We start from the raw sequence: 72,089 nt of genomic DNA on the forward strand, positions 1-72,089 counted from the left end.
TAAAATATAAGTAAAGATAGAAATACTAATTTCGTCTGGATTTCTAAGAAGGCGAAATGAAGGAAGATGAATACGAGACATAAGTTTAGCCAAATCCATGCAAAATGTGAGATTGTAATGAAAGAAATCGACCATTGCGTAGCAGAGGGCCGACATTGTAGGACAACAAATTGGAATTGACCATTGCCTAGCAGAGGGCCATTAGCACAAAACGAAAATCTAGACTCGACCATTGCTTAGCAGAGGGTCGGTAGCACAGAACAACAAGCTGGATTTGGCCATTGCCGAGCAGAGGGTCAACAACACAGAGCAACGAGCTGAAATTGACCATTGCCGAGCAGATGGCCCGCAATACAACAATGAGATGGGATTAGACCATTACTTAGCAGAGGGCCAACAACATAAAACGAAAACCTGAATTCGACCATTGCCTAGCAGAGGGCCGTTAAAAAAACTAAAATCTGGACTTGACCATTGCTTTGCAGAGGGCCATTAGAAAAACTAAAATCTGGACTTGACCATTGCCTTGCAGAGGGCCAACACGTAGAATAACAAGCTGAATTCGACCGTTACCGAGCAGAGGGTCAACAACATAAAACGAAAATTTGGATTTGACCATGGCCTAGCAGAGGGTCAACACATAAAATAACAAGTTTAATTCGACCGTTGCTGAGCAGAGGGTCAATAACATAAAACGAAAATTTGGATTTGACCATGGCCTAGCAGAGGGTCAACACATAGAATAACAAGTTGAATTCGACCGTTGCTGAGCAGAGGGTCAACAACATAAAACGAAAACGGGACTTGACCATGGCCTAGCAGAGGGTCAAGAACAAAGAAAACTTGGATTTGAAACTTTCTGAAACGGTAAACATTGAGCAAAACATTGAATATACTTGAAAGAAAATGTCGTATTATCCTTTTCACAACTTCTCTTGTGCCTTAAGGATTTTCAAACAAAATACCTTGCTTATTATGAAATGTAAGATGTAATGTCATGAGGGTGCATGAATGCATAAACACATGAAACCTTTGCCTTGTTGCCGCTTTTTTTTTCTTTTTTTTTTTTTTTAGCATCTCTCTCTTAATTAGACTGCCCATGTTTGGAACTCGTTGTCAACATCGTCATCAAACTTGATGTACGTTCAAAACATAATCATAAAAATGCCAGGAGACAGTGAGCCCTCTAATGAGAAAGAGAAGGGTGTAACCATGAGTTCAAATTCTCTTTATCGCTTCCTACAATCCAATTTGGCTTGAACCCGAGAAGGAGAGGAAAAACAGGGACGAGAAGTAGATAGCTGAATGATTGTATATGGAGCTAACATTTGTGTTCTCCTCATCTGGGGAGGTATGGTTAACATAGAAACATGTAGGGCCCAAGAGACTGCCCCAATTTTGCTGTGCACAGTAAGTACGATTTGGGGAGGTGAAAAGGTTTGGGTAGGAAGGATTGCCCCAGTTGGTTTGATTTTCTTTTGCATGCTGCTGGCTGGTTGACAAAGAGATCCCTTCTTCCTGAGACATTACTTTTTTTTCTTTTTTCATTCATTTTCAAAATTTTTTGTTTTGTTTTGTTTGTTTTTTTTTGGACACATTGCAAGTCATCTCGTCTTATCGCAAAATTAAACTTTATGAAAATTTGAGCAAACATTATTCAATCTGTGTGGACTTTATTAGGCTTGTAATGTGGCTAGGGCGAGAAGGTATCGAAAGAAAGGGTTAAAGGCCCAAATGAATGCTTGTCGGTTATTTGTTTGAAACAAGGGTTATCAGCTAGGCATCGCATCAACTATTTGACTTTTTGAGCACTTTGCTTTTTTTCCTTGAACTTCGTTTTTTCATTCCTTTCATTTATCACCACTTTGTGATTTTTTTTGTTTTTTTTTTTGTTTTTCTTTTTTATTATTATTATTTTTGTTTTTGTTTACTATTTTGAAGGATTCTCCTCGTTTGATCACTGAGTGCTCTTCATCTGCTTCCTGAGTTGACTCATACTGATGATAACCCTTGCTTGGGAATAATTTTGAAAAAGGATTTATTTTTGGCTCAAAACAGGGTGACAATGGATATATTTTTGTTTTTTTTTTTTGGATAAAGAAAGGAGGTCACACATCATTTCGAACTCTGATTGCTTTATTTTCAAAAGATTAACTCTACGATTAGATGACCTCAACATGAGTCGTTTTTTTTTTTTTTTTTTTTTTTTTTAGACCGCCCTTTCGGGTTTTCAATTTAGTGGACTTATTCTCTTTTTAAAAGTTCCCTTGTTTGTCTCAATGGATTCAGGGATCACCCTACTAGCGCAAGCGAGGAAAATTTTGGCCAGGCCAACCTGCCCCAGTGTTATATCCACGACAATCCTTTGTTTTGAAGGGAAATGAAAAGGTTAGGGGTTCACGCGATATGAAAGCAGATGCTTTAACGAGAAATGAACACAAGTTACCCCCGAAACCCTGAATCAGGAGAAAGACTCCACATCTTTGCCATTTCAAGTTATTGTTTTTTCAAAACCTTAATTATTTGCTTGTTTTTTTTTGAACGTACTATGCCCTAGACAACTTAATTGACAATGAATTCAACATGTGCATTTTTATTCTCTCCTTTTTTAGTCTTTCACGACATCCCTCACGAACGAGCTTGTGCCAACCGAATATACCCGCGATGCTTTTACTCATGTGTGCTTAATTATCATTGCCTTTATTTTCCCTTATTTACCTAAAAGCTCAACGCGACATGCAATATTTCAAGAAGGGTGCGAACAAAAATTATGAATGAAACCATGCAGTATTTATTGAATGAAATAACACAGAGTACAACAAACTGTAAAGATCATGTCAATATCCCTTAACAGCATTCCCCCATCACGGAATCATCATGCGTAAAACTTTTTGACCGCATCCGAATTAACCGGTAATGGTAACTCCTCTCCATCCATCCTTGTGAGAATTAGTGCCCCACCGGAGAATGCTTTCTTCACTACGAATGGCCCTTCATAATTCGGGGTCCACTTGCCTCTATGATCCTTTTGTATAGGCAAGATCTTCTTCAACACAAGCTCGCCTTCGTGGAACTCTCTTGGATGCACCCTTTTGTCAAATGCATTTTTCATCCTTCTTTGGTACAATTTCCCATGACACACTGCTGTTAACCTTTTTTCTTCAATGAGATTGAGCTGATCAAATCGAGCTTGAACCCACTCAGCTTCCTCTAGTTGGGTTTCAATTAACACTCGTAAGGACAGAATTTCCACCTCAAATGGAAGTACTGCTTCCATCCCATACACAAGCGAGAAAGGTGTTGCCCCGGTTGATGTTCGCACCGATGTGCGATATCCATGTAGAGCAAAAGGAAGCATTTCGTGCCAATCTTTATAGGTGACCACCATCTTTTGCACAATTTTCTTGATATTCTTATTGGCAGCCTCTACCGCCCCATTCATCTTTGGACGGTAAGGAGAAGAATTATGATGATGAATCTTGAATTCCTCACATAACTCCACCATCATCTGGTTGTTCAGGTTAGTGGCATTATCAGTGATGATTCTGTTAGGGAGCCCGTATCTACAGATCAATTCCCTTTTTATGAATCTGGTCACCACCTTTCTAGTCACGTTGGCGTAAGAAGCAGCCTCCACCCATTTGGTGAAGTAATCGATTGCGACTAGTATGAAACGATGTCCATTTGACGCCTTCGGCTCTATAGCTCCAATGACATCTATCCCCCACATCGAAAATGGCCATGGTGCAGACAACACGCTTAGAGTCGTAGGTGGCACATTGATATTATCTGCATACTTTTGACATTTCTCACACTTTCTCACATGTGTGCAACAATCACTTTCCATGGTCAGCCAAAAATAACCAGCTCTCAATATCTTCCTGGCCATCGAGTGCCCATTCATGTGCGTGCCAAAGGTACCCTCATGCACTTCTTTCAATACCAGCTCGGCCTCCTTTGCATCCACGCATCTGAGGAGGACCATGTCGTGATTTCTCTTGTATAAAATATCCCCACTCAAGATAAAATTGCCAGCCAAACTCCTTAGCGACCTTTTATCGTTTTCAGATGCTTTCTCAGGGTATTCTCGGGTCTTAAGATAATGCTTGATATCAAAATACCAAGGTTTACCGTCTAATTCCTCCTCGATGAAATGGCAATATGTTGGCTCTGCATGACTCTTCATTTTAATCATTGGTAATTTTGCATCTTGGTCAACTTCAAACATTGATGACAAGGTAGCCAACGCGTCTGCCAATTGATTTTCTTCTCGCGGTATGTGGTTAAATGTGATGGAATCGAAATACTCCACTAATCCCCTGATGTAAGCCTGGTAGGGAATTAATTTTGTATCCCTAGTCTCCCATTCTCCCTTCAACTGGTGGATGACCAAAGCTGAATCTCCGTATACATCTAGAACTCTTGCCTTAGATTCAATCGCCGCTCGAATACCCATAGCACAAGCCTCATATTCTGCGATGTTATTCGTACAATTAAAACACAACCTTGCTGTCATTGGTATGTACTGCTTCCCTGGAGAAACAAGCACTGCCCCTATTCCATGTCCCATCACATTCGAGGCTCCGTCGAATAATACCGTCCATGCTTTTTCGTCTCGGTTTTCTCCGTTCTCTTCGAGTAGAGCCATGATGTCTTCATCGGGAAATTCAGGTTGCATTGGTTGATAATCGCTAATGGGTTGATGAGCCAGGTATTCCGCTAGAGCAATACCCTTGACGGATTTCTGAGTAACATATACGATGTCATATTCTGACAATAGCATCTACCGAGCTATCCTTCCAGTGAGAGCAGGCTTTTCAAAAATAAACTTGATAGGATCCATCTTGGATATCAACCAGGTAGAGTGACTCAACATGTATTGCCTCAAGCGATGAGCAGCCCATGCCAATGCACAACAAGTTCGCTCTAACGACGAATATCGTTGTTCGCAGTCTGTGAATTTCTTGCTCAAGTAATATATTGCATGCTCTCTTTTTCCAGCTTCATCATGTTGACCCAATACGCAACCCATTGACCTTTCCAATACAGTTAAATACAAAATGAGTGGCCTTCCTGGCTCGGGTGGACGCAATACAGGTGGGTCTTGCAGGTATTGTTTGATTTTTTCAAAAGCTGCTTGACAATCCTCGTTCCAAACCATAACCTGATTCTTTCGTAGCAACTTGAACATTGGTTCACAGGTAGCGGTTAATTGGGAGATGAATCTAGCAATGTAGTTCAATCTACCCAGAAAACCGCGAACCTCCTTTTCCGTTCTAGGCATAGGCATTTCTGATATCGCTCGCACTTTGTCAGGATCCACTTCTATCCCTTTTTGGCTAACCACAAAACCCAACAACTTCCCGGATTTCACTCCAAATGTGCATTTGGCGGGGTTTAACCTGAGTTTATACTTTCTCAACCTCTCAAATAATTTCTTCAAGTTGAGGATGTGTTCTTCTTCCAATTCAGACTTTGCAATCATGTCATCCACATAAACTTCGATCTCCTTGTGCATCATATCATGAAAAAGTGTCACCATCGCCCTTTGATATGTCGCCCCGACATTCTTGAGTCCAAAAGACATCACCTTATAACAAAAAGTTCCCCACAATGTGATGAAGGTCGTCTTTTCCATGTCCTCAGGCGCCATCTTAATCTGATTATACCCCGAGAAACCATCCATGAATGAAAATAGCGAGTACTTGGCCGTATTATCAACCAAAGTGTCGATGTGTGGTAACGGGAAGTTATCCTTCGAACTTGCACGATTCAAATCACGATAGTTAACGCACATTCGAACTTTACCATCTTTCTTAGGCACTGGTACAATATTTGCTACCCATTGTGGGTATCTCGCCACAGCCAGAAATCCTGCGTCGAATTGTTTTTGTACCTCTTCCTTGATTTTCAATGACATTTCTGGTTTCATTCTTCTTAGTTTTTGCTTGACTGGAAGGTATTCCGGTTTAAGTGGGAGCTTGTGTTGCACAATATCGGTATCCAAACCTGGCATGTCATTGTAAGACCAAGCGAACACATCCTTAAACTCCTTCAATAGGGCTCGCAACCCTTCTCTCACTTCCTTTTTCATGCTAGTACCGATTTTTACTTCCTTTATCTCTTCTTCCTCTCCCAAGTTGAGTACTTCAACATCTTCCTGATGGGGTTTTATCTCTTTAGACTCCTGTTCCACTAATCTCAAGAGCTCTGGAGAGGGTTCCGGATCATCTTCCGTATTATCGACAGGGTGCTCAAAATTAGGAATATCGACATTGTTATTTTCAAAACTTTCATTGTCATATCTGCATTATTTAAATTTATGGAAAAAAGAATAAATAAAAAGGAAAAGAAAGATGACGAATGCGAAATGATGATAAAACACAAACAAACACGATTCGACTATCACGCTGAGCACAAAAACTAAACGTCAACCCGTAAGTCAAGAATCCTAAAGCCCCGGGTGAAGCTATAGGATTAATTAAAACTATTACATTTTATTCAAATTAAGCATCACGGGTAAACTCAGAGTTTCCCAATTGTTGAGTGGTGCATCTAGGGAGCAAGCCCGCACGAAACTTGAGCATTCAGAGCTATCTTCATCCTCCACGGCTGCTATATGGCCCGCGTTGATCCATCCAGCACTACGAAAGCTCTCCTTGATGTCACGAATACGAATCCTTTCCAACCTGGGTTCTCGCCTTTCTACACGAGCCAGACCGCGCTCTCTCCTTTCTTCCATCAGCCTTCTCTTGTCCTCTTTGGTGGGCTTTGATGGCAAATTTATGAACACCGAAATACGGCGCCACAAACTTGTTGAACAATCAGCAAGTGTGACCGAATCGTTTCAAGTAATAAACTCGGTAAGACCAAGTATTATTCTCCCAAAGGACTCACGGCCTAGTTTAGTTATGTGATTCGTTGATTATTTAAGACTTAAGAACGAAATAAGTGGAATTTAGTATGCAAAACAGAAAATAAACATGTATGCATGAGTTTTGATCAATGGCTATCACAAAATACAAACACTTCAATGGAATATATGGATGAGTATGTTGTTGGGGTTATCAATTTCATCTTATCCACTCTCATATATTTTAGGAATTCAACATTCTTTTCATCATTGTTAATGCCACTCTCTAAATTACCTTTCAAGAAGGCTTATCCCTAATTACGAGTTCATACGATTCCTAGCATTCCTAATAATTAGTTCTTTTAGTGCAGGAGCTTAACGACAACCAATAAACTATTGAGAGAGATTCCCCAGATCTAGACTTCCCCGTACGTTCCCGTATCGACAAAATCAATAATCATGCATTGAATGAGTTAAACAAAGCAAGCATTGAGCAAAGAGGAAAAACCCTAACTAATGATGAAAGAACGCATAGGTCTTAAATATAAGATGTAAAAGCAAATTCCATATATGAGAGTTTCACAAGACTACATTGATTCCCCAACAACAATACAAGGTTTAGTTCACCATATTCATGGTGAAACTAGATGAATAATAATGGAAGAATGAAAGATAAAACCTTAGAAAGGTGAAGAGGTAGCCTGAGCATCCAAGATCCTCCTTCAAAGGGGTGGAAGAGAGAGTGTTTGCTTCGTTTCTGCCAAAGATACAAACCCTAGGAAACCCTAAAGCTTATATACTATTCGTAAATTACAGAAAATTAGGGCCAAACCCAAAAATAGTGCCGCTCAGCGGTAAAGTACCGCTCAGCGGTAAGTGCGTGAGTTCGTTTCTTCCCCTCAGCGGCCATTTTGCCCCTCAGCGGATCCAACGTGAACTCCTGAGTGCCGCTCAGCGGTAAACTGCCGCTGAGCGGCAGTTGCGACTTCTCCTTTTGCACTTTTTGATGTCTTTTCTGATTCGATCTCTCTCCTTCTTCACTTCTTTCACCAAATTCACCTTAAAACCTGCACAAAAACACTGAAATAAAGATAAACCTGTCCAGCTCTCTTATTTATGAAAATATGAACAAAAGCATGATTTCAAGCTAGTTTCTAAGTGTTAAAGGTTGCTTTTAGTATCAATTTTAAGCATGAAAATAACAGTTTTTCAACTGTTATCTGATGGACAAATTTATGAACACCAAAATGTGATGTTACAAACTTGTTTTACAATCGGTAAGTATGACCGAATCGTTTCAAGTAATAACTCGGTAAGACCAAGTATCGTTCTCCCAAAGGACTCACGGCCTAGTTTAGTTATGTGATTTGTTGATTAGCTAAGACTTAAGAACGAAATAATTGGATTTTACTATGCAAAAGACGAAAATAAACATGTATGCATGAATGTGATCAATGGCTAAAGCAAAATACAAACACTTTCAATGGAATATATGGATGAGTATGTTGTTGGGGTTATCAATTTCATCTTATCCACTCTCATATATTTTAGGAATTCAACATTCAATTCATCATTGTTAATGCCATTCTCTAAATTACCTTTCAAGAAGGCTTCTCCCTAATTACGAGTTCATACGATTCCTAGCATTCCTAATAATTAGTTTATTTAGCGCAGGAGCTTAACGGCAACCAATATACTATTGGGAGAAATTCCCCGGATCTAGACTTCCCCGTACGTTCCCGTATCGACAAAACCAATAATCATGCATTGAATGAGTTAAACAAAGCAAGCATTGAGCAAAGAGGAAAAACCCTAACTAATGATGAAAGAAAGCATAGGTCTTAGATTAAGATGTAAACACAAATTCCATATATGAGAGCTTCAAAAGATTACATTGATTCCCCAACAAACATACAAGGTTTAGTTCACCATATTCATGGTGAACCTAGATGAACAATAATGAAAGAATGAAGGATAAAACCCTAGAAAGGTGAAGAGGAAGCCTGAGCATCCAAGATCCTCCTTCAAAGGGGTGGTAGAGAGAGTGTTTGCTTCGTTCCAGCCAAAGATACAAACCCTAGGAAACCCTAAAGCTTATATACTATTCGTAAATTACAGAAAATTAGGCCCAAGCTCAAAAATAGTGCCGCTCAGCGGTAAAGTACCGCTCAGCGGTAAGTGCGTGAGTCGTTTTCATTGCATCTAGTATCTCCACCCAAGTAAGTAAAAAGCATTTTGTTCATTCTAGGGTTCTTGAATTTGAATGTGATTGTCAAAGCATGAATATTTAGGGGTTTTGATTTCTATGCATGATTTGATGATATATTTGATGTTTGAACCGATTAAACTGCATGATTATGAACTGGAAAACTGAAAATTGCATTTGGGTGGAGATAGGACAGCTTTAAAACAAGATTTTCAAAAATCTGCAGAGTTACCGCTGAGGGGTAAACTGCCGCTGAGCGGCACTCTGCCAGATTTGGTTTTTCTGGTTTTTTGTGATTTGGACCATGGCATTGGTGGCGCTGAGGGGAAATTCTGGCCTTCAGCGGTGGTTTAGCTTCGAAAGGAGTTGTGTTCTGTGTTTTACTAATGATTAACATCATGTTCTGTGGTTTTGTATTTGTGTTTGAATGTAGGAATGGCATCCTCTTCAGGAAAGAGATTGAAAACCATGGCAACCAAGAGAAAGGAAAAGGAACCAGAGCAACCCCAATCTAGCAGGTTCCTCTCTAGGAAACATGAGAAGCACTTTAGGGTGGTTCAGGACAGGAGACTTCTGATGGAAAGAAAGGTTGGAATGATACCTAACTTTGCTCCTCAATTTGGAGAGCAAGTGTTAGGGAATGACTGGGGAAAGCTAGCCACCTATCCTGCACCTGCCAACATAGCTATGGTAAAGGAATTTTACACCAATGCAAAGAAGATTGGTGATTATCCAGCTGAGAATTATTTGGGCTATGTCAGAGGCCATGCTATCAGGTATGATCCTGATTCTATCAATAACTTCCTGGACACTGTGTGGGCTGGTGAGCAGTGCCAGTTTGCTCTTTGTATGGAGGAAGGTGCTGATTTTGAGGATGTAGAGAGAGTACTGTGTATACCTGGAGGACACTTCCAAAGGAATAGATCTGGCTCAGTGGTTAACATTAGGAGGACTGATCTGAATCCTCTTGCAAAGTATTGGATGGCATTTTCTCATGCCAACATTCAGCCATGTTCACATGTGTCAGATATTACTCTCAGCAGGGCACTCTTCATCTACTGTGCTATCAGGAACTTAAATGTGAATATTGGGCAGGTGATAGCTGATGAGATTAGTGTGTGTGCCAACACCTCAAACAACAAAGCACCACTAGGACATCCCTCCTTGATCACTCACCTTTGCAAGATAGCTGGGGTGGACACTTCTGTTCCACCATTTGAGAGGCCAAGAAAAGCTATTGATGAGGCTTATTACAGACAGTATTGTGGAGGTGAGGAAGCAGCTCAGCCAGTTCCACCACGCCGTGCTCGTAGAGAGAGAGGGCCAGCACAGAGCCAGACATCTGCTGAGACACATGAAGCAGAACCATTCCAGATGAGGGACATTGATAACAGTTGAAAAACTGTTATTTTCATGATTAAAATTGACACTAAAAGCAACCTTTACACTTAGAAACTAGCTTGAAATCATGCTTTTCTTCATATTTTTAGAAATAAGAGAGCTAGACAGGTTTATGCTTGATTTTAGTGTTTTTGTGCAGGTTTTAAGGTGAATTTGGTGAAAGAAGTGAAGAAGGAGAGAGATGAAATCAGAAAAGACAATAGAAAGTGCAAAAAGAGAAGTCGAAGTCACCGCTCAGCGGCAGTTTACCGCTGAGCGGCACTCAGAAGCTTGCGGGAGGTCCGCTGAGGGGCAAAATGGCACTTTAATGGGTTTGGACTTGACTTTTTGTAATTTACGAATGATATATATACTTTAGGGTTTCCTAGGGTTAGGTATCTTTGGCAGAAACGAGGCAAACACTCTCTCTTCCACCCCTTTGAAGGAGGATCTTGGATGCTCAGGCTACCTCTTCACCTTTTTAGGGTTTATTCTTTCATTCTTTCATTGTAATTCATCTAGGTTCACCATGAATATGGTGAACTAAACCTTGTATGTTTGTTGGGGAATCAATGTAATCTTTTGAAGCTCTCATATATGGAATCTGTTTTTACATCTTTTATTTAAGATCTATGCTTTCTTTCATCATTAGTTAGGGTTTTTCCTCTTTGCTTAATGCTTGCATTGTTTAACTCATTCGATGCATGATTATTGGTTTTGTCGATACGGGCGCGTACGGGGAAGTCTAGATCCGGGGAATTTCTCCCAATATTTTATTGGTTGTCGTTAAGCTCCTGCACTTATGAACTGATCATTAGGAATGCTAGGAATTGTATGAACTCGTGATTGGGGAGAAGCCTTCTAGAAAGGTACTTTAGAGAGTGGCATTAACAATGATGATTTGAATGTGAATTCCTAAAATATATGAGAGTGGATAAGATGAAATTGAACCCCAACAACATATTCATCAATATATTTCATTGAAAGTGTGTGTCTTTTATTTTAGCCATTGATCAAATTCATGCATACATGTTTATTTTCGTTTTTGCATATAAAACCTCAAATATTTCGTCCTAAGTCTTAGCTAATCAAGAAATCACATAACTAAACTAGGTCGTGAGTCCTTTGGGAAGAACGATACTTGGTCTTACCAAGTTTATTACTTGAACGATTCGGTCATACTTGCCGATTGAAAAACAAGTTTGTGACATCATATTTTGGTGTTCATAAATTTGTCCATCACTTATTCAAAATAGAATTATCTCTCAACAGCTTGAAGAAGCAACTATGAAACTTTCTCAAATACCACAGGAAATGCAACAGGTTTCAATGGTTCAAACGCAACAACAAAAATGGCAGATGCAATCTACTCCAGTTGAGAAAACAACAAAGCTTGAAGAGACTTTCCAAAGATTCTTGAAGACGAATGCATCTTATTGTCATAATATGGATGTTGCATTTAAAAAATTGGAGGTTTATGTGGAGAAAATAGTTGACGAGATGAAACATGATAATCTTGGAAAGGATTGTAAATCTATTGTGACTAGAAGTGGTAGAGTGTTAGAGGAGAGACAAAAAGAGAGAGATGAGAAAGAAAAGGAGAGTGAGAGTGAAAAAGAAACATGTGAATGGAAAGAGAGAGTTGAGAGAGAGAAAAAGAAAAAAGAAGAAGAGGAGAAGAGAGAAAAAAAAGAGAGAGAAGAGAGACAGAAAGAAAAAGAGTATGAAAAGCCACTTCCTTATCCAAAGAATTATTCAAGGAAGGAGAAAGAAAAGCAGTTGGAAAGATTCATGGAACTGTTTAAGAAGTTGGAGATCACTATACCATTCTCTGAAGCATTGCAACAGATGCCAGCATATGCAAAATTTTTGAAGGAACTTCTCACAAAGAAACACAAGTATATTGAGAAGGAAACTATCACTATACAGGGTAATTGCAGTGCAATCATACAGAAACTACCTCCTAAACTTAAAGACCCAGGAAGCTTCACTATTCCATGCACCATAGGGGATGTGAAAGTTGGAAGAGCATTGATTGATTTGGGAGCTAGCATTAATCTAATGCCGCTATCCATGTGTAGAACAATTCAAGGGCTGGAAATTAAACCAACCAGAATGGCTCTTCAATTGGCGGACAGGTCTCTTAAATATCCATATGGAGTGGTTGAAGATGTTCTAGTGAAGGTCGACAAATTTGTATTCCCAGTGGATTTTATTGTGATGGAGATGGAAGGAACGAGTGATGTTCCTCTCATTCTTGGGAGACCTTTTATGAAGACTGCTAGAGTTTTGATTGATGTAGAGAATGGTAAGCTTAAATTGAGAGTTGATGATGAAGAAGTCACTTTTGACGTATCCAAGGCCATGACATATCCAAATGATGACAAAGCATGTTTTCAATTTGATGAAGTTTGTATGGTGCAAGAGAGGATGGTGCGAAATATTTCTCCATTGGAAAAAATTCTCATTGATGCATGTGACGATTTAGATGAAGAAGAAGAGAAATTGATTGATGAATGTCTGATGGACTTGGAAACATTGAAAAAGAGTCCAGAGGAAGATCCAATATTCGAAATAATTGATAAAGAAGAAACAGTCAAAGCACAGACACCAGAATTAAAAAGATTGCCATCACATCTGAAATATGTGTTTTTAGAAGAAGATGGAACAAAGCCAGTCATCATCAATAACTCTTTATCTCTACAAGAAGAAGAGCAATTGATAGAAATTCTGAAAGCCAACAAAGAAGCAATTGGATGGTCAATATCAGATCTTAAAGGTATTAGCCCAACTTATTGCATGCACAGAATTTTTATGGAAGAAGATTATAAACCAAGTGCTCAACCACAGAGAAGGTTAAATCCCGTTATGAAGGAGGTGGTCAGAAAAGAGGTGTTGAAACTGCTAGAAGCTGGTATCATCTACCCAATTTCTGACAGTGAATGGGTAAGTCCAGTACAGGTAGTTCCAAAGAAAGGTGGGATGACAGTAATTTATAATGATAAGAATGAACTTATTCCTACTCGGACAGTCACTGGTTGGCGTATGTGCATTGATTACAGGAAGCTTAATAACAAAGGCAAGCAAGTGATTTCTTATTCAGGCAGGGCATGGAAGAAGCACTGGGTCATGCATGGGATAGATATAAAAGCTTGCTACGAAAAACACCCACGCATGGATTCGATGAAGTGGAAGTAGTCCTTACCTTCCTTGGAGGTCTTGGTTCACAAACCAAGATCATTCTTGATGCCTCAGCAGGAGGAAACATTAAATGGAAAACTCCAGAGGAAGCAACAAAAATTATTGAAAATATGGCTACTAGTGATAATGAGCTCAACAGTGAAAGAGGAGCTCCTATGCAACAGAAAGGAGTTCTACATTTACAGACACATGATGCCTTGCTAGCACAAAATAAAATTCTAACTCATCAGTTGGAAACTCTTACTAAAACACTTGCACAATTGCCTAAAGAATTGAAAACTGCTGCACAGGTACAATCTCAGTTGTGTGAATTATGTGGGGGCGACCATATCAATGGTCAATGTGCCTTTCCAGCAGAAGCCGTAGAGGATGTGAACTACATGACCAATCAATACCGTCAAGGGAACTACAATCAAGGGTGGAAACCACACCCAAGTATTGGTCAAGGGCAAACTGGGCAAGCCGGTCAATTTAATAAGCAGCAGCAGCAACCCACCTTATGGCAGCAGATTTCTATGCTTACTGAAAGGTCCATGAGGATGGAGGAAACACTTAATAATTTCATACAGAAAACTGAGTCTACCCAAAAGAGCACTGAAGCTGCTATAAAGAATTTGGAGATTCAGATGGGGCAGATCACTAAGCAGGTGGAAGAGAGGCCAGGTAAAAACTTTGGGGCTAATACTGAGGTTAACCCCAAAGAAGAATGCAAGGTGGTAGAGAGTACTAATAAAGAGATAGTTGAGTTAGAAGGAGGAGAAACAGAAGAGAAAAGACAAATAGAGAGCAAAAATACTTTTCCTTTTCCAATAAATCAAGGGAAACAACTGGATTTCACAGAATTATTCAAGATGGTGGATAATGATGCACCTTGGGAGCAGATTCTACAACAAATTACAGTTTACACTAAATCTGATGAAGAAGTCTCTACTAAGAAAAGACGTAGAGATGATGAGGCAAAGAAGTGTAAAACTGTTAAAAAGGAGCCATTCCCTCCTAAAGCGACAGATCCAGGAAGTTTTTCTATCCCTTGTACCATAGGGAAGAAAAGGATTAAAAAAGCTCTTCTTGATTTAGGTTCAAGTGTTAACTTGATACCTTACTCTTTACTGGAGCAAATTGGCAATGTTAATGTGAAACCTGTAAAGGTTAATTTGGTGATGGCCGATGGATCTTCAAAGGAACCATGTGGGATTGCAGAGGACATTATAGTTTGTGTGGGTAAACTCCAGTTCTTGGCAGACTTTGTGGTGATGAAGATGGAGATAGAAAGGATACCTATCATTCTTGGAAGACCGTTTATGAAAACGGCCAAAGCCATTATTGATGTAAACGAAGGTATAGTGGTGCTCCAAGACCAAGAGGAGAGAGTTGTTGTAGATGTCTTTAAAGATGAGAGGCAAACACAGGAGGAAGAAGCTAGTTATAAAGTTGCATTTCAAGATGCACACATGACTAGCCATCAAGATGAAGAGCCCAAGGTTACAGGTAACCATTGTTTGTTGTTTCAGGTGCATAAAGGAGAAAAGATTGGAAGAGGAGGAAAAGTTCCTGAGGACTGGAAGAAAGGAAGACCCCAACTTGGTACACCAGTGAGAATCAAAAATAAGTTGTGGGTTGTGAAAGGCTATAAAGAGAAGGAGATGATAGAGATAGAATCTCCACATTTTGGAAGAATCAAAACAGTGCACAGGAAACAGCTGAGGAGTTGGTGGGATAACAACATCAACCATGAAGAAGGAACTTGAACTTTACTGGGTCAAGCTAATGACGTTAAAAAAGCGCTTACTGGGAGGCAACCCAGTGATTTAAAAACTTTTGAGTTTGTTTTGTAACTTTTAATTTGTGGACATTATTTTTGTAAATACTTTGTTGGATATAGCATCTACTGAAGGATGCTGAGTCTGTAACACCTACTGATGGGTGTTGGTGAGAAAATTTTGCACCTACTGATGGGTGTTGGTAAGTTTGTAACACCTACTGATGGGTGTTGGTAAGATTGTAACACCTACTAATGGGTGTTGGTGGATTTTGGGTCAGGCTCGTGACGTTAAACAAGCGCTACCTGGGAGGCAACCCAGTTGATTGATTGTTTTTGTTTGTTTCATTATAGTAGTATAATAGGGTTGTGCATAAGTAACCTGAGAATTGAATTGTAGGGAACCAGTGAGGGGCATGTTTAGGAGGCACGTAGGTTAAGAAAAGAAGGAGAAGAGCACTTCACGAAAGTGCCGCTGAGCGGTACTCTCACAGAATGGGCTTTAGCTTCCCCTCAGCGGAACCTGAGCCCATTAGGGGTATTTTTATACCCTAAGCTGCGCCTTGGCCTCTCTTTTTTGATTCTTCTATGCACACACTCCTACATACTTTTCCAAGGTTTTCTACAACTTTTTCCTCACCCCTCTTGAGAAAATCTTCCTTTCACTCACTTGCTCACTAGTTTTCCATCTAAGTTTGGGGTTGGGAGAGAGCATCATTTATGGGGCTGAGTTTTTCAAAGCACTAGAGCAGGATTTGTTTTATTATTCACTTATTTGTTTTTGTTTAGGGTTTGATGTACTCAATTGGAAACTTTATCTGTTATGATGGTTTGCTGATGATTGTGATTGTTTGATAAGTAATGCTTGAATGATGCTTTGATATAGATTGATGGTGAGATGTGCACATTACATGCTTATACAGGTGGTTCACAAGCTTTGTGAACAAATGCATGATATTATGATTGTGATTGTGAGATTAAGCAGGATGTGTATGTCAAATGTGAATGAGCTTATATGTGAGGTTTTGAGCTCCAGAGTTTTTATTGATTAAATGCTATTACTTTGGAAATATGAATGAATTTGCCCAGGTTTTCTATGATTGAATCAATTGCTTGTTTTGCATCACATAATCAAGGCCATTTGTTGGAACCCTTTTTATTGGCAAAATCCATAAAGTTAGCCCACTAAAAGAGAACACTTTGTGTTCTATCCTTTGAACCCTTAGCCTTGAACATAAATTGAAAAACCTTGTTGAAAAGCTTTACCTTGAGTTAAGTAGAAAATCTTGTGTGGTATTGTTAAATGTTCAAGTTTGGGGTTGTTGAGAAAGCATGAAAACGGAAAAGCATTGAGCTAAAAGCTAAGGAATAAAAATGTGAAAAGAAAAAGAGAAAGAAAAGAAAAGAAAGGCAAAGCTCAATGCAAAGGCAAGTTGGGAAAAATAAGAATAATTGTGTGGTTATGATTCTCTTAACTCAAGGATTTTTTGATCTAGAAAAAAACAATTTTCTTGTTAGCCCAGCCACGTTATAAGCCATTGAAAAGTCCTTGTGATGATGCATGTTTGTAAATGTGTTGATTGTGGTTAAATGAAAGGCAAAGTTGATTCATGTGACATTGTGATAGTAGAGTGAATGAGTGATTACCTCTTATACACTTGTGTGTGAGTGAAACACTTTACTTAGTGAGGAAATATTCCATGAGCACATGAACATCCATGCTTAATTGATTGATCATTCATAAAAAAATAGCATTTGTTGGATATTAAGTGACTTTGTGAACACCAAAGCATGTGCACATCTTGATTGAAATCTTGGTCATAAGTTTGATTGAAGCTTTTACTTATCTTGAAAAGAAGATTTTTGAATGAGTGAACCATTAAATGAATTGGTAGAAGATAGAGTTACATCTTGTTTGCTTGAGGACAAGCAAAGTTCTAAGTTTGGGGTTGTGATAATGATAACAGTTGAAAAACTGTTATTTTCATGCTTAAAATTGATACTAAAAGCAACCTTTAACACTTAGAAACTAGCTTGAAATCATGCTTTTGTTCATATTTTCATAAATAAGAGAGCTGGACAGGTTTATGCTTGATTTCAGTGTTTTTGTGCAGGTTTTAAGGTGAATTTGGTGAAAGAAGTGAAGAAGGAGAGAGATGGAATCAGAAAAGACATCAAAAAGTGCAAAAGGAGAAGCCGCAACCGCCGCTCAGCGGCAGTTTACCACTGAGCGGCACTCAGGAGTTCACGTTGGCACCGTTGAGGGGCAAAATGGCCGCTGAGGGGAGAAAACGACTCACGCACTTACCGCTGAGCGGTACTTTACCGCTGATCGGCACTATTTTTGAGCTTGGGCCTAATTTTCTGTAATTTACGAATAGTATATAAGCTTTAGGGTTTCCTAGGGTTTGTATCTTTGGCTGGAACGAAGCAAACACTCTCTCTACCACCCCTTTGAAGGAGGATCTTGGATGCTCAGGCTTCCTCTTCACCTTTCTAGGGTTTTATCCTTCATTCTTTCATTATTGTTCATCTAGGTTCACCATGAATATGGTGAACTAAACCTTGTATGTTTGTTGGGGAATCAATGTAATCTTTTGAAGCTCTCATATATGGAATTTGTGTTTACATCTTAATCTAAGACCTATGCTTTCTTTCATCATTAGTTAGGGTTTTTCCTCTTTGCTCAATGCTTGCTTTGTTTAACTCATTCAATGCATGATTATTGGTTTTGTCGATACGGGAACGTACGGGGAAGTCTAGATCCGAGGAATTTCTCCCAATAGTATATTGGTTGCCGTTAAGCTCCTGCGCTAAATAAACTAATTATTAGGAATGCTAGGAATCGTATGAACTCGTAATTAGGGAGAAGCCTTCTTGAAAGGTAATTTAGAGAGTGGCATTAACAATGATGAATTGAATGTTGAATTCCTAAAATATATGAGAGTGGATAAGATGAAATTGATAACCCCAACAACATACTCATCCATATATTCTATTGAAAGTGTTTGTATTTTGCTTTAGCCATTGATCACATTCATGCATACATGTTTATTTTCGTCTTTTGCATAGTAAAATCCAATTATTTCGTTCTTAAGTCTTAGCTAATCAACAAATCACATAACTAAACTAGGACGTGAGTCCTTTGGGAGAACGATACTTGGTCTTACCGAGTTATTACTTGAAACGATTCGGTCATACTTGCCGATTTTAAAACAAGTTTGTGACATCACATTTTGGTGTTCATAAATTTGTCCATCAAGTTTTTGGCGCCGTTGCCGGGGACTCGTGGTTTAACTGGTTAATTTGTGTGATTATTGATTATCTTTGAGTTTAATTTTGAATTTCTGTTTTTATTTTTCTGTTTTTATTTTTTCTGTTTTTATTTTATTTTATTTTCTGTTTTTTTTTTATTCTCTGAATCTTATATCTTGTCCTATATCTTTTTGTGCTAACCAAATATTCTAGGGTTTTGTTCTCTTGTGTATGCAGGAGGCAATTCGAACAAGGAGCAAAGTAACTGCAGAACCTCTTCTTAAAGGTTTAGACGAGAGTAGACGGAGGAGAAGAATCCGAACATCTAGAGAACTTTTCCCTCCTCCGGAAACTCTGTTTCAACCATCACCACAAGGTTCTGACCATAGCACAGAAAATATGGAGAACAATAATATCAGAAGAACTCTTGCTGATTACACCAATACAGCTGGGCCTCAGCACTTTAACAGTATAGCTAGACCGAGAGTCAATGCAGCTAACATGGAGGTCAAACCAGCATTGATCCAATTGGTAAAGAGCAATCAGTTTAATGGGTTATCTCATGAAAGCCCATATGAGCACCTCACTACATTTAATGAGATCTGCAACACAGTGAAAATCAATGGGGTGCCAGATGAAGCGATCAAACTTAGCTTGTTTCCTTTCTCATTAGGAGGCAATGCTAAGCTTTGGTTAAATTCTTTTCCAGAAGGAAGCTTCACAGAGTGGGAAGCAGTGGTAACCAAGTTTCTAAATAAATACTTCCCACAATCAAAGGTGAATAAAGGCAAGCAAGAGATTTCTTCATTCAGGCAGGGCATGGAAGAATCACTGGGTCATGCATGGGATAGATACAAAAGCTTGCTACGAAAAACACCCACGCATGGATTCGATGAAGTGGAAGTAGTCCTTACATTCCTTGAAGGTCTTGGTTCACAAACCAAGATGATGCTTGATGCCTCAGCAGGAGGAAACATTAAATGGAAAACTCCAGAGGAAGCAACTGAAATTATTGAAAATATGGCTAGTAGTGATAATGAGCTCAACAGTGAAAGAGGAGCTCCTTTGCAACAGAAGGGAGTTCTACATTTACAAACACATGATGCGTTGCTAGCACAACATAAAATTATCTCTCAACAGTTGGAAGAAGTAATTATGAAGCTTTCCCAAATACCACAAGAAATACAACAGGTCTCAATGGTTCAAGGGCAACAGCAAAAATGGCAAATGCAATCTACTCCATCTGAGAAGACAACAAAACTTGACGAGACTTTCCAAAGATTCTTGAAGACGAATGCATCTTATTGTCAGAATGTGGATGCTGCATTTAAAAAAATGGAGATCTATGTTGAGAGAATAATTGACAAGATGAAACATGATAATCTCAGAAAGGAGTGTAAAACTGTTGTGACCAGAAGTGGTAAAGTGTTAGAGGAGAGAAAAAAAGAAAGAGAGGAGAAAGAAAATGAGAGTGAGGGTGAAAAAGAAACATGTGAGTGGAAAGAAAGAGTTGAGAGAGAGAAAAAGAAAAAAGAAGAAGATGAGAGGAGAGAAAAAAAAGAGAGAGAAGAGAGAGAGGAAAGACAAAAAGAAAAAGAGGGTGAAAAGCCACTTCCTTATCCAAAGAATTATTCAAGGAAGGAGAAAGAAAAGCAGTTGGAAGGATTCATGGAGTTATTTAAGAAGCTGGAGATCACCATACCATTCTCTGAAGCATTGCAACAGATGCCAGCATATGCAAAGTTTTTGAAGGAACTTCTTACAAAGAAAAACAAGTACATTGAAAAGGAAACTATCAATGTACAGGGTAACTGCAGTGCAATCATACAGAAACTACCTCCTAAACTTAAAGATCCAGGAAGTTTCACTATTCCATGCACCATAGGAGATTTGAAAGTTGGAAGAGCATTGATTGATTTGGGAGCTAGCATTAATTTGATGCCGCTATCCATGTGCAGAACAATTCAGGGTTTGGAAATCAAACCAACCAGAAGGACTCTTCAACTGGCGGAAAGGTCTCTTAAATATCCATATGGAGTGGTTGAAGATGTTCTAGTAAAGGTTGATAAATTTGTATTCCCAGTGGATTTTATTGTGATGGAGATGGAAGGAAATAGTGATGTTCCTCTTATTCTTGGGAGACCTTTTATGAAGACTGCTAGAGTTTTAATTGATGTAGAGAATGGTAAGCTTAAATTGAGAGTTGATGATGAAGAGGTCACTTTTGACGTGTCCAAGGCCATGACATATCCAAATGATGACAACGCATGTTTTCAATTTGATGAACTTGATAAAGTTTGTATGGTGCAAGAAAGGATGGTGCGAAATATTTCTCCATTAGAGAAAACTCTCATTGATGCTTGTGAAGATTTAGATGAAGAAGAGGAGAAATTAATTGATGAATGTCTGATGGACTTGGAAACATTGAAAGAGAGTCCAGTGGAAGATTCAATCTTTGAAATAATTGATAAGGAAGAAGAAGTCAAAGCGAAGAGGCCAGAATTAAAAAGATTGCCATCACATCTGAAATATGTTTTTCTAGAAGAAGATGGAACAAAGCCAGTCATCATCAATAACTCTTTATCTCTACAAGAAGAAGAGCAGTTGATAAAAATTTTGAAGGCCAATAAAGAAGCCATTGGGTGGTCAATATCAGATCTTAAAGGTATTAGCCCAACTTATTGCATGCACAAGATTTTTATGGAAGAAGATTATAAACCAAGTGCTCAACCACAGAGAAGGTTAAATCCTGTTATGAAGGAGGTGGTCAGAAAAGAAGTGTTGAAACTGCTAGAAGCTGGTATCATCTATCCAATCTCTGATAGTGAATGGGTGAGTCCAGTACAGGTGGTTCCAAAGAAAGGTGGGATGACAGTAATTCATAATGATAAAAATGAACTTATTCCTACTCGTACAGTTACTGGCTGGCGTATGTGCATTGATTACAGGAAGCTGAATAAAGCTACTAGAAAGGATCATTTTCCTCTTCCCTTCATGGACCAGATGTTAGAAAGATTATCAGGTCAAGCTTTCTATTGTTTTCTAGATGGATATTCTGGATACAATCAAATTGTGGTAGATCCAAAAGACCAAGAGAAGACGGCTTTTACTTGTCCCTTTGGTATCTTTGCATATAGAAAGATGCCATTTGGATTATGTAATGCTCCAGCTACATTTCAAAGGTGTATGCAGGCAATTTTTGCAGATCTCTTAGAAAAATGTATTGAAGTGTTCATGGATGATTTCTCAGTTTTTGGGAACTCTTTCCAAAGATGTCTGGCTAATTTGAACACGGTTCTTAAAAGATGTGTTCAGACAAATCTTGTTCTTAATTGGGAGAAATGCCATTTCATGGTAACTGAAGGAATTGTGCTGGGGCATAAAATCTCTGCTAAAGGAATTGAGGTAGATAAAGCTAAAGTAGAGGTCATTGAGAAACTGCCTCCACCCACAAATGTAAGAGGGATTAGGAGTTTTCTCGGTCATGCTGGGTTTTATAGAAGATTCATCAAAGATTTCTCAAAAATTGCTAAACCATTGAGTAATCTTTTGATGAAGGATGCTCCTTTTGTGATGGATGAAGACTGTTTAAAAGCTTTTGACACATTGAAGAATAAATTAGTGTCAGCCCCAGTAATTGTAACGCCAGATTGGAATCAAAATTTTGAATTAATGTGTGATGCAAGCAATTATGCAATAGGGGTTGTTCTTGGCCAGCGAAAAGAACAAAAGTTTCATCCAATTTATTATGCTAGCAAAGTTCTGAATGATGCTCAACTGAATTATGCTACCACAGAAAAAGAATTCCTGGCTATTGTGTATGCTTTAGAGAAATTTCGATCTTATCTTATTGGATCTAAGGTGATTGTCTATACAGACCATGCAGCTATCAAATATTTGTTGACAAAGCCAGATTCTAAGCCACGTCTGATTAGATGGGTACTACTGTTGCAAGAATTTGATGTAGAAATCCGTGATAAGAAAGGAAGTGAGAACTTGATTGCTGATTATTTGTCACGGTTAGTCAACAATGAGGTCACTAGCAAGGAATTCGAAATCTGAGAGTCTTTTTCAGATGAAACACTAATGTATATTCAGTAGAGGCCCTGGTTTGCTGATATGGCTAATTTCAAAGCTGCAAAGGTCATGCCAGAAGACTTAACTTGGCAACAAAGAAAATTTTTTTTGCATGATGCTAAGCAGTTTGTTTGGGATGATCCTTATTTGTTCAAGATTGGAGCAGATAATCTTCTGAGGAGATGTGTGACAAATGAAGAAGCAGAAGGAATTCTCTGGCATTGTCATGATTCACCTTATGGAGGACATTTTAATGGAGAAAGAACAGCAGCAAAAGTCCTTCAATCAGGGTTGTATTGGCCAACTTTATTTAAAGATGCCCATAATCATGCCAGAAATTGTGATAAATGTCAAAGAGCAGGGACGATCACTAAACGTCATGAGATGCCATTACAAGGCATTTTAGAGGTTGAGGTTTTTGATTGCTGGGGTATTGACTTTGTTGGACCTTTTCCTCCATCTTTCAACAATGAATATATTTTGGTAGCAGTGGATTATGTGAGTAAATGGGTGGAAGCACTAGCTTGTCCTAAAAATGATGCTAGCACGGTAATTAAATTTTTGAAGAGGCAGATATTCTCACGTTTTGGCACTCCAAGAGTGTTGATTAGTGATGAAGGATCTCATTTTTGCAATTATCAGCTAGAAAAAGTACTCAAACACTATGGAGTGAAACATAAGGTAGCTGCACCTTATCATCCACAAACCAATGGACAGGCTGAGGTATCTAACAGGGAAATAAAAAGGATCCTGGAAAAAACAGTGACTTCATCAAGAAAGGATTGGTCACTCAAATTGGATGATGCTCTTTGGGCTTACAGGACGGCAATGGAGACGTCCATGGGATTATCACCGTTTCAATTAGTCTATGGGAAAGCATGTCGTTTGCCAGTAGAATTGGAGCATAGAGCGTTATGGGCTTTGAAATTTTTGAATTTTGATCCTCATGAAACTCAATGCACACGCAGAAGGCAGATTTTGGAGCTTGAAGAAATGATCAAATTTTATCATGACAGGAAGTTGGTGAATAGAGTTTTCAATCCAGGACAACAGGTATTATTGTTCAATTCAAGATTGAAGATATTTCCTGGGAAGCTGAAGTCAAAATGGTCAGGACCATATGTGGTAAAAGAAGTGCATCCGCATGGAGCAATTGAAATATTTAATCCAGCTGCTGATGATCCACAGAAAAGTTGGGTGGTGAATGGTCAACGTCTCAAGCCCTATCTAGGGGGAGAAGTGCAACAATTGTCCACAATTATGCTGTTGGTTGATCCTTGAGAGTTTGGGTCAGGCCCGTGACGTTAAACAAGCGCTTACTGGGAGGCAACCCAGTGATTTAAGAACTTTTTAATTTTTGTTTTGGTTATGTAATTTTGAACTTTTGGGTATTTTTGTTTTTGTTATAAGTTTGTTACAGGATTTACATCTACTAATGGATGTTAGACGGAAGAGTATCTACTAAAGGATACTATGTTTGTATACACCTACTGATGGGTGTTGGTAAGGAAAATTTGCACCTACTGAAGGGTGCTGGAGGATTTTGGGTCAGGCTCGTGACGTTAAACAAGCGCTACCTGGGAGGCAACCCAGTTGATTAATTTTTCTGTATAATTTTTGTTTTGATCCTGCTTTAGTTGCATAATAGGGTTGTGCATGAGTGATTTGAGAATTTTATTGTAGGGAGCCAGTAAGGGGTATGTTTAGGATGCATCTAGGTGATGGACAAATTTATGAACACCAAAATATGATGTCACAAACTTGTTTTTCAATCGGCAAGTATGACCGAATCGTTCAAGTAATAAACTTGGTAAGACCAAGTATCGTTCTTCCCAAAGGACTCACGGCCTAGTTTAGTTGTGTGGTTTCTTGATTAACTAAGACTTAAAGACGAAATATTTGGATTTTATATGCAAAAGACGAAAATTAAATATGTATGCATGAAGTTTTGATCAATGGCAAAAGCAAAAGATAAACACTTTCAATGAAATATATGTATGAATATGTTGTTGGGGGTCAATTTCATCTTATCCACTCTCATATATTTTAGGAATTCAACATTCAAATCATCATTGTTAATGCCACTCTCTAAAGTACCTTTCAAGAAGGCTTCTCCCCAATCACGAGTTCATACAATTCCTAGCATTCCTAATGATCAGTTCATAAGTGCAGGAGCTTAACGACAACCAATAAAATATTGGGAGAAATTCCCCGGATCTAGACTTCCCCGTACGCGCCCGTATCGACAAAACCAATAATCATGCATCGAATGAGTTAAACAATGCAAGCATTAAGCAAAGAGGAAAAACCCTAACTAATGATAAAAGAAAGCATAGGTCTTAATTAAAAGAAGTAAAAACAAATTCCATATATGAGAGCTTCAAAAGATTACATTGATTCCCCAACAAACATACAGAGTTTAGTTCACCATATTCATGGTGAACCTAGATGAATAACAATGAAAGAATGGAAGATAAAACCCTAGAAAGGTGAAGAGGTAGCCTGAGCATCCAAGATCCTCCTTCAAAGGGGTGGAAGAGAGAGTGTTTGCTTCGTTCCAGCCAAAGATACAAACCCTAGGACGTCCTAAAGCTTATATACTATTCTAAAATTACAAAAAATCTAGGTCCAAGCCCATAAGTGTGTCGCTCAGCGGTAAACTACCGCTCAGCGGTAAGTGCGCGTCTCGTTTCTTCCCCTCAGCGGCCATTTTGCCCCTCAGCGGACCTCCCGTGACTTCCTGAGTGCCGCTCAGCGATAAACTGCCGCTGAGCGGTACTTGCGGCTTCTCCTTTTGCACTTTTTAATATCTTTTCTGATTCCATCTCTCTCCTTCTTCACTTCTTTCACTAAATTCACCTTAAAACCTGCACAAAAACACTGAAATCAAGCATAAACCTGTCCAGCTCTCTTATTTCTGAAAATATGAATAAAAGCATGATTTCAAGCTAGTTTCTAAGTGTAAAGGTTGCTTTTAGTATCAATTTTAAGCATGAAAATAACAGTTTTTCAACTGTTATCACAACCCCAAACTTAGAACTTTGCTTGTCCTCAAGCAAACAAGATGTGACTCAATCTTCTACCAATTCATATGATGGTTCACTTTTTCAAAAATCTTCTTTTCAAGATAAGTAAATACTTCAATCAAACTTATGACCAAGAGTTCAATCAAGATGTGCACATGCTTTAGTGTTCACAAAGTCATTTAAATTCCAACAAATGCTATTTTTCATGAATGATCAATCAATTAAGCATGGATGTTCATGTGCTTATGGAATATTTCCTCACTAGGTAAAGTGTTTCACTCACACACAAGTGTATAAGAGGTAATCACTCATTCACTCCACTATCACAATGTCACATGAATCAACTTTGCCTTTCATTTTACCACAATCAAAAACATTCACAAGCATTCATCATCAAAAGGACTTTTCAATGGCTTATAATGTGGCTGGGCTAACAAGAAAATTGGTTTTTCTGGATCACAAAATCCTTGAGTTAAGAAAATCATAACAACACAATTATTCTTATTTTTCCCAACTTGCCTTTGCATTGAGCTTTGCCTTTCTTTTCTTTTCTTTCTCTTTTTCTTTTCACATTCTTATTTCTTAGCTCTTAGCTCAATGCTTTCCTTTTTCATGCTTTCCTAACAACCCCAAACTTGAACATTTAACAATACCACACAAGATTTTCTACTTAACTCAAGGTAAAGCTTTTCAATAAGGGTTTTCAATTTATGTTCAAGGCTAAGGGTTCAAAGGATAGAACACAAAGTGTTCTCTTTTAGTGGGCTAATCTTATGAATTTGGCCAATAAAAAGGGTTCCAACAAACGGCCTTAATCACATGATGCAAAACAAGCAATTGATTCAATCATAGAAAACCTGGGCAAAGTCATTCATGCTTTCAAAGCAATAGCATTCAATCAATAAAAACTCTGGAGCTCAAAACCTCACATATAAGCTCATTCACATTTGACATACACATCCTGCCTAATTTCACAATCACAATCATAATATCCTGCATTTGTTCACAAAGCTTGTGAATCACCTGTATAAGCATTTTGTGCACATCATCTCAACATCAATCAATCAAGAAGCATCATCAAGCATTACTTATCAAACAATCACAGTTAATATCAAACCATCACACAAACCAGGTGTTCAATAGAGTACATCATAAAGTACATCAAACCCTAATCTAAAAACAAAAGCAAATAAGTTCAGAAAACTTAAACCACAAAAGCATAATCATATGATAACATTCATCAGTAAATGCTATCTCAGCTCCTCATCAGTCTGAGCTGTTCTCTGTATCTTCCTCTTCGTCCTCATCTTCATCATCTTCAAATGCATCATCATCATCAACTTCATCTTCTTCCATCTCTCTAGCTGAAGCTTCAGCTGCTCCAGCTCCTCCTCCTTGCATTGGCTCTTCTGGCCAAGCTACCACATTATGGAATTCATCCATAGTCCACCTGTGTGCTGGAGGTGTATCATACATCCCCACAATCATCTCAGCAGTAGCCACCTGTCCTCTGTGAATGGACTGCAACTGATCACCTATAAGAGACATATACATGTCTGATGGACAAATTTATGAACACCAAAATATGATGTCACAAACTTGTTTTTCAATCGGCAAGTATGACCGAATCGTTCAAGTAATAAACTTGGTAAGACCAAGTATCGTTCTTCCCAAAGGACTCACGGCCTAGTTTAGTTATGTGATTTCTTGATTAGCTAAGACTTAGGACGAAATATTTGAGGTTTTATATGCAAAAACGAAAATAAACATGTATGCATGAATTTGATCAATGGCTAAAACAAAAGACACACACTTTCAATGAAATATATTGATGAATATGTTGTTGGGGGTCAATTTCATCTTATCCACTCTCATATATTTTAGGAATTCACATTCAAATCATCATTGTTAATGCCACTCTCTAAAGTACCTTTCTAGAAGGCTTCTCCCCAATCACGAGTTCATACAATTCCTAGCATTCCTAATGATCAGTTCATAAGTGCAGGAGCTTAACGACAACCAATAAAATATTGGGAGAAATTCCCCGGATCTAGACTTCCCCGTACGCGCTCGTATCGACAAAACCAATAATCATGCATCGAATGAGTTAAACAATGCAAGCATTAAGCAAAGAGGAAAAACCCTAACTAATGATGAAAGAAAGCATAGATCTTAAATAAAAGATGTAAAAACAGATTCCATATATGAGAGCTTCAAAAGATTACATTGATTCCCCAACAAACATACAAGGTTTAGTTCACCATATTCATGGTGAACCTAGATGAATTACAATGAAAGAATGAAAGAATAAACCCTAAAAAGGTGAAGAGGTAGCCTGAGCATCCAAGATCCTCCTTCAAAGGGGTGGAAGAGAGAGTGTTTGCCTCGTTTCTGCCAAAGATACCTAACCCTAGGAAACCCTAAAGTATATATATCATTCGTAAATTACAAAAAGTCAAGTCCAAGCCCATTAAAGTGCCGCTCAGCGGTAAACTACCGCTGAGCGGTAAGTGCGTCAGCTCGGTTCTTCCCCTCAGCGGCCATTTTGCCCCTCAGCGGACCTCCCGCAAGCTTCTGAGTGCCGCTCAGCGGTAAACTGCCGCTGAGCGGTGACTTCGGCTTCTCTTTTTGCACTTTCTATTGTCTTTTCTGATTTCATCTCTCTCCTTCTTCACTTCTTTCACCAAATTCACCTTAAAACCTGCACAAAAACACTAAAATCAAGCATAAACCTGTCTAGCTCTCTTATTTCTAAAAATATGAAGAAAAGCATGATTTCAAGCTAGTTTCTAAGTGTAAAGGTTGCTTTTAGTGTCAATTTTAATCATGAAAATAACAGTTTTTCAACTGTTATCACAACCCCAAACTTAGAACTTTGCTTGTCCTCAAGCAAACAAGATGTAACTCCATCTTCCACCAATTCATATGATGGCTCACTTTTTCAAAAATCTTCTTTTCAAGATAAGTAAATACTTCAATCAAACTTATGACCAAGAGTTCAATCAAGATGTGCACATGCTTAGTGTTCACAAAGTCATTTAAATTCCAACAAATGCTATTTTTCATGAATGATCAATCAATTAAGCATGGATGTTCATGTACTTATGGAATATTTCCTCACTAGGTAAAGTGTTTCACTCAAAACTTGGTTACCACTGCTTCCCACTCTGTGAAGCTTCCCTCTGGAAAAGAATTTAACCAAAGCTTAGCATTGCCTCCTAATGAGAAAGGAAACAAGCTAAGTTTGATCGCTTCATCTGGCACCCCATTGATTTTCACTGTGTTGCAAATCTCATTAAATGTAGTGAGGTGCTCATATGGGCTTTCATGAGATAACCCATTAAATTGATTGCTCTTCACCAGTTGGATCAATGCTGGTTTGACCTCCATGTTAGCTACATTGACTCTAGGTCTAGCTATACTGTTAAAGTGCTGAGGTCCAGCTGTATTGGTGTAATTAGCAAGAGTTCTTCTGATATTATTGTTCTCCATATTTTCTGTGCTATGGTCAGAACCTTGTGGTGATGGTTGCAACAGAGTTTCCGGAGCAGGGAAAAGTTCTCTAGATGTTTGGATTCTTCTCCTCCGTCTACTCTCGTCTAAACCTTCAAGAAGAGGTTCTGCAGTTATCTTGCTCCTTGTTCGAATTGCCTCCTGCATACACAAGAGAACAAAACCCTAGAATATTTGGTTAGCACAAAAAGATATAGGAGAAGATATAAGATTCAGAGAATAAAATAAAAACAGAAAAAATAAAAACAGAAAATAAAAACAGAAAATAAAATAAAATAAAATAAAATAAAATAAAAATAAAATAAAAAAAACAGAAAAAATAAAAACAGAAATTCAAATTTAAAGTCAAAGATAATCAATAATCACACAAATTAACCAGTTAAACCACGAGTCCCCGGCAACGGCGCCAAAAACTTGATGACAAATTTATGAACACCGAAATACGGCGCCACAAACTTGTTGAACAATCGGCAAGTGTGACCGAATCGTTTCAAGTAATAAACTCGGTAAGACCAAGTATCGTTCTCCCAAAGGACTCACGGCCTAGTTTAGTTATGTGATTCGTTGATTATTTAAGACTTAAGAACGAAATAAGTGGAATTTAATATGCAAAACAGAAAATAAACATGTATGCATGAGTTTTGATCAATGGCTAAAACAAAATACAAACACTTCAATGGAATATATGGATGAGTATGTTGTTGGGGTTATCAATTTCATCTTATCCACTCTCATATATTTTAGGAATTCAACATTCTTTTCATCATTGTTAATGCCACTCTCTAAATTACCTTGCAAGAAGGCCTATCCCTAATTACGAGTTCATACAATTCCTAGCATTCCTAATAATTAGTTCTTTTAGTGCAGGAGCTTAACGACAACCAATATACTATTGGGAGAAATTCCCCGGATCTAGACTTCCCCGTACGTTCCCGTATCGACAAAATCAATAATCATGCATTGAATGAGTTAAACAAAGCAAGCATTGAGCAAAGAGGAAAAACCCTAACTACTGATGAAAGAAAGCGTAGGTCTTAAATATAAGATGTAAAATCAAATTCCATATATGAGAGTTTCACAAGACTACATTGATTCCCCAACAACAATACAAGGTTTAGTTCACCATTTTCATGGTGAAACTAAATGAATAATAATGGAAGAATGAAAGATAAAACCCTAGAAAGGTGAAGAGGTAGCCTGAGCATCCAAGATCCTCGTTCAAAGGGGTGGAAGAGAGAGTGTTTTCTTCGTTTCTGCCAAAGATACAAACCCTAGGACGTCCCAAAGCTTATATACTATTCTAAAATTACAGAAAATTTAGGTCCAAGCCCATAAGTGTGCCGCTCAGCGGTAAAGTACCGCTCAGCGGTAAGTGCGTGAGTTGGTTTCTTCCCCTCAGCGGCCATTTTGCCCCTCAACGGATCCCCCGTGAACTCCTGAGTGCCGCTCAGCGGTAAACTGCCGCTGAGCGGCAGTTGCGGCTTCTCCTTTTGCACTTTTTGATGTCTTTTCTGATTCCATCTCTCTTCTTCTTCACTTCTTTCATCAAATTCACCTTAAAACCTGCACAAAAACACTGAAATCAAGCATAAACCTGTCCAGCTCTCTTATTTCTGAAAATATGAACAAAAGCATGATTTCAAGCTAGTTTCTAAGTGTTAAAGGTTGCTTTTAGTATCAATTTTAAGCATGAAAATAACAGTTTTTCAACTGTTATCAGCTAGAAAGGAAATTGGTTTTTCTGGTCAGCAAAATCCTTGAGTTAAGAGAGACATTTATGATTTCATCATTCAAGCACAAACTCTATTTCTTTTCCGAGCTTTCCCTTGCATTGAGCTTTTATTTTCGTTTCATTTTTCTTTTTCTTTTGCTTTTGCTTTTCAAGTACTCACTGCTTAGCTCAATGCTTTTTCTTTTTCCTTTCTCAATCTTTCCAACAACCCCAAACTTGAACCTTTGTCAATACCTCATCAAATGTTCTCAACTCAACTCATGGTAAAGATTTTCAAAAAAAGGTTTTTCAAGCATACATAAGGCTCAAGATTCAAAGGTTAGAACAATTTATTCTCTTTTCAGTTGGCAAAAGTTCATGTGAAGGCTAAAAGAATAAGGGAAAACAAAAGATGGCCTTGATCATATGAAACCTGCAAGCAAGTAGTTCAATCACAAAAAGTTTGGGCAAAATCATTCATGCTTCCAAGGTAATAGCAATTATTCACACAAAAACTCTGAAGCCCAAATCTCACACAGGTAAACTCACAAGTCCCAGAATTCAGAAAAACACCCTGCTCAGTATCTCAATCAAGTTTTACCTCAAGCACCTGTTTCATACACTTTGAGCCATCACATGTATATCAGCACATCATGCATCATCTCAACATTAATCAATACACTAGAATATCACAAAGCAATACTCATCACAAAACACAACACAGTTGAATCAAAGCAGTGTGGTTCATTCAAGCAAAGTACAATAACAAAACAATGGATTAAAAAGAAAGGGTTAGAAAGCTGGGTTGCCTCCCAGTAAGCGCTCTTCTTTAACGTCACTAGCTTGACACCATCTTCATCATCATAGCATCCATCAGTAGATGCTCTCAGTAACATCCATCAATAGATGCTGTTAGTAACATCCATCAATAGATGTCTAATCACATAGCATCCATCAGTAGATGCTAATATTTCTTATCTTCATTAGTATCCCTCAGTAGACACCAATCTTTCTCATCTTCATCGACATCCATCAGTAGATGCCTAATTACCTAACATCCATCAGTAGATGTCTAGTCACCGTCCTCTTCCATAACAGCATCCATCAGTAGATGTTGTCATTCATCATCCTTATCATAGCAACATCCATTAGTAGATGTTGTAGAAGCATCCATCAGTAGATGTTATCATTACTGCCGTTAGAAGCAGCATTTAACCTAAAAAAACTCAAACACACAAAGAAAAAAAATCAAATCAAAACCACACAATTAAATCAAATAAAAAGAAAATGGGCTATCATTCATCGCAACAGCATCCATCAGTAGATGTTGTTATTTGAATCCTCTTAGCATCCCTCACTAGATGTTGTCCAGCATCCATCAACAGATGTTGTCATTACTGCAAAACAAAATCAAATCCACACCACACAACTTAAAAAAAATCAGAAACTGGGTTGTCTCCCGACAAGCGCTTCTTTAACGTCACTAGCTTGACCCACTACAATTGCTCTATGCCTCAGTTGTTCCCTTTTTTGGATATTTTTTTTTGTTGAATTTTTTCAGGAATTTAATATAACCAGGAACCTGTTGTAGTGTCCCAATCATAGGAATTTTAATCTCCAATTTCTTGAAGATTTCCATGAAACGCTCAAACTATTTTTTCCTTCTCCTTCCTATGATACTTCTTTGGGTGAGGAAGGGGTTTTTCATATGATTCTTTCTTTTTTCTCTCATTCTCCTTCTCTCTCTTTTTCTTTTCTTCCCTCTCTTTTTCCTCCTTAGAATACTTCCTTAGGGTACAGAAGATTTTTCTCAATTTTTTTTCTTTTCTCTTTCAACCTCTTCTGTTTCTTTTCTCTCTTCTTCCACATTCTTCCCCTTTTCTTTTCTCTCAACCTCACTTTTTCTCTCTTCTTTTTCTTCCTCTTTGTTTACATCTTTCTCTTTTTCACTCAACCTTTCTTCTTTTCTCTCTATTTTTCTCTCATCTAAAACTTTGTCACTTCTAGTGCTAATAACTTGATATTCTTCCCTAGTGTGAACTTCCATATTGCCCCCAAAATCATCCAGCTTCTAAAGTATGTGACCAAGCTGCATCTTGATCCTTCTGAATGCTGCTTGAGTGCTTTTATGATGAGAATCAGACATCTGGATTAACTGTTGAAGTGTGTCATCCATCTTAGCCATTCTTTCTGAAAGAGAGGGTTGTTGCTACCATTGTTGTTGTGGCAGCCTATCAAATTGTTCGACAGCTTGCCCAAATTGACTTTGACTCATGTTTAAGTGAGGTTTCCACCAGCGGTTGAAATTACCTTGGTGGAATTGAGTGTCCATATAGTTAACTTCTTGTCCGTATTGCATCCTACAAGCACTAGACACAAAATCCTAGAGAACACTATTAGCACAAAAACAAAAACAAACAAAACAAAACACAAATTAAAAATAGGATAAAAATAAAAATAAAAATAAAAAATAAAAATAAAGTCAAAGTTAATCAAGAATCACACAAATAGAATAGTTTAAACATTGAGTCCCCGTCAACAGCGCCAAAAACTTGTTGATGAATCGGCAAGTGTACCGAATCGCACAAGTAATATAAAATGGTAAGACCAAGTATCGTATCCCAAAGGACTCTCGGCACTAGACAGTCGTGTGATAACTTGATTAATTAAGACTTAAAGAAAACGAGATCATTGGTTTCAAATGCAAAAACAGAAAATTAAATATTAATGCAGTTTGATCAATAGCAAAATAGCACAGTGATGAACGGATGTTGTTTGTAATATGAGATGAGTATGTTGTTGGGGTTAGATTTCACCAAGTTCCCTCTCATGTATGTAAGAATTGTTCTTTATGCATTAATGTTAATGTCACTCACTAAATTACTTACCCTTTGTTCACTTGAATGGATTTGGGGGAGAGTAATTGAGTGGATTTGAGAGGATTTGAAGATAAATTTTGTTGTTGTTTATTTGAGTGAATTTGGAGGTAAATGAGAGTGAATTTGGAAGCAACGTTTGTGAGAATTAGTGTAGGATTTGATTGATGTGACAAATTAAAAAAATTTACTTCCAAATCCACTCTCACCTACCTCCAAATCTACTCAAATAAACAACAAAAAAAATTATTTTCAAATCCTATCAAATTCATTCAATCACTCTCCCCCAAATCCATTCAAGTGAACAAAGCCTTAAACCCAATCCCTCAGCAAAATAAGTATGTCCTTAATCACTAGTTCATGCAATTCCTAGCATTTATAGTAATTAAATGTGAAGATCAAGAGCTTTAAGACGACCAAGAATCATATACCCTCATCCTTGAGAAATATTACTCTTCGGAGTAATTCAACAAGAACTTGAACTGTAAGGAACCTCCCGGAACTCATGCAATTCATACACCATGCTATGAATGGGTTAAACAAAGCATGCAATAATCGCAGATGAATTACTCTAACAATTATTGAAAAAGCATATGTTATTAAGAATCAATTCAAATACATGAGAGTTCACAAGGTTACATCATCCCCCAACAACAAATAAAGTTTAGTTCATCATAGACATATATAGTGAAATTAGATGAACAATGAAGAAGAATGAGATAGAAAAACCCTAAAAGTAGAAGATGGAAGCTCTTGCATCCAAATCCGCCTCCAGAGAGTGAAAGAGTGTGCTGCTGCGCTCCTCCAGCTAAAGATACAAAACCTAGGGCGTCTGGGTCCTTTTAATAGAGTCAAATCAAAACAGAAAATCATGATTTCAAACAAGTTTCTAAGCAGAAAAGGGTGCATTTAGTATCAAAATTATATCACAACGGTATTTTCAACCGATATCACTCATCCAACTAAAACATTGTTGCATTTTGACCACCACTATTATTTATAAGTTAATTGGATGCTTTTAAGATAAAAAAATTCAACCTTCTTTATAAGTTATATAATTTTAAACATATCTGAAAGCATAAATTTGAAACATACAAAAATTATTTTATTTGAACGGTAGATATTACTATTGAAAAAACACACAACATTTAGTTTATTTGAATTTTAGATATATAGAGAATTTAAATTTCTTCGTCCAACAGCGTGGGAATACTTTGTTCGTTTCTGAAAAAGTTGTAAGGATCAACCCTGGTCTTCACGGTAGCCAATCTCCTGAAATTGTTACCGAAATACTTGAGACCCCAAATACTTGCTTGATCGTAGCTTGTATAACCATTGTTATTAACCCCAATGTCAAGGTCTCTGTAATTCACATATGCAGCTCTTGGGGAGTTTGAAACATAAGGTTCCATATATTTATACAGTTTTCTAATCCAAATCATGTGCCTTTGTGCAGCCTCGTCCCCTGCAGTTTGCCAAATGGTCACGTAGTGCATATGAAATATGTATCCAGATCTGTGTGCGAATGGAAGTTCAGATTCAGAAATCTCATACATTCTGCCTCCATAAGGAGCAAATTGAACCTGGGAATATTCAATCTCATCGTCATAAAGAAAGCGCCATAATCCTCGTAATCCATCAACAGAAATAGGTTGCCTTACATAATCAGATTTTGCTTTGAAATAACCTGAATAAATTTGAGTTCTGTTCAGCAAAACCTCTGGGGCTTCGAGGGTTGTAGTTACAATCCACGGAGAATTCAAGAAGACAACTGAGCCAATCCAACTAGTCTCAGTACAGTCTTTTCTGTCCAAACCCAACTCCGGTAAACTCTTTTGCATCAGTGGAACAAGTTCTTCTACACCTCCTAGAAACGTGGAGACAAAATTGACTTGTATTGTCTTCTTTCCATATTCACGTGAGGGTACCTTTGTCATGTCCACCCTAATGTATATACGGTCGTCCAATTTACTCGCCACAACCTGCCACTTTTGAAAGATCTCGGTTGCATTCTCTTCCAATGTTCTTTCAACGTTGAATACTGTCACAGTTGATGGAACTGGAACTAGTTTTATCTTCCAAGCCACGATGACTCCAAAGCTTGCTCCACCACCTCCTCTAATTGCCCAAAACAAATCCTCACCCATGGCATGTCTGTCAAGTAGATTACCATTCACATCTACTATTTGAGCATCTACGATATTATCTGCGGCAAGACCGTACTTACGCATCAAGAATCCATAGCCACCTCCACTGATGTGGCCACCAGTGCCCACACTATAGCACACACCAGCTGGAAACCCAAGTGTTTTGCTTTTCTCGTAAATCCTGTAGTAGAGTTCTCCCAGGTGTGCTCCAGTTTGAACCCACGCAGTTTGATTTTCTGCGTCAACTGTGACTTCTCGAAGGTTTATGAGGTCAATGATGACAAAGGGAACCTCGGCAACGTACGAGAGACCCTCGTAATCATGACCTCCACTTCGGGTTCGAATTTGCAGGCCATGACGTTGGGAGCACATTATGGTGGCCTGAATATGAGAAACGTTCACTGGCGTAACAATGACTTGAGGTTTTGAGACTATGTTTAAGAACCTAAGATTTTGAATGGTAACATTTAGGACAGAGGAGTACGAAGAGTTTGTTTGGGTGTAAAGAACATTGGAGATTGAGTTGGTGATATGGGGATAGTTGTAAAAACATTGAACAAACTTTTCAGGAGTATCAAGTGAAGGAGGTTCAAATGAAAATAAAAGAGCAATGGCAGTAACGAAGGTGAAAGAGGAGCTCAGATGCTTCATTTCTGTGGATGTTGCTGACATGAGAAGTGCAAAGTGTCTAATTTATAATAGTCTGGAGTTTGATGTTAACATCCACTGTTTCGCTTTCTCTTAGCATAAAAACGCAATAGAAATAAAAGAACAATAGCAGCGAAGAAGGTGAAGGTTAAATAGGTTCGTTGTTGATATGAGAAGTGCAATAAGGGGAAAGTAAATTGTAGTCTGGAGTTTAACGTTAATGTCCATAAGTGTGGATACTAGATTTAACTACCAATGCATGCACCAAAATAACACACATTTATATTTATTTTATTAGACACATAAATAGTCATAAAAAATTATTTTTTTTATTTAAAAAAAATATAAAATATAAAGAAAAATAGGGTTAAGTAAATGCAAACGATTTATATATTTTAAAATATCATTTCTATATTATTTTAATCAATGTTGACTAATGTTAACAAAAGTGAGAAAGATTATTTTGTCGGCCTTATATATAAAGAATAAAAAACATGCTTAAGTCACAACCTAACTCAAAACTAGCTAAAGAAATATTTTTTTGGGTACTGATACTTTGAGAACAAAAAAATAAAATTATATTTATTTAATATTATAAAATAATAATATTTTAAGTATACTTATATTAGTTTTTTAATTAAAAATTTTAATATATATTATTATATTATTAAAAGAGAGTGTTGAATATTTTTAAAGATAGTCTCAAACAAAGTGTTTTTTTTCTAAGGAGTGGTGGTATTTGACTCCACATAAGACAAAATTATATTTATTCGATACCGAAAAGTAATAATATTTAATTATCTGTATATTATTTCTAATTTAAAAGTGTATTATATAATATTATATCATTAAAAAAACGTGCGAAATAAATGTGTATTTTGTAGACCATATTAAAGAAGAAAAATAATCATTTATTGCACGACAATATTTTACAATCTTGACATTATTTTTTTATTTTATAATAAATATTAAAGTATATTTTTTTTATAATATTTTATTCGTATAATATATATCAAATAAATATAAATATAAATATGTGTTTCTTTCCCTCATAAAATAGTTTCCTACGTTGTAAATAGCTGTCGACTCATAGGATGCAGCTTTTTACTGAAGAAAAGTTACTTTCAACGTACAAGGAATTCAACCAGCGATATTCAATGCTTACTATTGCTATTTACACTATTCACAATTTTCTAATAACCTCTTTTTCCATTTACAGATCCTACGTTAATGAATTCTTTCTTAATAATATGAATTTTATAAATTAACGGTTATGATCAAATCATAATCATGAAAAGGATTTTAAAGATAATTTTATCAATAATGTTAAATGAGTTAAAATTAAACAAGTATCAAATTTTCAAGTTCTATCAAATGTAAAATACTATAATCACTTCATAAATATTTTTAAAATTATAAACAAATTGTTGGAAAAAATTCAAATGAAATATTTTAGTGACGTAGAATTTAATATATTTCTCCAATAAGAAATTAACACTATTAAATCACTGTAAAACAATATTAAACTATTTTTTGTCTCAACTTTTAAACATTTAAGTATACTATAAGATAATATTCGAGATATTTTTTATTTTAGAATATGGATATTTAACATAATTTTATTTTTAGAAAATATATTAAAAATTTAGAGAAAAAAATATATTTAAGTTATTCTTAACCAACTAGTAAACATTATTAGAGTATTGATGTATGGAAAAGTAGCATAAATTTGTTGCAAGATAAAATATGTCCTTGTAAAAATAGGGAGTTTGTGGATTAACTAAATGGAGTTAATATACTTTAATTTGTAATGTCAAAAATTGTTTTATGTGGAAGATATATATTATTTATGTGGAGAAAATGAAATTAAATAATATTACACCAATGAAGCTTTTATAGCATATTAGTTTTATCAATACAACTAATTTTATTGTTAAATCCTATAAAAAAAAAGATAAAGATTAATTATGTTTCTAGTTTATAAAATTAGATTTATGAACCGAAATTCATTCATTTTCCATATATTTTGATCATCAAATTTTAAAAATAAAATAATATAATTTTAACTAAAAACATGTTTAATATAAAAAACATATATAATATTAACTAAATGAATTATTTACATATTTTTAAAGTTATATATTATACTATTTTTAATATATATAGATATATAAATAAGATATTAAATATTTTTCATAAATAAAATTTTATAAACATAATACAACATATTCACTGTGAATTATCACGGAAAAAATGTGACTGTATTATAAAACAGTTTATGTACGTTGCATACTTTGAACCACCACAACATATTCACTATGAATTTAATATTACGTGTCTAAACGACAGCCAGAAGAAAATTGTAGTTGGCAAACATGTCATGCCTGTTACGTCACTGTCGAAAATAATGATGTTTTATGTACTTGGATTGCATATTCTACGATGGTTTTGTTCATAGTAAACACTCACTGTATACATATGTTTTGATGACAAACATTCAACCTAATAGGTATTATTTTTGTAGTTAAATTACTCTTGGTCTTATTATAATCTTTAAAAAAGTCTTCATGATCATTAATTTAATATTTTTTTAAAGTATCTGAATATTAAAGTATTATTAAATTAAGAATGTTTACTTATATAAGTATATATTTTGAGTTAAATACAAGAAAAAAATATTTGAGAGAGTATATCAGTGAAATAAATCCATTTTGACTTGAGTTATGGCTCTTTAAATTCAAAAGATTAACTCATGTGAAAAATAAAATGTTTTCATATGCATGTTCATGATAACTTGATTTCTAGATATTGATTTGTATTTGTTTCGGTTATGAGGTTGAGTTACTAAATTTTTTCACAATTTTGCCTTTTCATCGTCCGGTCTCGCTTCAAGCTCTGTTGTCTTGCTCTTCCATCCGGGAGGAAACCTGTCAAAGATCCTCCGATGCCAAAGTCAGTATACGAACAGTTCGGCAATTCAATAGAACAGTAATAAATGTGCAGTAAATGCAACCTATCTACCACTTACCTTTGACATGTATTTATAGTTTTCGCCATGGGCTTGGGATTAGTGAAGAGTTAATCATGGTCCAATTTTAGCCCAATGGCTCTAATCGTTGTTTACCTTAATTATGGTCTTAATCATCCAGAGAACCTACCGGCCAGTCTTATAATAACCGTCCGATTAGGTTGATTCAGCATTGCTTTCTCTGGACCGTCCGGTTCGTATAGTACACAAGCCCCCCAAGCCCTAGTGCACGTAGTGAACGTTGGGTTTAAGGCCGGTTGATATCTTGGTTCTGGGTGCGGGGGCTCCTGTTGCTGACCGTTCGTCCTCGATATTGGTTGGGTTGGAGGGCGCGCAACTTGGCTACCGGCTCGACTCTGTTGGGCTCCTGCTGCTCACGAATTTTTGAAAATGGGTTTGGGCGGGAATACATGTGTCGTGCACATGGAGGCGGAAGTTGAGGCGTCCCCGCATCTGGACCGTTAATCGTGATAATTTTTTACGATGAGGATGCATCGACGGTTACCAAGAATTTTTCTATAAATAGGCGAATGGGGATGCTGTCATTTTCACTCTCACTTCTCTTACTTCCGACTGTGGATTATTCTTTTTCCCTCAAGTAATAAATGACGGTTGTCCATGTTGAGTCTTCTTTGGAGTCGTTGATGGACAAATTTATGAGCACCAAAATATGATGTCACAAACTTGTTTTTCAATCGGCAAGTATGACCGAATCGTTCAAGTAATAAACTTGGTAGGACCAAGTATCGTTCTTCCCAAAGGACTCACGGCCTAGTTTAGTTATGTGATTTGTTGATTAGCTAAAACTTACAAACGAAATAATTGAGATCTTATATGCAAAAGACGAAAATTAAATATGTATGCATGAAGTTTTGATCAATGGCAAAAAGCAAAAGATAAACACTTTCAATGAAATATATGTATGAATATGTTGTTGGGGGTCAATTTCATCTTATCCACTCTCATATATTTTAGGAATTCAACATTCAAATCATCATTGTTAATGCCACTCTCTAAAGTACCTTTCTAGAAGGCTTCTCCCTAATCACGAGTTCATACAATTCCTAGCATTCCTAATGATCAGTTCATAAGTGCAGGAGCTTAAGACAACCAATATCATATTGGGAGAAATTCCCCGGATCTAGACTTCCCCGTACGTTCCCGTATCGACAAAACCAATAATCATGCATCGAATGAGTTAAATAATGCAAGCATTAAGCAAAGAGGAAAAACCCTAACTAATGATGAAAGAAAGCATAAATCTTAATTAAAAGATGTAAAAACAGATTCCATATATGAGAGCTTCACAAGATTACATTGATTCCCCAACAAACATACAGAGTTTAGTTCACCATATTCATGGTGAACCTAGATGAATTACAATGAAAGAATGAAAGAATAAACCCTAAAAAGGTGAAGATGAAGCCTCAGCATCCAAGATCCTCCTTCAAAGGGGTGGAAGAGAGAGTGTTTGCCTCGTTTCTGCCAAAGATACCTAACCCTAGGAAACCCTAAAGCTTAAATACCATTCGTAAATTACAAAATATTAGGTCCAAGCCCATTAAAGTGCCGCTCAGCGGTAAACTACCGCTCAGCGGTAAGTGCGTCAGCTCGGTTCTTCCCCTCAGCGGCCATTTTGCCCCTCAGCGGTCCTCCCGTGAGCTCCTGAGTGCCGCTCAGCGGTAAACTGCCGCTGAGCGGTACTTGCGGCTTCTTCTTTTGCACTTTTTGTTGTCTTTTCTGATTGCATCTCTCTCATTCTTCACTTCTTTCACTAAATTCACCTTAAAACCTGCACAAAAACACTGAAATCAAGCATAAACCTGTCCAGCTCTCTTATTTCTGAAAATATGAGTAAAAGCATGATTTCAAGCTAGTTTCTAAGCATAAAGGTTGCTTTTAGTATCAATTTTAAGCATGAAAATAACAGTTTTTCAACTGTTATCACAATCCCAAACTTAGAACTTTGCTTGTCCTCAAGCAAACAAGATGTAACTCAATCTCCAACCAATTCATATGATGGTTCACTCCTTCAAAAATCCTCTTTTTCAAGATAAGTAACAACTTCACTCAAACTTATGACCAAGAGTTCAATCAAGATGTGCACATGCTTTAGTGTTCACAAAGTCATTTAAATTCCAACAAATGCTATTTTTCATGAATGATCAATCAATTAAGCATGGATGTTCATGTGCTCATGGAATATTTCCTCACTAGATAAAGTGTTTCACTCACACACAAGTGTATAAGAGGTAATCACTCATTCATTCTACTATCACAATATCACATGAATCAACTTTGCCTTTCATTTTACCACAATCAAAAACATTCACAAGCATGCATCATCACAAGGACTTTTCAATGGCTTATAATGTGGCTGGGCTAACAAGAAAATTGGTTTTTCTGGATCGCAAAATCCTTGAGTTAAGAGAATCATAACAACACAATCATCTTATTCATTCCCAACTTTCTTTTGCCTTTGCATTTGCATTGAGTTTTACTTCTTTTTCTTTTCTTTTCTTTTTCTTTGCATATTCTTACTTTTTAGCTCTTAGCTCAATGCTTTTCATTTTTTTTCCAACAACCCCAAACTTGAACATTTAACAATACCACACAAGATCTTCTACTTAACTCAAGGTAAAGATTTTCAATTAAGGGTTTCAGTGTATGTTCAAGGCTAAGGGTTCAAAAGATAGAACACAGAGTGTTCTCTTTTAGTGGGCTAACTTTATGAATTTGGCCAATAAAAAGGGTTCCAACAAACGGCCTTGATCATATGATGCAAAACAAGCAATTGATTCAATCATATAAAACCTGGGCAAAGTCATTCATGCTTTCAAAGTAATAGCATTAAATCATACCAAAAACTCTGGAGCTCAAAACCTCACATATAAGCTCATTCACATTTGACATACACATCCTGCTTAATTTCACAATCACAATCATAATATCCTGCATTTGTTCACAAAGCTTGTGAATCACCTGTATAAGTATTTTAATGTGCACATCATCTCAACATCAATCAATCAATAAGCATCATTCAGCATTACTTATCACACAATCACAATTAATAGCAAACCATCACAAGAAATCAGGTTTTCAATAGAGTACATCAAACCCTACTCTAAAAACAAAAACAAATAAGTTCAGAAAACTTAAACCACAAAAGCATAATCATATGATAGCATTCATCAGTAAATGCTATCTCAGCTCCTCATCAGTCTGAGCTGTCCTCTGTATCTTCCTCTTCCTCCTCATCTTCATCATCTTCAAATGCATCATCATCATCAGCTTCATCTTCTTCCATCTCTCTAGCTGAAGCTTCAGCTGCTCCAGCTCCTCCTCCTTGCATTGGCTCCTCTGGCCAAGCTACCACATTATGGAATTCATCCATAGTCCACCTGTGGGCTGGAGGTGTATCATACATCCACACAATCATCTCAGCAGTGGCCACTTGCCCTCTGTGAATGGACTGCAACTGAGCACCTATAAGAGACATATACATGTCCCTCATTTGGAATGGTTCTGCTTCATGTGTCTCAGCAGATGTCTGGCTCTGTGCTGGCCCTCTCTCTCTACGAGCACGGCGTGGTGGAACTGGCTGAGCAGCATCCTCACCTCCACAGTACTGTCTGTAATAGGCCTCATCAATAGCTTTTCTTGGCCTCTCAAATGGTGGAACAGAAGTATCCACCCCAGCTAGCTTGCAAAGGTGAGTAATCAAAGAAGGATGTCCTAGTGGTGCTTTGTTGTTTGAGGTGTTAGCACATACACTAATTTCATCAGCTATCACTTGCCCAATATTAACATTTAAATTTCTGATAGCACAGTAGATGAATAGTGCCCTGCTGAGAGTAATATCTGACACATGTGAACATGGCTGAATGTTGGCATGAGAAAATGCCATCCAATACTTTGCAAGAGGAGTCAAATCCGTCCTCCTAATGTTAACCACTGAGCCAGATCTATTTCTTTGGAAGTGTCCTCCAGGTATACACAGCACTCTTTCCATATCCTCATAATCAGCACCTTCCTCCATGCAAAGTGCAAACTGGCATTGCTCACCAGCCCACACAGTATCCAGGAAGTTGTTGATAGAATCAGGATCATACCTGATAGCATGGCCTCTGACATAGCCCAAATAATTCTCAGCTGGATAATCACCAATCTTCTTTGCATTGGTGTAAAATTCCTTTACTACAGCTATGTTGGCAGGTGCAGGATAAGTGGCTAGCTTTCCCCAATCATTCCCTAACACTTGCTCTCCAAATTGAGGAGCAAAGTTAGGTATCATTCCAACCTTTCTCTCCATCAGAAGTCTCCTGTCCTGAACCACCCTAAAGTGCTTCTCATGTTTCCTAGAGAGGAACCTGCTAGATTGGGGTCGCTCTGGTTCCTTTTCCTTTCTCTTGGTTGCCATGGTTTTCAATCTCTTTCCTGAAGAGGATGCCATTCCTACATTCAAACACAAATACAAAACCACAGAACATGATGTTAATCATTAGTAAAACACAGAACACAACTTCTTTCGAAGCTAAACCACCGCTGAGGGCCAGAATTTCCCCTCAGCGCCACCAGTGCCACATTCCAACACGCAAAATTTCAGAAAAACCAAATCTGGCAGAGTGCCGCTCAGCGGTAGTTTACCCCTCAGCGGTAACTCTGCAGATTTTTGAAAAACCTGTTTTAAAGCTTTCCTAACTCCACCCAAATGCAATTTTTAGTTTTCCAATTCATAATCATGCAGTTTAACAGGTTCAAACATCAAATATATCATCAAATCATGCATAGAAATCAAAAACCCCTAAATATTCATGCTTTGACAATCACATTCAAATTTAAGAACCCTAGAATGAACAAAATGCTTTTTACTTACTTGGGTGGAGATACTAGATGCAATGAGAATGCTTCCAAGCTAGAATGCTCTCTTCCAACCCCAAACTTTGATGGCACACTAGTGAAAAAGTGAGTGGAAGAGATATTTTCTTAAGAGGGAAGAGTGAAAAGATGTGGAAAACCTAGGAGAAGGTGTGTGAAAGTGTTTGTGCAGAGAAAAGCCTGGAAAGAAACCCTAAAATGCAGCTTGGGGTATAAAAATACCCTAATGGGCTCGGGTCCCGCTAAGGGGAACTAAAGCCCATTCTGCGAGAGTACCGCTCAGCGGTAAAATACCGCTCAGCGGCACTTTCGTGATGTGCTCCTCTCCTTCTTTTCTTAACCTACGTGCCTCCCATACATGCCCCTCATTGGTTCCCTGCAATTCAATGTTTAAAAATGCTTATGCAAACCCTAACTAAAATAAACAAACAGAAATATTCAATCAACTGGGTTGCCTCCCAGGTAGCGCTTGTTTAACGTCACGAGCCTGACCCAAAATCCACCAACACCCATCAGTAGGTGTTACAAACTGAGTATCCTTCAGTAGATACTTAACCACCTAGCATCCTTCAGTAGATGCTATATCCAACAAAATATTTAAAAAAATAATGTCCACAGATTAAAAGTTACAAAACCAAAATCAAAATCAAAAGTTTGTAAATCACTGGGTTGCCTCCCAGCAAGCGCTCTTTTAACGTCATTAGCTTGACCCTTGAAAGTTCAAGTTCCATCTTCTTTATAGTTGATGTTGTCATTCCACCAACTTCTCAACTGTTTCCTTTGAACTGTTTTGGTTCTTCTAGAATATGGAGACTCTATCTCTATCATCTCCTTCTCTTTAAAGCCCTTCACAACCCACAACTTGTTCTTGATTCTTACAGGTGTGCCAAGTTGGAGTCTTCTTTTCTTCCAGTCTCTAGGAATTTCTTCTCCTCTTCCAATCTCTTCTTCCTTAGGTACCTGAAACAACAAACAATGGTTACCTGAAACCTCAAGATTTTCATCTTTACTTCTAGTCATGGGTGCATCTCGAAATGCAGCTTTATAACTAGCTTCTTCCTCCTTTGCTTGCGTCTCATCTTTGAAGACATCCACCACCACTCTCTCCTCTCTGTCCTGGAGCACCACTATACCTTCATTTACATCTATGATAGCCCTGGCCGTTTTCATAAACGGTCTTCCAAGTATGATAGGTATCTTCTCGGTCTCCATCTTCATCACCACAAAGTCTGCCAAAAACTGAAGTTTGCCAACACAAACTATAATGTCCTCTGCAATCCCACATGGCTCCTTTGAAGATCCATCAGCCATTACTAGATTAACCTTTACAGGTTTCATTTTAACATTGCCAATTTGCTCCAATAAAGAATAAGGTATCAAGTTAACACTTGAACCTAAATCAAGGAGAGCTTTCTTTACCTTTTTCTTCCCTATAGTACAAGGGATAGAAAAACTACCTGGATCTGATGCTTTAGGAGGGAATGACTCTTTCTTAACAGTTATACACTTTTTTTTCTCATCATCTCTACGTCTCTTCTTTGTTGAGATTTCTTCATCAGATTTTGTGTAAACTGCAATTTTCTGTAGAATCTGTTCCCAAGGTGATTCATTATCCACCATTCTGAATAATTCTGTGAAGTCCATTTGTTTCTCATGATTTATTGGAAAAGGAAAAGTGTTTTTTCTTTCTATTTCTCTTCTTTCTTCTGTTTCTCCTTCTTCTAACTCAATTATCTCTTCATTCACACTCTTTACCACTTTGCACTCTTCTCTGGGGTTAACCTCAGTATTAGCCCCAAAATTTCTATTTGGCCTTTCTTCCAATTGCTTGGTAATCTGACCCATTTGAATCTCCAAATTTTTTATAGCAGCTTCAGTGCTCTTTTGAGAAGATTCAGTTTTCTGTATGAATTGCTGAAGAGTTTCTTCCAACCTTGTTGATCTTTCATTAAGCATAGATAACTGTTGCCAAAAGGTTGGTTGCTGCTGCTGCTTATTATATTGATTAGCTTGCCCAGTTTGTCCTTGACCAATGCTTGGATGTGGTTTCCACCCTTGATTGTAATTCCCTTGACGGTATGGAAATTGATTAGCCATGAAATTAACATCCTCCACGGCTTCCACTGGAAAAGCACATTGACCATTGATATGATCACCTCCACATAATTCGCACAACTGAGTTTGTACCTGTGCAGCAGATTTCAACTCTTTAGGTAATTGAGCAAGAGTTTTAGTCAGAGTCTCCACCTGTTGAGTTAGAATTTTATTTTGAGCTAGCAAGGCATCATGTGTTTGTAATTGAAGAACCCCTTTTTGTTGCATAGGAGCTCCTCTCTCACTGTGCAGCTCATTATCACTAGTAGCCATGTTTTCTATAATTTCTGTGGCTTCCTCTGGAGTTTTCCATTTAATATTGCCTCCTGCTGAGGCGTCCAGCATCATCTTGGTTTGTGAACCAAGCCCTCCAAGGAAAGTTAAGACTACTTCCTGTTCTTCAAAACCATGCGTGGGTGTTTTTCTTAGTAGACTTTTGTATCTATCCCATGCATGCCCCAGTGATTCTTCCATGCCCTGCTTAAATGAAGATATCTCTTGCTTGCCTTTTGTCACCTTTCATTGTGGAAAGTACTTGTTTAGAAACTTTGTTACCACTGCTTCCCACTCTGTGAAACTTCCTTCTGGGAAAGAATTCCACCAAAGCTTAGCATTGCCTCCCAATGAGAAAGGAAACAAACTAAGTTTGATCGCTTCATCTGGCACCCCATTGATTTTGACTGTGTTGCAAATTTCATTGAATGTAGTAAGGTGCTCATATGGGCTTTCATGAGATAACCCATTAAATTGATTACTTTTCACCAGTTGGATCAGTGCTGGTTTGACCTCCATATTGGCTGCATTGACTCTAGGTCTAGCTATGCTATTAAAATGCTGAGGTCCAGCAATATTGGTGTACTCAGCAAGAGTTCTTCTGATATTATTATTCTCCATATTTTCTGTGCTATTGTCAGAACCTTGTGGTGATGGTTGCAACAGAGTTTCCGGAAGAGGAAAAAGTTCTCTAGATGTTCTGATTCTTCTCCTCCGTCTACTGTCTTCTAATCCTTCAAGCAGAGGTTCTGTTGTTTTCTTGCTCCTAGTTCGAATTGCCTCCTGCATACACAAGAACACAAAACCCTAGAAAAGATTTGGTTAACACAAAAAGATATAAGAGAAGATATAAGATTCAGAAAATAAAAACAGAAAACAGAAAAATAAAATAAAAAATTCGAAATTAAAATAAAAAAAATAAGTCAAAGATAATCAATAATCACACAAATTAACCAGTTAAACCAGAGTCCCCGGCAACGGCGCCAAAAACTTGATGGACAAATTTATGAGCACCAAAATATGATGTCACAAACTTGTTTTTCAATCGGCAAGTATGACCGAATCGTTCAAGTAATAAACTTGGTAGGACCAAGTATCGTTCTTCCCAAAGGACTCACGGCCTAGTTTAGTTATGTGATTTGTTGATTAGCTAAAACTTACAAACGAAATAATTGAGATCTTATATGCAAAAGACGAAAATTAAATATGTATGCATGAAGTTTTGATCAATGGCAAAAAGCAAAAGATAAACACTTTCAATGAAATATATGTATGAATATGTTGTTGGGGGTCAATTTCATCTTATCCACTCTCATATATTTTAGGAATTCAACATTCAAATCATCATTGTTAATGCCACTCTCTAAAGTACCTTTCTAGAAGGCTTCTCCCTAATCACGAGTTCATACAATTCCTAGCATTCCTAATGATCAGTTCATAAGTGCAGGAGCTTAAGACAACCAATATCATATTGGGAGAAATTCCCCGGATCTAGACTTCCCTGTACGTTCCCGTATCGACAAAACCAATAATCATGCATCGAATGAGTTAAACAATGCAAGCATTAAGCAAAGAGGAAAAACCCTAACTAATGATGAAAGAAAGCATAAATCTTAATTAAAAGATGTAAAAACAGATTCCATATATGAGAGCTTCACAAGATTACATTGATTCCCCAACAAACATACAGAGTTTAGTTCACCATATTCATGGTGAACCTAGATGAATTACAATGAAAGAATGAAAGAATAAACCCTAAAAAGGTGAAGATGAAGCCTCAGCATCCAAGATCCTCCTTCAAAGGGGTGGAAGAGAGAGTGTTTGCCTCGTTTCTGCCAAAGATACCTAACCCTAGGAAACCCTAAAGCTTAAATACCATTCGTAAATTACAAAATATTAGGTCCAAGCCCATTAAAGTGCCGCTCAGCGGTAAACTACCGCTCAGCGGTAAGTGCGTCAGCTCGGTTCTTCCCCTCAGCGGCCATTTTGCCCCTCAGCGGTCCTCCCGTGAGCTCCTGAGTGCCGCTCAGCGGTAAACTGCCGCTGAGCGGTACTTGCGGCTTCTTCTTTTGCACTTTTTGTTGTCTTTTCTGATTGCATCTCTCTCATTCTTCACTTCTTTCACTAAATTCACCTTAAAACCTGCACAAAAACACTGAAATCAAGCATAAACCTGTCCAGCTCTCTTATTTCTGAAAATATGAGTAAAAGCATGATTTCAAGCTAGTTTCTAAGCATAAAGGTTGCTTTTAGTATCAATTTTAAGCATGAAAATAACAGTTTTTCAACTGTTATCAGTCGTCGGGCAGAAGTGGCGGGGGTTTGATGGGCGGTAATGGCGGGCATTGTTCTCTGAGCTTGGTGTCGTCCTCCTTTCTAGAAGAGTCTGATCGATCTCCGGGGTTAAGCTCTCCTATACATAATGAGGATCGATCCTCGGAGCCTACCTCCTCTGCTTATGCAGAGAAGAGGATCGTCTTCGGGATACCCATCCATCTTCTAAAGGGTGGTATCCCCGTAGATGATGCGCCCTTACCACCGGTCGGTAATGTGACCGCTATTCTAGGTTACGACTAGGCTCCGATGCCAGCTTCTTTGCATCGGAATATGGTACTAAGAAGGCGGGACGTGGAGGGTCGGCCGGATCTACATTGTTAGAGATGTGGAGGACTCTCGACTAATACGTGATAACAGTTGAAAAACTGTTATTTTCATGCTTAAAATTGATACTAAAAGCAACCTTTAACACTTAGAAACTAGCTTGGAATCATACTTTTGTTCATATTTTTGGAAATAAGAGAGCTGGACAGGTTTATGCTTGATTTCAGTGTTTTATGCAGGTTTTAAGGTGAATTTGGTGAAAGAAGTGAAGAAGGATAGAGATGGAATCAGAAAAGAACTCAAAAAGTGCAAAAGGAGAAGTCGCAAGTACCGCTCAGCGGCCGTTTACCGCTGAGCGGCACTCAGGAACACCCGTTGGCTCCGCTGAGGGGTGAAAATGCAGCTGAGGGGAAAATTGACTTGGCGCTGGTACCGCTGAGCGGCAGTTTACCGCTGAGCGGTGGTCTTTTAGGCTTAGGCCCACTTTTCTGTAATATTACGAATAGTATATAAGCTTTAGGTCTTCCTAGGGTTTGTATCTTTGGCAAAGACGAAGCAAACACTCACTTTTCCACCCCTTGGAGGAAGATCTTGGATGCTGAGGCTACCTACTCATCTTTCTAGGGTTTTATCTTTCATTCTTTCATTATTGTTCATCTAGTTTCACCATGAATATGGTGAACTAAACTTTGTATTGTTGTTGGGGAATCAATGTAATCTTGTGAAACTCTCATATATGGAATTTGTGTTTCAACATCTTATTTTAAGATACATGATTTCTTTCATCATTAGTTAGGGTTTTTCCCTCTTTGCTCAAAGCATGCATTGTTTAACTCATTCAATGCTATGATTATTGATTTTGTCGATATGGGAACGTACGAAGAAATCTAGATCCGGGGAAATTCTCCCAATAGCATATTGCCTAGACATAGGAATATGAGGGTTGGTTGCCGTTAAGCTTCTGTGCTTCAGAATTAATTATTAGGGATGCTAGGAATTGTATGAACTCGTAATTAAGGATAGGCCTTCTTGCAAGGTGATTTAGAGAGTGGCATTAACATTGATGAAAACAATGATGAATTCCTAAAAGTATATGAGAGTGGATAAGATGAAATTGATTACCCCAACAACATACTCATCCATCTAATTCATTACAGTGTTTGTATTCCTCTTGTCCATTGATCAAATTCATGCATACATGTTTAATTATTGTCTTTTGCATTTAAAACCTACAATCAATTGTTCACAATTCTTAAATAATCAACAAATCATATAACTAACTAGGCCGTGAGTCCTTTGGGAGAACGATACTTGGTCTTACCGAGTTTTATTACTTGATACGATTCGGTCACAGTTGCCGAGGTTTAAACAAGTTTTTGGCGCCGTTTTTCGGTGTTCATAAATTTGTCATCAAGTTTTTGGCGCCGTTGCCGGGGACTCGTGGTTTAACTGGTTAATTTGTGTGATTATTGATTATCTTTGACTTTAAATTTGAATTTCTGTTTTTATTTTTTCTGTTTTTATTTTTATTTTATTTTATTTTATTTTATTTTATTTTCTATTTTTATTTTTTCGGTTATTATTTTATTTTATTTTATTATACTGTTTTTATTTTTTCTGTTTTTTGTTTTTATTTTTTGTTTTCATTTTCCTCTTCCCTTCATGGATCAGATGCTAGAAAGGTTATCAGGGCAGGCTTTCTATTGTTTTCTAGATGGATATTCTGGATATAATCAAATTGTGGTAGATCCAAAAGACCAGGAGAAGACGGCTTTTACTTGTCCTTTTGGTATCTTTGCGTATAGAAAGATGCCTTTTGGATTATGTAATGCTCCAGCTACGTTTCAGAGGTGTATGCAGGCAATCTTTGCAGATCTTTTAGAAAAATGCATTGAAGTATTCATGGATGATTTCTCAGTTTTTGGAAATTCTTTCCAAAGATGTTTAGCTAATTTGAACACTGTCCTCAAAAGGTGTGTTCAGACAAATCTGGTTTTGAATTGGGAGAAATGTCATTTTATGGTAACTGAAGGAATTGTATTGGGGCATAAAATCTCTGCTAAAGGAATTGAGGTAGACAAAGCTAAATTAGAAGTTATTGAGAAACTACCTCCACCAACAAACGTAAAGGGGATTAGAAGTTTTCTTGGTCATGCTGGGTTTTATAGAAGATTTATCAAAGATTTCTCAAAAATTGCTAAACCATTGAGTAATCTTTTGATGAAGGATGCTCTTTTTGTGATGAATGAAGACTGCCTGAAAGCTTTTGATATATTAAAGAAGAAACTAGTGTCAGCTCCAGTAATTGTAGCACCAGATTGGAATCAAAAATTCGAATTAATGTGTGATGCAAGTGATTATGCAATAGGAGTTGTCCTTGGCCAAAGGAAAGAACAAAAGTTTCATCCAATTTATTATGCTAGCAAGGTGCTAAACGATGCTCAATTGAATTATGCTACCACAGAGAAAGAGTTTCTTGCTATTGTATATGCTCTAGAGAAATTTAGACCTTATCTTATTGGGTCTAAGGTGATTGTTTATACAGATCATGCAGCTATCAAATATTTGTTGACAAAACCAGATTCTAAGCCACGTCTGATTAGATGGGTACTACTATTGCAAGAATTTGATGTAGAAATCCGTGATAAGAAAGGAAGTGAGAATTTAATTGCTGATCATTTGTCACGGTTAGTCAACAATGAGGTCACTAGCAAGGAGTCTGAAATCTGGGAATCTTTTTCAGATGAATCACTCATGTATATTCAGCAGAGGCCCTGGTTTGCTGATATGGCGAATTTCAAAGCTGCAAGAGTCATGCCGGAAGACTTAACTTGGCAACAAAGAAAGAAATTTTTGCATGATGCCAAGCAGTTTGTTTGGGATGATCCGTATTTGTTCAAAATTGGAGCAGATAATCTTCTAAGGAGATGTGTTACAAATGAAGAAGCAGAAGGAATTCTCTGGCATTGTCATGATTCACCTTATGGAGGACATTTTAATGGAGAAAGAACAGCAGCAAAAGTCCTTCAATCAGGGTTTTATTGGCCAACTTTATTTAAAGATGCCCATAATCATGCTAGGAATTGTGATAAATGTCAAAGAGCAGGGACAATTACTAAACGTCATGAGATGCCTTTACAAGGTATTTTAGAGGTTGAGGTTTTTGATTGTTGGGGTATTGATTTTGTTGGACCTTTCCCTCCATCTTTCAACAATGAATATATTCTGGTAGCAGTGGATTATGTGAGTAAATGGGTGGAAGCATTAGCTTGCCCTAAAAATGATGCTAGCACGGTAATTAAATTCCTGAAGAGACAAATATTCTCACGCTTTGGCACTCCAAGAGTGTTGATCAGTGATGGAGGATCTCATTTTTGCAATTATCAGCTAGAGAAAGTACTCAAACACTATGGAGTAAAGCATAAGGTAGCTGCACCTTATCATCCACAAACCAATGGACAAGCTGAGGTGTCTAACAGGGAGATAAAAAGAATCCTGGAAAAAACCGTGACTTCATCAAGAAAGGATTGGTCTCTCAAATTGGATGATGCTCTTTGGGCTTATAGGACAGCAATGAAGACGTCTATGGGATTATCACCATTTCAATTAGTCTATGGGAAAGCATGCCATTTGCCAGTAGAATTGGAACATAGAGCATTATGGGCTTTGAAATTCTTGAATTTTGATCCTTATGAAACTCAATGCACACGCAGACGGCAGATTTTGGAGCTTGAAGAAATGCGATTACATGCATATGATTCATCCAAGGCTTACAAAGACAAAATTAAATTTTATCATGACAGAAAGTTGGTGAATAAAGTTTTCAATCCAGGACAACAGGTATTATTGTTCAATTCAAGATTGAAGATATTTCCTGGGAAGCTGAAATCAAAATGGTCAGGACCATATGTGGTGAAAGAAGTGCATCCGCATGGAGCAATTGAAATATTTAATCCAGCTGCTGATGATCCACAGAGAAGTTGGGTGGTGAATGGTCAACGTCTCAAACCCTATCTAGGGGGAGAGGTGCAACAATGTTCCACAATGATGTTGTTGGTTGATCCTTGAAAGTTTGGGTCAGGCTCGTGACGTTAAACAAGCGCTTGCTGGGAGGCAACCCAGTATTCTGTAAGTATTGTTTGTTTTTAGATTGAGGTTTGATGTACTCTATTGAACACCTGGTTTGTTATGTTGGTTTGCTCTTAACTGTGATTGTTTGATAAGTAATGCTTGATGATGCTTCTTGATTGATTGATGATTGAGATGATGTGCACATTTAAATGCTTATACAGGTGATTCACAAGCTTTGTGAACAAATGCATGATATCATGATTGTGATTGTGAAATTAAGCAGGATGTGTATGTCAAATGTGAATGAGCTTATATGTGAGGTTTTGAGCTCCAGAGTTTTTGGTATGATTGAATGCTATTACTTTGAAAGTATGAATGACTTTGCCCAGGTTTTCTATGATTAAATCAATTGCTTGTTTTGCATCATATGATCAAGGCCATTTGTTGGAAACCTTTTTATTGGCCAAATTTGTAAAAATTAGCCCACTAAAAGAGAACACTTTGTGTTCAATCCTTTTGAACCCTTAGCCTTGAACATACACTGAAACCTTTGATTGAAAATCTTTACCTTGAGTTAAGTAGAAAATCCTGTGTGGTATGGTTAAATGTTCAAGTTTGGGGTTGTTGGGAAAACATGAAAAGCATTGAGCTAAGAGCTAAAAAGTAAGAATATGCAAAGAAAAAGAAAAGAAAAGAAAAAGAAGTAAAGCTCAATGCAAATGCAAAGGCAAAAGAAAGTTGGGAATGAATAAGATGATTGTGTTATTATGATTCTCTTAACTCAAGGATTTTGTGATCCAGAAAAACCAATTTTCTTGTTAGCCCAGCCACATTATAAGCCATTGAAAAGTCCTTGTAATGATGCATGCTTGTGAATGTTTTTGATTGGGGTAAAATGAAAGGCAAAGTTGATTCATGTGACATTGTGATAGTAGAGTGAATGAGTGATTACCTCTTATACACTTGTCAAACGGACTCTTGCAGATTACACTAATGTAGTTGGGCCTCAGCATTTCAAGAGATCTCATCTTTCAGGCAAGGCATGGAGGAATCACTAGGTCACGCATGGGACAGGTACAAAAGCCTATTAAGAAAGACTCCCACACATGGATTTGACGAAGTAGAAGTAGTCCTAATCTTCCTTGGAGGTCTTGGTTCACAAACCAAGTTGATGCTAGACGCCTCAGCTGGAGGCAATATCAAATGGAAGACTCCAGAGGAAGCCACGGAAATAATTGAAAACATGGCTACTAATGATAATGAGCTAAACAGTGAAAGAGGAGCTCTTATTCAACAAAAAGGAGTTCTACAGTTGCAATCCAATGATGCCTTGTTAGCGCAGAAAAAGATACTAACTCAACAATTGGAGAATCTCACAAAGATACTTGTACAACTGCCAAAAGAGTTAAAGACTGTTGCACAGATTCAACCACAGATGTGTGAATTATGTGGTGGTGACCATATAAATGGTCAATGCGCCTTTCCAGTGGAAGCTTTAGAGGATGTTAACTTCATGGCCAATCAATTTCCATACTGTCAGGGGAACTTCAATCAAGGGTGGAAACCACACCCAAGTATTGGTCAAGGAATAAGTGGGCAAGATGGATGATAACAGTTGAAAAACTGTTATTTTCATGCTTAAAATTGATACTAAAAGCAACCTTTAACACTTAGAAACTAGCTTGGAATCATGTTTTTGTTCATATTTTGTGAAATAAGAGAGCTGGACAAGTTTATGCTTGATTTCAGTGTTTTATGCAGGTTTTAAGGTGAATTTGGTGAAAGAAGTGAAGAAGGATAGAGATGGAATCAGAAAAGAACTCAAAAAGTGCAAAAGGAGAAGCCGCAAGTACCGCTCAGCGGCAGTTTACCGCTGAGCGGCACTCAGAAACCCACGTTGGAACCGCTGAGGGGTGAAAATGCCGCTGAGGGGGAAGAATCAACTCACGCACTTATCGCTGAGCGGTAGTTTACCGCTGAGCGGCACTCTTTTGGGCTTAGGCCCACTTTTTTGTAATTTTACGAATAGTATATAAGCTTTAGGTCTTCCTAAGGTTTGTATCTTTGGCGGAGACGAAGCAAACACTCACTTTTCCACCCCTTGAAGGAAGATCTTGGATGCTCAAGCTACCTCCTCCTCTTTCTAGGGTTCTATCTTTCATTCTTTCATTATTGTTCATCAAGTTTCACCATGAATATGGTGAACTAAACCTTGTATTGTTGTTGGAGAATCAATGTAGTCTTGTGAAACTCTCATATATAGAATTTGTTTTAACATCTTATTTTAAGATACATGCTTTCTTTCATCTTTAGTTAGGGTTTTTCCTCTATGCTTAAAGCTTGCTTTGTTTAAGTCATTCATTGCCATGATTATTGATTTTGTCGATATGGGAACGTACGGGGAAATCTAGATCCGGGGAATTTCTCCCAATAGCATATTGGTTGCCTTTAAGCTTCTGCACTTCAGAATTAATTACTAGGAATGCTAGGAATTGTATGAACTCGTAATTAAGGATAGGCCTTCTTGTAAGGTGATTTAGAGAGTGGCATTAACATTGATGAAAAGAATGATGAATTCCTAAAAGTATATGAGAGTGGATAAGATGAAATTGATAACCCCAACAACATACTCATCCATCTAATTCATTAAAGTGTTTGTATTCCTCTTTTCCATTGATCAACTTCATGCATACATGTTTAATTACTGTCTTTTGCATCTAAAACCTACAATCAATTGTTCACAAGTCTCAAATAATCAACAAATCATATAGCTAACTAGGTCGTGAGTCCTTTGGGAAAACGATACTCGGTCTTACCTAGTTTTATTACTTGATACGATTCGGTCACACTTGCCGATTGTTAAACAAGTTTGTGGCGCCGTTTTCGGTGGTCATAAATTTGTCATCACTGGACAATCAGGGCAATTTCACAAGCAACAACAACAACAACCAACCTTATGGCAACAAATGTCTACACTTAATGAAAGATCAATAAGGATGGAAGAAACTCTTCAGTAATTCATACAAGCAACTGAATCCACTCAAAAGAGCACTGAAGCTGCTATTAAGAACTTGGAGATTCAAATGGGTCAAATTACCAAGCAGTTGGAAGAAAGGACTGACAAGAATTGTAGGGCTAATACTGAGGTTAACCCCATGGAAGAGTGTAAAGTGCTAGTGAATGTAAATGTTGAAAAATTTGAGTTGGAAAAAGAAGAGAGAAAAGAGAGAGAAGAAAAAGAAGAAGAGAAAATTTGTGTGAAGATTGAGAAAGTGAGTAAAAAAAGAAAAGAAAAAACGAAAGTGAGGGAAAAGAGAAAGAGGACGAGAGGAAGAAATAGAGAATCATATGAAAAACCCTTTCGTTATCCAAAGAAGTATCATAGGAAGGAAAAGAAATTTAAGTGCTTCATGGAAAGCTTCAAGAAATTGGAGATTAAAGTTCCTATGATTGAGACATTACAACAGGTTCCTGGTTTGATCAAATTTCTGAAGAAGTTCAGTAGAAAGAAGAAGAAAAAGAAGATGGAACTTGAGCTTTATTGGGTCAAGCTAGTGACGTTAAAAAAGCGCTACCTGGGAGGCAACCCAGTTGATTGATTTTATCTGTATTGTTTGTTTTGATTCTGCTTTAGTTGCATGATAGGGATTGAATGTTTGAGTGATCTGAGAACTTAATTGCAGGGAGCAAGTGAGGAGCATGAGTAGAAGGCACCTAGGGTAAGCTAGGAAGAAGAAAAGCACAACACGAAAGTACCGCTGAGCGGTGGTATCGTAAAATGGGCTTAGGTTGCCCCTTAGCGGAACCCGAGCCCATTAGGGTATTTTTATACCCTAAGTCATGCTTTGGCCTCTATTTTCAGATTCTTCTCTGTGCACACACTCCTAAACACTTTTCCAAAGGTTCTCTACAAATTTATGAACACCGAAAAACGGCGCCAAAAACTTGTTTAACCCTCGGCAAGTGTGACTGAATCGTATCAAGTAATAAACTCGGTAAGACCAAGTATCGTTCTCCCAAAGGACTCACGGCCTAGTTAGTTATATGATTTGTTGATTATTTGAGACTTGTGAACAATTGATTGTAGGTTTTAAATGCAAAAGACAGAAATTAAACATGTATGCATGAATTTGATCAATGAAAAAGAGGAATACAAACACTTTAATGAATTAGATGGATGAGTATGTTGTTGGGGTTATCAATTTCATCTTATCCACTCTCATATACTTTTAGAAATTCATCATTCTTTTCATCAATTGCTAATGCCACTCTCTAAATCACCTTGCAAGAAGGCTTATCCTTAATTACGAGTTCATACATTTTCTAGCATCCCTAATAATTAATTCTGAAGTATAGAAGCTTAACGGCAACCAACCCTCATATTCCTATGTCTAGGCAATATGCTATTGGGAGAAATTCCCTGGATCTAGATTTCCCCGTACGTTCCCATATCGACAAAATCAATAATCATGGCATTGAATGAGTTAAACAATGCAAGCTTTAAGCAAAGAGGAAAAACCCTAACTAATGATGAAAGAAAGCATGTATCTTAATATAAGATGTTAAAACACAAATTCCATATATGAGAGTTTCACAAGACTACATTGATTCCCCAACAACAATACAAGGTTTAGTTCACCATATTCATGGTGAAACTAGATGAACAATAATGAAATAAAGAAAGATAGAACCCTAGAAAGATGAGTAGGTAGACTTAGCATGCAAGATCTTCCTTCAAGGGGTGGAAAAGTGAGTGTTTGCTTCGTCTCAGCCAAAGATACAAACCCTAGGAAGACCTAAAGCTTATATACTATTCGTAATATTACAGAAAAGTGGGCCTAAGCCCAAAAGACCACCGCTCAGCGGTAAATTGCCGCTCAGCGGTACCAGCGTGTATCAATTTTTCCCCTCAGCTGCATTTTCACCCCTCAGCGTAGCCAACGGGTGTTCCTGAGTGCCGCACAGCGGTAAACTGCCGTTGAGTGGTACTTACGGCTTCTCCTTTTGCACTTTTTGAGTTCTTTTCTGATTCCATCTCTATCCTTCTTCACTTCTTTCACCAAATTCACCTTAAAACCTGCATAAAACACTGAAATAAAGCATAAACCTATCCAGCTCTCTTATTTCCAAAAATATGAACAAAAACATGATTCCAAGCTAGTTTCTAAGTGTTAAAGGTTGCTTTTAGTATCAATTTTAAGCATAAAAATAACAGTTTTTCAACTGTTATCACAACCCCAAACTTAAAACTTTGCTTGTCCTCAAGCAAACAAAATGTAGCTCAATCTTCTACCAATCAATACAATGGTTTACTCCATTCAAAAATCCTCTTTTCAAGATAAGTAAAAACTTCAATTAAGCTCATGACAAAGACTTCAATCAAGACATACACATGCTTTAGTGTTCACAAAGTCACTTAATATCCAACAAATGCTATTTTTCATGAATGATCAATCAACTATGCATGGATGTTCATGTGCTCATGGAATATTTCCTCACTAAGTAAAGTGTTTCACTCAAACACAAGTGTATAAGAGGTAATCACTCATTCGCTCTACTATCACAATGTCACATGAATTGACTTTGCCTTTCATTTAACCACAATCAAATAAATTCACAAGCATGCATCATCACAAGGACTTTTCAATGGCTTATAATGTGGCTGGGCTAACAAGAAAATTGGTTTTTCTAGATCACAAAACCCTTGAGTTAAGAGAATCATATAAACACAATCATTCTTACTTTTCCCCAACTTTCTTTTGCATTGAGCTTTGCTTTTTCTTTTCTTTTCTTTCTCTTTTTCTTTCTCTTTTAACATACTTAATTCTTAGCTCTTAGCTCAATGCTTTCAATTTCCCTTTCTATTTTCCAACAACCCTAAACTTGAACATTTGTCAATACCACAAAATATTTTCTACTTAACTCAAGGTAAAGCTTTTCAACAAGGGTTTTCAAATCATGTTCAAGGCTAGGGGTTCAAAGGATAGAACACATAATGTTCTCTTTTAATAGCTCATTTCATGAAATTGGCTAATACAAGGGTTACCAACAAATGACCTTGAACATATGATGCGAACAAGCAAGTAATTCAATCATAGAAAACCTGGGCAAAGTCATTCATGCTTCCAAAGTAATAGCATTCATTCACACAAACTCTGGAGCTCAAAACCTCACATATAAGCTCATTCACATTTGACATACACATCCTGCTTAATATCACAATCACAATCACAACATCATGCATTTGTTCCCAAAGCTTGTGAACCACCTGTATAAGCATGTAATGTGCACATCTCAACATCAATCCACATTAAAGCATCATCAAGCATTACTTATCAAACAATCACAATCATAAGCAAACCATCATAATAGACAAAGTTTTCAATTGAGTACATCAAACCCTATTCTAAAAACATAAATAAATAAGTTCAGAACATAAAACCAAACAAAAGCATAAGTCCTGCTCTAGTTATGATAGCATTCATCAGTAAATGATATCTCAGCTCCTCATCAATCTGAGTTGTCATCTGTATCCTCCTCTTCTTCCTCATCTTCAGCATCCTCAAATGCATCATCCTCATCATCATCAGCATCATCTTCATCCATCTCCATAGCTGAAGCTTCAGCTGCTTCAGCTCTGCCTCCTTGTACCTGCTCTTCTGGCCAAGCTACCACATTATGAAACTCCTCCATAGTCCACCTATGTGCTGCAGGTGTATCATACATTCCAACGATCATCTCAGTAGTGGCCACCTGCCCTTTGTGGATCGACTGTAACTGTGCACTGATAACAGTTGAGAAACTGTTATTTTCATGCTTAAAATTGATAATAAAAGCAACTGATGAGTCAATATTTTAATCACTTCACTTAGCTTATTGTGCTAGAATTCATCAGGGAATTGTGCTTAAATGTCCAGTATTTTCTCATTTTTCTTAATTGTACTTAATTTGACCAGAAATTCTAATTTTAATTAATTTGAATTATCTGAGCTTATTATTTTGCAGAGAAAATTTTGGAAATACAATTTGGGATATTTGGAAGGCTGCCACATAATTAAAGACTCTCCATTAAAGAAGTGTGTACAAGAAGGGGGACATTATGGTAATTTTAATCTTTAAGCTCATGAGAAAGGGGTGCTTCATTGGAAAAAGGGTGACATTCATTAAATTGAAGTACAACAGAGTTGGTTTGGACGGTGATTGAAAATGCACATCTTATTTTTAATGAATGGTTGAGTTGTGTGCTTTATTTATTAGAAAGAAATGGCACGGCCTGGTCCAACTTTGGAAGCACACAGCAGCCACTCATCCATCAGCTATGGCATCTTCACGGCCCAGCAAGCACACACGTCCAGCAACACGTCCACGGTCCAGCAGGGGTGAGGCCTTCATTTGACGGTCCAGCGCAGCAGCTTGGGGGCGCGTCCAGCAGCAGCAGGTAGCGTCCAAAGGAGGGGGGTGCAGGAAGGAAAAAGAAAGAAGCAGCGGGTGTGCACATGGAGCATCCAGCGTCCAGAAGCCTTTAAGCAGCAGTTAGCTGACCCAGAAAAGAGTTGAGGCACGTCCAGCAGAGTGGAAAGCAGCGTCCACGCTGGATTCAATTAGAAGAAGAGGCGGATGAAGAGCACACGGCCCAATGCAGGAGGAAGAAGAATTCACTTTTCATGCTGGAAAAAGAGGGCGTTCCAGTATGTGGTTTTTGCTTTTAGAAAGTAGAAGTGTTGATTTTATTTAGAGAGTATCTGCAGCATGTTAGGTGATTAGATAGGAGTAGGTGTCATGGTTTGGCATGGAGGGAGTGGTGTGTTGTCACGTCCAGGGGCAGCACGAAAGCTTTATTTCTTTTCTTTCTCAGCATGTTTCATTTTGTTGTTATGGGGAAAAGTGGTCATGCTTCCAACCTTTATCACTTTCATTGGTTTTATCATTTTACACATTAGAATGCAAAGCAGCTAACTTGTTCCTTTCACTGTTAACGTTTCTTATTAGTGCCATTTCCATTGTGAATTGCATGCTTGGTTTACTTGTTGCATTTCTTATTTTATTCCAGCCTTTTTGCGCTGAATGTTTGATCTCGGCTGTATGGTATTTCTATTGGCGCGTTGCATTTCCACAACATTAATGTATTTAAGTGTTTTACTAATTGTTGCATTTTAATTAATTCCAACTGCGTTAATTTCCAATTTTAAATTTAAGTTTATCCGCATCCAGACGAACACTTCCAAACCCCCCCTACGTGTTGATCTGAGATTGAACCACATTTGGTCCTTGAGAGACGATCTAGGAGTCACTTCCTAGCACTATACTGCATTCTTTTATGCACATCAAATTTGATGGGCCGCGACAGCCCGCATCAAATTTTGGCGCCGTTGCCGGGGACCAACGGTTCGGTCTTAGGTCTTTTGTTGTGTTAGTGTGTGTTGTGTTTTGTCTTGTCTTGTGATGTGATGTTCTGTTTTGTGTGTGCGCGTTGCATGTTAAATTGTGACGTGTTTTGTTTGTTTCGTAATTTTCTATATTTTCTTTTTCCATGTCTACCTACTTTTATTTTGTGAATACTGCTTATTCTGCCTGTGCCTTTGATTATGATTCTCCTTCTGCATCTAACTCTGAGTACAGTCCTCATGTTTATTCTGCTAATTTTTATGCTGAGAACACTATGGCTCATTCCCCAACTTCTGAGAGTTCTCCTTGGGAGCCGGTTCCACTTGATGAGGAGGATGTTCGTTGTGTTTTCAACACTGGACTGATAAATTTGCTGCCTGAGTTTCATGGTTTTGCAGGTGAATGCCCACATAAACATTTGGAGAAGTTCTATCTCATTTTCTCTGCAATGAAACCTCCAGATGTCCCGGATGATCACATTTTCGTAAGAGCATTTTCACACTCATTACAAGGAGCAGCGAAGGATTGGTGTTATTGTCTATCTCCAGGATCCGTCACCAGTTGGGAAGATCTTGAGCATCAGTTTCTAAACAAATTCTTCCATCTACAGTATGGTTACAGCAACGATCCTGGATGGAATGATCCTAACCTGGGATGGCATAGTACTCCACAACATCAATATCAAGAACCATCACTCCAGAATACTTGTATGCCTCCACCAGTCCAGGAGCTACAACAGCTACAGTCTTATGAGTCTGCCCAGATAGCTCCTCAACCTTCTACTTCTGAGCTTACATTGCAGGAGTTGTTGGAGCAGATGACCATGCAGAACCTTCAGTTTCAGCAAGAGAACAGAGCACACCTTCAATGTTTGAGCAATCAGACAGGGCAGATGACCACTCAACTCAATCAGGAACAGTCTCAAGATTTAGAGGAATCAACAAATCATATAACTAACTAGGCCGTGAGTCCTTTGGGAAAACGATACTTGGTCTTACCTAGTTTTATTACTTGATACGATTCGGTCACACTTGCCGATTGTTAAACAAGTTTTTGGTGCCGTTTTTCGGTGTTTATAAATTTGTCATCATGCACCTATAAGAGACATGTACATTGATGACAAATTTATGAACACCGAAAAACGGCACCACAAACTTGTTTAACAATCGGCAAGTGTGACCGAATCGTATCAAGTAATAAAACAAGGTAAGACCAAGTATCATTTTCACAAAGGACTCACGGCCTGGTTTAGCTATATGATTTGTTGATTATTTAAGACTTACGAACAAATTGATTGTAGGTTTAAATGCAAAAGACAGTAATTAAATATGTATGCATGAATTTGATCAATGGAGAAAAACAGAATACAAACACTTCAATGAATTAGATGGATGAGTATGTTGTTGGGGTTATCAATTTCATCTTATCCACTCTCATATACTTTAGGAATTCATCAATCTTTTCACCAATGTTAATGCCACTCTCTAAATTACCTTGTCAAGAAGGCCTATCCTTAATTACGAGTTCATACAATTCCTAGCATTCCTAGTAATTAGTTCTGAAGTTCAGGAGCTTAAAGGCAACCAATATGCTATTGGGAGAAATTCCCCGGATCTAGATTTCCCCGTACGTTCCCATATCGACAAAATCAATAATCATGGCAATGAATGAGTTAAACAAAGCAAGCAATAAGAAAAGAGGAAAAACCCTAACTAAAGATGAAAGAAAGCATATATCTTAATATAAGACGTTAAAACAAATTCCATATATGAGAGTTTCACAAGACTACATTGATTCCCCAACAACAATACAAGGTTTAGTTCACCATATTCATGGTGAAACTAGACGAACAATAATGAATGAAAGAAAGATAGAAACCTAGAAAGAGGAGAAGGTAGCCTGAGCATCCAAGATCTTCCTTCAAGGGGTGGAAAAGTGAGTGTTTGCTTCGTCTCAGCCAAAGGTACAAACCCTAGGACGTCCTAAAGCTTATATACTATTCTAATAATTACAGAAAATTAGGCCCAAGCCCAAAATAGTGCCGCTCAGCGGTAAACTACCGCTCAACGGTAAACTACCGCTCAACGGTAAACTACCGCTCAGCGGTAAGTGCGTGAGTTGTTTTTCTCCCCTCAGCGACCTTTTCACCCCTCAGCGGAGCCAAGGTGACTGCCTGAGTGCCGCTCAGCGGTAAACTGCCGCTGAGCGGCAGTTGCGGCTTCTCCTTTTGCACTTTTTGATGTCTTTTCTGATTCCATCTCTATCCTTCTTCACTTCTTTCACCAAATTCACCTTAAAACCTACATAAAAACACTGAAATCAAGCATTAACCTGTCCAGCTCTCTTATTTCTAAAAATATGACCAAAAGCATGATTTCAAGCTAGTTTCTAAGTGTTAAAGGTTGCTTTTAGTATCAATTTTAAGCATCAAAATAACAGTTTTTCAACTGTTATCACCACCCCAAACTTAGAACTTTGCTTGTCCTCAAGCAAACAAGATGTGACTCAATCTTCTACCAATCCATAGAATGGTTTACTCATTCAAAAATCTTCTTTTCAAGATAAGTAAAGACTTCAATCAAACTCATGACAAAGATTTCAATCAAGACGTGCACATGCCTTAGTGTTCAAAAAGTCACTTAATATCCAACAAATGCTATTTTTCATGAATGATCAATCAACTAAACATGGATGTTCATATGCTCAATGAATATTTCCTCACTAGGTAAAGTGTTTCACTCAAACACAAGTGCATAAGAGGTAATCACTCATTCACTCTACTATCACAATGTCACAGGAATTAACTTTGCCTTTCATTTAACCATAATCAAATACATTCACAGGCATGCATCATCACAAGGACTTTTAAATGGCTTATAATGAGGCTGGGCTAACAAGAAAATTGGTTTTTCTAGATCACAAAACCCTTGAGTTAAGAGAATCATATCAACACAATCATTCTTATTTATTCCCAACTTTCTTTTGCATTGAGCTTTGCTTTTTCTTTTCTTTCTCTTTTTCTTTTTCTTTTCACATTCTTATTTCTTAGCTCTTAGCTCAATGCTTTGAATTTCCCTTTCTATTTTCCAACAACCCCAAACTTGAACATTTATCAATACCACAAAATATTTTCTACTTAAGTCAAGGTAAAGCTTTTCAACAAGGGTTTTCAAATCGTGTTCAAGGCTAGAGGTTCAAAGGATAGAACACAAAGTGTTCTCTTTGAGTGGCTAATCATGAAATTGGCTAATATAAGGGTTATCAACAAATGACCTTGATCATATGATGCAAACAAGCAAGTAATTCAATCATAGAAAACCTGGGCAAAGTCATTCATGCTTCCAAAGGAATAGCATTCAATCAAAACAAACTCTGGAGCTCAAAAACTCACATATAAGCTCATTCACATTTGACATAAACATCCTGCTTAATATCACAATCACAATCACAACATCATGCATTTGTTCACAAAGCTTGTGAATCACCTGTATAAGCATATAATGTACATCTCCACATCAATCCATATCAAAGCATTATCAGGCATTACTTATCAAACAACAATCATAAGCAAACCATCATAACAGACAAAGTTTCCAATTGAGTACATCAAATCCTATTCTAAAAACAAAAGTGAATGATAAAACAAATCCTGCTCTAGTGCTTTGAAAAACTCAGCCCCATCAATGATGCTCTCTCCCAACCCCAAACTTAGATGGAAAACTAGTGAGAAAGTGAGTGGAAGGGAAATTTTCTAAAGAGGAATGAAAGGAAAAATGTAGAGAACCTTTGGAAAAGTGTTTAGGAGTGCGTGTGCAGAGAAGAATATGAAAATAGAGGCCAAAGCATGACTTAGGGTATAAAAATACCCTAATGGGCTCGGGTTCCGCTAAGGGGCAACCTAAGCCCATTTTACAATACCACCGCTCAGCGGCACTTTCGTGTTGTGCTTTTCTTCTTCCTAGCTTACCCTAGGTGCCTTCTACTCATGCCCCTCACTTGCTCCCTGCAATTAAGTTCTCAGATCACTCAAACATTCAATCCCTATCATGCAACTAAAGCAGAATCAAAACAAACAATACAGATAAAATCAATCAACTGGGTTGCCTCCCAGGTAGCGCTTGTTTAACGTCACGAGCCTGACCCAAAATCCTCCAGCACCCTTCAGTAGATGCAAATTTTTCTTACCAACACCCATCAGTAGGTGTATACAAACATAGTATCCTTCAGTAGATACTCTTCCGCCTAACATCCATCAGTAGATGTAAACCCTGTAACAAACTTATAACAAAAACAAAAATACCCAAAAGTTCAAAATTACATCACCAAACCAAAAATTAAAAGTTCTTAAATCACTTGGTTGCCTCCCAGCAAGCGCTCTTTTAACGTCACTAGCTTGACCCAATAAAGCTCATGTTCCATCTTCTTTTTCTTCTTTCTACTGAACTTCTTCAGAAATTTGATCAAACCAGGAACCTGTTGCAATGTCTCAATCATAGGAACTTTAATCTCCAATTTCTTGAAGATTTCCATTAAGCACTTAAATTTCTTCTCCTTCCTATGATTCTTCTTTGGATGAGGAAGAGGTTTTTCATATGATTCTTTCTTTTTTTCTCTCGTCCTCTTTTTCTTTTCTCTCACTTTCTTTTTGCTCTTCTTCTTTTCTCTTATTTTTTTCTTCCCTTCTCTTTTTCTTCTCAACTTCTTTATTTTCACACAAATTTTCTTTCTCTCTTCTCTCTCAACCACTTCTCTTTCTTTTTCTTCATCTTTATCTTTCTCACTCAACTCTTCTTTTTCTTTTCTCTCTATCTTTTCCTCATCTCTCCCTATTTTTTTTTCATCAAAAATTTTGTCACTTTCAGTGACAATGGCTTGACCTTCCTTCTTAGGATTAACTTCAGTATTAACCTTAACGTTCAATCTCTGACTAATGTAACGAAGGTGCATCTCCATCCTTTTACATGATCCTTCAATGTTTTTCTGAGTAGAGGTGGAATTTTTCAAAAATCGTTGAAGGGCGTCATTCAGACTTTCTGATAGAGAAGATTGTTGCTGCCATTGTTGTGGTGGCGGCCATTGTTGTAGTGGCGGCCATTGTTGTGGTGATGGCCTATCAAACTCTTCGACAGCTTGAGTGCTTTTGTGATGACAATTAGGTATCTGTATGTAGTGTTGAACTGCCTCCTCCAACGTTATCCTTCTTCTTGATAGAGAGGATTTTTGCTGCCATTGTTGTGGTGGTTGATTCTTAAATTGTTCGACAGCTTGCCAAAATTGATATTATTCATGCTTGAGTGAGGTTCCCACCAATGGTTGAAATTCCCTTAGTAGAATTGAGTGCCCATATAGTTAAATTCTTGACCAAATTGCATCCTGCAGACATTAGGCACAAAACCCTAAAAATAATTGTTAGCACAAAAAGATATAAAAGAAGATATAAGATTAGAGATAAGAAGATAACAAAATAAAATAAAATAAAATAAAAACAGAAAAAAATAAAATAAAATAAAAATAAAATAAAATAAAATAAAATAAAATAAAATAAAAACCAAAAAATAAAAACAGAAAATAAAAACAGAAATTCAAATTTCAAAATTCAAAATTCAAGTCAAAGATAATCAATAATCACACAAATGAACTAGTTAAACCACGAGTCCCCGGCAACGGCGCCAAAAACTTGATAACAAATTTATGAACACCGAAAAACGGCGCCACAAACTTGTTTAACAATTGGCAAGTGTGACCGAATCGTATCAAGTAATAAAACAAGGTAAGACCAAGTATCGTTTTCCCAAAGGACTCACGGCCTGGTTTAGCTATATGATTTGTTGATTATTTAAAACTTAAGAACAAATTGATTGTAGGTTTAAATGCAAAAGACAGTAATTAAATATGTATGCATGAATTTGATCAATGGAGAAAAACAGAATACAAACACTTCAATGAATTAGATGGATGAGTATGTTGATGGGGTTATCAATTTCATCTTATCCACTCTCATATACTTTTAGGAATTGATGGAAGCTTGCTATGGGTGAGACTCATTGAACCAGGAAGCCAAACAACAAACGTTCCAGTGAGGAGAATGAAGGCAGCGGAATTCTGAAATAGATGCAGAGAATGGTACGGTTTCAGTGAAGAATGGAGTGGGTTAGAACCTCTCAACTCAGAGGGCCTTCTACTTTGGAAGGAAGCTAGAGGTAAGGAGAAAGAAAGTGAAGAATTGGGTTGACTCAAGAGCAAAGGTAAGCTGGAATTTCATTTCTGCAGCAATTAGACTAAGCCCAAAAGTCCCTACAAAAGGGGGAAGAGGTCTCCTATTTATAGGAAGATAAGAGCCTCAAATCTGAAATGAAATTCAATCCAAAAGCAAATGAAATTAAAGAAAAAGGCGCCAATTTGCTTCAACTTCAAACATGCCCCATTCCAACTCAGCAGCACACGTGAAAAAGCACCAATTCTGAAACGCTAGGCTAGTTAGGTTATTGGCTGAGATTTTTGATAGCTTTGGCAGCAAGCTTCTCCCTCCAAGTCTCTCTTTTCACGTGCTCAAATGCTATGCTGGCAGCTGCTCCCTCCAATTTTTATTAATCCTGCAAAGCACATATAAACATATTAAACAGAATCGTACTAAGACTTAGAGAAAGAAAATTAAGAAAGAGTCTTTAACAATCCTTCTTCACTTCCCTTTCTTAGCCTTAGCTTAAGTTGATACTCCTTTGAATGGAATGCCCTAAATGAGTTTCCATCATATCCTCCTTCTTGAAAAATGATTTGTCCTCAAATCGAAAAGATATATAGAAGCACAACTTTGGTTTATTACTTTCCTCCTGGATCAAAAATATATCTACAATAAGCATCAAATATATCTCTAATTAGTATCAATCCAAGAAAGAATTTTTTTATGGAAGTAAGTTTACAATAAAGACTTTGTTTTATAGTTTTAAAGAAATCTGAAAGTCCTAATTCACAAGTCACTTTTCTTTTATCTTGAGTTTCTTGTATCCCTAAGGGTAACAATAACTCATGATTTAAATTGCCATATTTTGAAGAGGGTAGTATAATGATAATTGGTGTGGCAATTGGTTTAAAAGAGAAGTTATCATGCAAAGACTTAAAGATAATTGAAGAAGAATTAAAGGATTGGAAACCTTCCCTTTTTGGTTCCCTTTGAATTGTAGGAGTAGAATTTGCCATCAGTAGCAAATGCTCCTTTTCTCTCTTTTCTTTTTCTCTTCTCTCATCTTCTGCTCTCTTCTTTTGTTCTCTCTTTCTATTTTCTTCTTCTATCTTTTCTCTCAATTCCTCTTCTCTCCTTCTAGTCTCTTTCTTTCTTCTCTTATCCAAGAGTTTCTCAAGTTTTTCTTTAAATTCAATTTCCCTTCTAGAGAAACCATCTAGACCTTTCATAAATGTTTTTCCCTCTTGAATGAGGTGTCCCATTAATTCTAGGTCTCTCTTGGCTGAAGGAGGAACAAAGTTTCTTCTCATGCAAGCTCTTAGCTCATACCAATCATGAATGGAGGATTTTCTACCTTTCTTGACACTATATTGCCTATGACTCCACCACTCACTTGCATGTTCTTCTAATCTAGAAAGATATATGTTAAGAGAAAAGGATTCACTATCTCTAGCAAGAAAAGGATGTATTTTATCAATTTTTCTTTCCCAAGCTAAGTATGTTAAAGCCCTAATGTCTTTACCAAAAAATGGAATATCTTTCCTAGCTTGATTGTACCTTTCATCCTTCCTTCTTTCTTTTTGTTCACACTCATTTTGATTTTTCATGTATTGGGCAAACAAGTTCCTAAGCTCACTCATTTCTATTCCTCTCTTGGTGATCATGATTTCGTCATACATCTTTTTAATTTCAAAAGTGGATTCTTAATTTGAAAAGGTTTAAGATTTTACCTAGAGACAATTCCCAGGTAAGAGAGGTGAGCCAAAGGCCGCTTAAATACCAAGTCTTACCTAGCCAGAATGTCTAAGGTTACTTACTTGACCATTTTCAAAGTAAGATTCACTATTGAATTTAAAAATGGACTCAAAAAATCAAAATGAAAGAGTTAAAACACCATGACTTCTAATGTAACAAAAGCCTAGAGCGTGGAAATAAGGAAATAAAGCAAAGGAAAATCCTAGGTGAGGCTTGTCGCTTTGGCTAACAAGACACACTCATTGTCTACTATCAATGCAAGCAAATAAAAAATTGCCAAGATTGGATAGAGCACCAAGGACCCTTCCAAGTACTTGGTCTTAATTGGCCTTTTACAATGAAAGTTGAAAGAGATCTAAAACAGGAACATTACAAATCAAATGACTTAAAGTAACTACAAAAGAAATAAAAGTGTTGTTGCCACTATGCTAATTTGGTCCACTTCTGCAGAAAATGATTAACGTGATCACATTGAGGCTTCTGGACAACTGTATTCTGCGTCTGAACAACTGTATTCTGCTACTGGAAGGCACCCAAATGGAGGCTTGATGACCTGTACATTGCCTAGTTCAATGGTGATATGAAATTGCACTTTAAGCAGACGCTGTTCAACTGTTCCAGGTGCTGAAGGTTCAATCTGTTCTACTTTCTCCTTTCAGTTCAAAGAAACCTGCACTGTTACACACCATAACCAGCAAATATACTACAACTTTCCAAAATCAAGTTTACTCAAGCAGCAAATTCCGTGATATTTGGTGTAAATAAACTTGAAATGAGGCCTAGAAGTAATGTGAGCTTTGTCTTCTTGCTGCTGCAGAAAACTACTCAAAATGAAGGTGTGAGTTGCTCTTTTTCCAGGTTTGAAATGTCGTTGTAACAGAGTTTTGCAGCTGCTGGACAGTGGTGTTTGGGCTGCTGTTGAGTCTTCCTTCTTGCTCCACTTTCAATTCTCAAGCCACTTCCTAGAAGGCTACCGAAGTAGGAGTAGGTCTCTTGTGCTGGATGTCCCAAACAGCTTGCACATACACACTCCAAAACTCATTAGAAATCACACCAAACAGATTAAAAATCTGCACCAAATTTCTGCACACTGCACCAGTATAGGCTGCTGTATTGAACACTTTAGATGCCAAAAAAAGACACAAACAATTGGAACAACACACAAATGAAAGTAGGTCAAAAGAGGAACTTATCAAAGGCTTTAGAATGGATGAAGAAAGCAAGAAAAACACAAGCACAGTTCAGAAATTATTCCAAATGCAAACTGTTTGATAATTTTCAGAAGTGTTTGATAAAATGCCCCAATGAATTTCAGATTTTGTGTTTTTGATTTTTCAAGGCCTGTAATCTGGATTGGTTGGTTCTAACAGCTTTTTAACACTTGATACTTCTTCTTTTGATCATGTATTTTCATTTTTAAACATTGAACCAGCTTTTTCACAATCCAGCAATGAATTTTACACTAAAATTACCAAAACAGTGGCTGGAAAAACAGAAACTGCACTAGAAAAATGAACTAAAATGGTGGTTTTGGAACCCAACATGAGTGGCAGTGATTCAGAATCACTGATCCACTTCCATTTTTAACTCAAAAATGATGGTTTAAATATCCAATCTGCATATAAATTCATTTTTGACCAAATGAGCAGTATTAACAACTTTCGAACATCCATTTAGACTTACTCAAGCTTTCCAAAAGCACAGAATCAACAGGATTCGAAAATCACCCTTGCTATGGCCAAATTATGCAGCAAAAACCATCAATTAACCAACCAATTTTAGTTTTTCATGGATTCAAAAACTGGACAGCAAAGGAAATGACTCTAAGAAGTGTAAAAACACAGATCTAAGCTAGATTTAATATGCTTAGCATGACCAAACTCAGATTAGACCAAATCAAGTATATTAGCATGGTGAAAAGCTAGAAGTTCAAGCTGAAATGGTGAATGGTTAAGGATTTTGAGCAACCACACTATGCATATTGCATTTTAGTGCTTGTTTTGGTTTGCTATACCTTAAGACACATTCAACAACATCACACAATGTTGTACCAAGCTCCAGAATCAAAAGAAAACCATTGAAACAGTTTTCGAAATTTAGCACCAGATTTAAATTCTGTATCAGAATTCACAATGGAAAACAAATCAGATTTGCATTTTGATGCTTCAGCT

General features: G+C 37.4%; 1 protein-coding gene across 1 annotated transcript; it reads right to left on the reverse strand.

Moving 5' to 3' along the window:
• Positions 1-34,535: 34,535 nt before the first annotated feature.
• LOC108321176 (tetrahydroberberine oxidase) lies at positions 34,536-36,748 on the reverse strand. The gene is made up of 2 exons (XM_052872014.1): positions 35,519-36,748; positions 34,536-35,440 (listed from the first exon to the last, which is right to left on the reverse strand). The coding sequence occupies exons 1-2, from the start codon at positions 36,674-36,676 to the stop codon at positions 35,039-35,041; spliced, it is 1,560 nt and encodes a 519-aa protein (XP_052727974.1). The 5' UTR covers positions 36,677-36,748; the 3' UTR covers positions 34,536-35,038.
• Positions 36,749-72,089: the final 35,341 nt, after the last annotated feature.

This window comes from Vigna angularis, chromosome 1, assembly GCF_016808095.1.
Source record: "Vigna angularis cultivar LongXiaoDou No.4 chromosome 1, ASM1680809v1, whole genome shotgun sequence".
Lineage (NCBI taxonomy): Eukaryota > Viridiplantae > Streptophyta > Magnoliopsida > Fabales > Fabaceae > Vigna > Vigna angularis.

Excerpts from the sequence above, each read along its gene's own strand:
- LOC108321176 (XM_052872014.1), bottom strand. The coding sequence starts at position 36,676 with ATGTCAGCAACATCCACAGAAATGAAGCATCTGAGCTCCTCTTTCACC. Across the intron at positions 35,441-35,518 it reads TCAAAGCAAAATCTGATTAT|GTTCAATTTGCTCCTTATGG; the intron begins GTAAGGCAACCT and ends GAATATTCCCAG.